The sequence below is a fragment of the Schistocerca cancellata genome, chromosome 8 (assembly GCF_023864275.1).
Source record: "Schistocerca cancellata isolate TAMUIC-IGC-003103 chromosome 8, iqSchCanc2.1, whole genome shotgun sequence".
In the NCBI taxonomy this organism is placed as follows: Eukaryota; Metazoa; Arthropoda; class Insecta; order Orthoptera; family Acrididae; genus Schistocerca; species Schistocerca cancellata.
Genome location: NC_064633.1, coordinates 339,565,128 through 339,637,216, shown reverse-complemented (window position 1 = coordinate 339,637,216; position 72,089 = coordinate 339,565,128). Strand labels below are relative to the sequence as shown.

General features: G+C 41.1%; 1 pseudogene; it reads right to left on the bottom strand.

Annotated features, from left to right (window-relative positions):
* Positions 1-64,691: 64,691 nt before the first annotated feature.
* Positions 64,692-64,808, bottom strand: LOC126096094 (5S ribosomal RNA; annotated as a pseudogene).
* Between the last annotated feature and the right edge of the window lie 7,281 nt (positions 64,809-72,089).

The window sequence follows — 72,089 nt, the reverse complement described above, 5'->3', positions numbered from 1 at the left end:
TATCTCTGTTTCAGAAATGAAAATTTTAATGTTAGGATTAGAAATAAAGCAAGCAGAATTATTTCATTGCAAATATGATGCAAGATTAATTAACTAAGATAAAGTATGTAACACATTAACTAATGAACTATAGACAAATTACAACAAATGTAAATAGCAGAAAATAATTGAACAATACAATTTGGTGACATATTCCAAAGATGGCTGAACAAACTAATTTTTTTGTTTTGTTTTCGGTGTCTAAATTACAAACTGATAAGATATTTAGATCTAACCATAGACATCAGTAGACTGTATTCATACTTTTAAGATTTATAGAAAACCTATACCACAGATACAGTAATAACAGCCTAGTGAGCCATTACATGCTGACTTTTATTCTATGATACATCGCCTATATCCATCCTTATGACTGAGAACTACTTTCAAATGGAATTAAATGCAAAAAACAAATAGCATCAAATAATGATTATCCTCCTATCCTAATGGACTACATAATGCACAAAAAGCAGAAACAACAGGTGGCTGAAGAGATCAAGATGGATCTGGTAGGGATTGTGTGTTGATAAGTGCTATAAAATCAATTGCAGTGAAATCGTTCTTCATGCAGAAAGTGTAAAAAATGTGTAGTCAAAGGAATTCAGTGCATTAAGTGCAATTTTTGTTTACACAAGAAGTACACAAACTAGATGTGGCAAAAAATAACATAACTGATAGAAATAACCGGTTATTGAGAAGTAGCAGGTACTAGCAGTTATTTCAATAACTGTCAACAGTGTCTCATGCCATCTGTTTGCCGAAGTATTGTACTACACTTTCCCATCAACTCACCTGAGGTCGGGCTTCGATGGAGAGGGACCATCTGGAAGGTGTTCTATAGGTCGTGAATCATTAAAATGTATCTTGAGTACAAAAAAACTTGTGTAATTTAGTGAATCTTAGCTTTATGATTTTACTAAGAAAAAAATGAGTTTTCTCAGTATTTACACATACATTGCAAACGGACTTTTTTATTTAATTAACTTTTGGCTATTGACTGAAACATTTTCTACATAGTATTGAGAACATTAGCTGTACACAGGAAAACTGTACAATGGAATATTTACACTTCAGACACATGTATGGCAAACTAACCATTTGCTGGAGACATATTTGGAATGAATACAGGTATGCTTACAACGATAATCACATCAGATACTTTGCCAGTAGTATTTAAACAAAAGTGTAGATTTGTTTATATTAGATTCTACTACTATTTGTGAATACTATCTGAAAGTTTTTGAATAATATATGTTTTTTCTTTTCAAAAAGCTCAAGTCAGTGTCAAATTCTATTATGTTGAGCAACACTGAAAAATTTTCTCAAGTGCACTCACTGTTGTGTTGAGATTCTGTTATATACAGAACTTAGTAGCTTCATTTTGACTGCTCATCTGTCTCGTTCATGACTTGGTCTGTTACATATTCAGACAATTAACTGTCATGATATTAAATTGTATAAAGAAAAAGAAAGGCAAAACAGGCAGGAGGCATTGACAGAAGAAGTGTTTATTATTACCTCATATATGTGACACAAGGGGAAGAAAAGCAAAACATAGAACCCACAGGTAAATCACTCCTTAGGAAATGAAACTTCTTTGCTGAGAAATTTCTGAAAACTTCCTGCAAATTCGTATTCCCCACATCAATACTATTAATTCAGACTCTCACAATCAGTATACCCAAAGAAGAATTTGAGCAAAAGAGTAAACACATATCGTAATGACATCTGAGACCCTTTAATCTGTTACCCTTACAAGGTTAACACAACCAATCATCCACTGGGATTATGCATACAACAATGCCAAATGTAAGAGATACACAACAAACCAAAGGCTTGGAGATATGTAATTAGTCATTCTCCCACCAAAAAGTTAAAACCCTCATGGTAGCTAAAGAAATCGAGCAGTTTTCCAAATCTCTTGGATTAGCGTACTCATGCTTTCCTCAAATGGACTATCTTGTACAAGAATAAATGGATCTGCCACATTATGTATATTTTTCTGTTGTATCACAAAGCTGTATACTTATTCTATTAGGTGAACAGCACAAGAAATTAAGCTTCGAATTTTACCATACATTAAGGAAAGGCAAACATACCTGCATACCATTTGTAGACGTAGAGAAAGCTTTTGACAATGTTAACTGAAATACTCACTTTCAATTTCTGAAGGTGGCAGGGGTAAAATTGAGGGAGCGAAAGGATGCTTACAACTTGTACAGAATCCAGATGGCAGTTATAAGAGTCAAGTGACACAAAAGGGATGGACTGGTTGAGAAGGGAGTGAGGCAGGGTTGTAGCCTATTCCTGATGTTATTCAACCTGTATAATGAGCAAGCAGTAGAGGAAAAACAAAAGAAAAGTTTGTAGCAGGAATTAAAGTCCAAAGAGAAAAAATAAAAGCTATGAGGTTTGGTGATAACATTGAAATTCTTTGAGATACAACAAAGGACTTGGAGAAGCAGCTGAACAGAATGGACAGTGTCTTGAAAGGACAGTATAAGATGAACATGAACAAAAGCAAAATGATGATAATGGAGTGTAGTGTAATTAAATCAGATGATGCTGAGGGAATTAGACTAGGAAATGAGTCACTTAAAGTAGTAGATGAGTTTTGCTATTTGGGAAGCAAAAACTGATGATTAGATTAGATTAGTACTTGTTCCATAGATCATGAATACGACATTTCGTAATGATGTGGAACATGTCAGGTTAATAAAAGGTGTCAATACAAGATATTACATTACACAAAATATTACGTGACACTAAATATTTTGGTGGGGGTGAGGAAATTACCCACTTACTATATCCAAAAATTCATCTAATGAGTAGAAAGAGTTGCCATTCAGAAATTCTTTTAATTTCCTTTTAAATGCTATATGGCTATCTGTCAGACCTTTGAATGCTATTAGGTAAGTGACCAAAGACTTTTGTGGCAGCATAATTTACCCCCTTCTGAGCCAAAGTTAAATTTAACCTTGAGTAGTGAAGACCATCCTTTCTCCTAGTGTTGTAGCCATGTACACTGCTATTACTTTTGAATTTGCTCGGATTGTTAGTAACAAATTTCATAAGTGAATACATATATTATGAGCATACAGTGAAGAACCCTAGCTCTTTAAATAAGTGTCTGCAGGATGAGCTTGGATGAGCTCCAGCAATTATTCTGATTCACGCTTTTGTGCAAAGAACACTCTTTTACTCAATGTTGAGTTACCACAGAATAGGATACCATATGAAAGCAGAGAATGAAAATAGCTGTGGTAAGCTGATTTACTGAGATGTATATCGCCAAAATTTGCAATGACCCTAATAGCACAAGTAGCTGAACTGAAACGTTTCAGCAGACCTTCAGTGTGTTTTCTTCAGTTCAACCCCTCATCAATGCATACACCTAGAAATTTAGAATATTCTACCTTAGCTACCGATTTCTGATCAAAGTCTATATGTATCAATGGTGTCATTCTATTTACTGTGTGGAACTGTATATACTGTGTTTTGTCAAAGTTTAATGAGAGCCCATTTGCAGAGAACCACTTAATGATTTTCTGAAAAACATGTTTTACAATTTCATCAGTTAATTTTTGTCTGTCATGTGTGATAGCTATACTTGTATCATCAGCAAAAAGTACCAGCTTTGCATCTTCGTGAATATAGAATGGCAAGTCATTAATATATATTAAAAACAGTAGAGGACCCAAGATGGAACCTTGTGGCACCCCATTCTTGATTGTTCCCCAGTTTGAGAAATTATCAATTTTTGCATATTATCTGAACTGCTTATTTAAACTTTCTGCACTCATTCAGTTGGGTATGACTTAAACCATTTGAGAGCTGTCCCATTTATACCACAGTACTTGAGCTTATCTAGAAGTATTCCATGGTTTACACAATCAAAAGCCTTTGAGAGATCACAAAAAATCCCAATGAGTGATTTCCGTTACTCAGAGCCTTTAATATTTCATTAGTGAAAGTATATATAGCATTTTCTGTTGAAAAACCTTTCTGGAAACCAAACTGACATTTTGTTAAAACTTTATTTTTACAGATGTGTGAAGCTATTGTACAATACATTACTTTTTCAAGAATTTTGGATAAGACAGTCATAAGAGAGATTGGGCGGTAGTTGTTGACATCAGACATATCCCCTTTTTTTATGCATTGGTTTAACAATGGCATACTTCAGTCTATCTGGGAAAATACCCTGCTTCAGAGAGCTATTACGTATGTAGCTAAGAATCCCACTTATCTCTTAGGAACAAGCTTTTACTATCCTGCTGGAAATGCTATCAATTCCATGTGAGCTTTTATTCTTGAGAGACTTTATTATCTACCTAATTTCAGAAGGAGAGGTGGGTGGATTTTCAGTTGTGTCAAACTGTGTGGCTATGGCCTCTTCCATTAACTTGCTTCTTCTAATGAACATTTAGATCCTATTTTCTCCACAAACTTTAAAAAATGATTATTCAAAATGTTTTCGACTTCTGACGTGTTGTTTGTCAAGTTTCCATTCTCTTTGATGGTAATGCCGTCATCCTGTACTCTTGGTTGCCCTGTCTCCCTTGTAATAATATTCCAAATTGTTTTGATTTTGTTATCAGAGGTATTAATCTCAGACATGATGCACATGCTTCTGGACTTTTTAATAACCTTCCTTAATGTAGCACAGTAGTTTTTATAATATTTGGCTCTTTCTGGGTCATTACTCATTCTTGTTGTTAGATACAGTTCCCTTTTGTGGTTACAAGATATTTTTATTCCTTTAGTAAGCCTAGAGTTTTTGCATGGTTTCTTATAATTAGATTTAACTTCTTTCTTGGGGAAACAGTTTTCAAATGCTCTTACAAGTGTATCATGAAACAAGTTACATTTTAAATTAGCATTGGGTTCCTTGCCCACCTCATCCAGTCTAACTGGTGAAGATTTTCCCTGAAATTTCTAATTGTTGAGTCATTAATTGAATGCACAACTTTGGAGGGTAGTTTTGGATTACTGAATGGAGCTATGTCATATACTGTAACTATCTGAGCACCATGATCAGGAAGGCCACTCTCAACAGGACAAGAATTTATGTTTTTTAAACTTATCTTGGTCTATAAAAGTGTTAGCTATCAATGTGCTTCTGTTCTTTACTACCTGAATAGGAAAATTAATGACAGATGTCAAATTGAAAGAACCGAGCAGGACTTTCAGGTGAATCAACAATGAAGCCCGCACAAATAATAATTTTGCTTTCCCCTATCTGACACATAGCAGAACAAGGCATCCAAGTTTTCCAGGAATCAATGAAAGTTTCCTGACAGGGACCTATATACTCTTACAGTTATAAAAGAGCCCTCCTTCAGTTAAAGTTGGCAGGCACATGGTTCTATATGTTGCTCCAGACAAAACTTTTTTGTATCTAAGCTTTTTACACTTTTGACATACAGGTTTGTCCAGGCCAAATATCTCACGAAAAATGCATCAAACGAAAAAAACTACAAAGAATGAAACTCGTCTAGCTTGAAGGGGGAAACCAGATGGCGCTATGGTTGGCCCACTAGAGGGCGCTGCCATAGGTCAAACGGATATTAACTGCGTTTTTAAATAGAAATCCCCATTTTTTATTACATTTCGTGTAGTACGTAAAGAAATATGAATGTTTTAGTTGGACCACTTTTTTCGCCTTGTGATGGATAGCGCTGTAATAGTCACAAACGTATAAGTACGTGGTATCACGTAACATTCCGCCAGTGTGAATGGTATTTGCTTCGTGATACACTACCCGTGTTAAGCTGAACCATTTATCAATTGCGGAAAAGGTCGATATCGTGTTGACATATGGCTATTGTGATCAAAATGCCCAATGGGCGTGTGCTATGTATGTTGCTCGGTATCCTGGATGACATCATCCAAGTGTTCGGACTGTTCGCCGGATAGTTACGTTATTTAAGGAAACAGGAAGTGTTCAGCCACATGTGAAACGTCAACTACGACCTGCAACAAATGACGATACCCAAGTAGGTGTTCTAGCTGCTGTCGCGGCTTATCCGCACATCAGTAGCAGACAAATAGCGCGAGAATCGAGAATCTCATAAACTTTGGTGTTGAGAATGGTACACCAACATCGATTGCATCCGTACCATATTTCTATGCATCAGGAATTGCATAGCGACGACTTTGAACGTCGTGTACAGTTCTGTCACTAGGCACAAGAGAAATTACGGATCGATGACAGATGTTTTGCACGCGTTCTATTTAGCGACGAAGCGTCATTCACCAACAGCTGTAACGTAAACCAGCATAATATGCACCATTGGGCAACGGAAAATCCACAATGGCTGTGACAAGTGGAACATCAGTTACCTTGGCGGGTTAATGTATGGTGCAGCATTATGGGAGGAAGGATAATTGGCCCCCATTTTATCGATGGCAGTCTAAATGGTGCAATGTATGCTGATTTCCTGTGCAATGTTCTACCGATGTTACTACAAGATGTTTCACTGCATGATAGAATGGCGATGTACTTCCAACATGATGGATGTCCAGCACATAGCTCGTGTGCAGTTGAAGCGGTATTGAATAGTATATTTCATGAAAGGTGGATTGGTCGTCGAAGCACCATACCATGGCCCACACGTTCACCGGATCTGACGTCACGATCAATAGTGCACCCGGCAACTCTGCCTCTCACCTTATTCTCTCCACTCATATGTGCTGCTTGTTTATAACCACTGATATTTACCTTTTTCATATCAGACACAATGTGATGCTCAGACAGGCATAGTATATCTATTACATTATCAGATTCAATGTCATCTAAACAAACCAGGAGCTCATCTACTTTATTCTTCAATCCTGTAATATTTTGGTGAAAAATGGTAACATTATTATTTACTTTACTGTTGTGAGAATCTTGTGAGTGTTGGACCTCTTTAGCACCTGCCTGACTGAACTTCTCATTGGACAATGATATTAGTCTAAAAAAGAAGTACATACATGAGTAATAGTGTCCCCCCTTATGAATTTCGCTAACAACCCAGCCAGTTTACCCTTCCCTTTCCTATTGAGGTATAGGTTATACCTTGTGAAATCCCCCCCTATCAATAGCCTTGACAGGAACCAATCCAATGTCTGACAGAGTGGTCGCCCTATGCAACTGATCCAACTCCATATTTACCCTCCTGACAGAGCGGTTCTACTGGGGCTGATCATCCCGCACGAAAGCAGGCACCAGCCCAACATTGGTATGGGTCGTTGCAGAGACTATTTTCACCAGGTCACACTCAATACTATAGCCCTGATCCCTATCAATACTGTTTCCCACTCCACCCACTATCATCACATGATCCTGGTTTGAGAAAGCCTTGCACAAGGAACCTATATCCTCTACCACCTGGCTAAGACATGCACTTGGCTTTAAAAAGTTTGTGACCTGTTACCTGTCACCTAATTTTTCCTGGAAAATCTGACCCACACCTCTTCCATGGCTGCTACTTAGCAACAGAACTTTCCTCTTACTTTCTACTTTTTTTGTAACAGCTGGTTTTCTAGTGAGATCCTGTTGCATCTTTACTACATCTACTTCTACTAGAGCCTCTTCCTTACTTAACTGTGCTAGCAAGGCAAATCTATTGGTTGTGCCAATTGGGAAACTGTCAGACACTGTTCTCTTTCTGTGGCCCCTGTTCCCAGCTGCCACTTCCCACTGCGGTTTACCCTCCTCCCCCCTTAACCTCTTCAGTTCCTCCTTCGCTCTGTCCAAATCAGCCTGAAGGGCTCTAATTTTCTTCTCCTGTTCAGCTATAATCCTATCTCTTGAGCAAACCCTGTAGAAGAATGGAAGAGTCTCGTTTGCTTCCCCAATTCCCATGCAGCTACAATTTCCTCAATGAAACCACCTGTCACAACAGCTGCACAAAACCTCTGAACTAACTTTTATTCTGCAACTCAACACTTAGTATCCATGGTAGTTTGGAAATTAGTTAAGAGATTTACTAAGTGACAACGATAATATATTAAATACAGATGTAAAAGGACATTAAATATGTTTTGGAAACTAATATGTAAGTAAACTATTAACAAATGCACTTAAATTTGTGGTATAACGCTAAATATGCACGTTCAAAAATCAGGTGTAAACAGCCAAATGTAACCAAAACTAACTTTTTGCGATTACTGGAAGAATACGCAAATAACAGAAAAACCTTTAATAGCCAGCTTGAAGAGCACACTAATGACCGTATTTAATCAGTTAATCTATAGCAAATGCACTTAAGGTTGCGGTATAACACTAAGTGTGCACACTCGGAAAGGAAGGCAAACCTGTGAAATGTAAAGTGGGGAATATATAAAAGTTGAAGTAGGGAGGATATAAAATGCAGATTATCAATGGCAAGAAAAGCGTTTCTGAAGAAGAGAAATTTATTTACATCTAGTATAGATTTACATATCAGGAAGTCCTTTCCGAAAGTATTTGTGTGAAGTGTCGCCATGTTTGGAAGTGAAACATGGACGATAAACAGTTTCGGCAAGAAAGGAACAGAAGCATTTGAAATGTGGCGCTAAAAAAGAATGCTGAAGATTAAATTGGTAGATAACGTAACTAATGAGGAGGTACTGAATATAACTGGGGAGAAGAGAAAGTTCTGTTACAACCTGACTGGAAGGAGGGATCGCTTGGTAGGACACATTCTGAGGCATCAAGGGATCACCTATTTAGTGCTGGAGTGAAGTGTGGGGGGTTAAAACGAGGACAGAGTAGCACGGAGAGCTGCATCAAACCATACATTGAATTGAAGACAACTATAACTTTCAGCTTACGTATTAGTTCGTACTTAAAAAAAGCATGTTTTCAACATTTCACTTAAACAGTGTTGTGGCGAAGTTCCGTGTGCTTTCTGTTACAGCTGCAAGGATGAAATTTCTGACAGTGGCCGCTAACCTACATACATATAATATCAGACACCAAAAACTGTCCATACATGTACGGCACAGTTAATTAGCTAAGGTTTCGCCACGATCCATACGACATTCCTGCCACATTCCACTACTCGTGGTTATAATTATCCTGGTAGCAAAACTGATGGATTCCGCCTACTTCGTTATTTAATTGTAACCTGTCAGGAGTATTAGGTAGTGATAAATGACTAACAGTTATTTATAACCGTTAAAAATGACGGCTATAAAAAAATACAATAAACATGATAATGGTTATTCGAAAATAGCCGTTTGGCCAAACTCTAGCGCAAACGTGTGTTGGTTGGTTGGTTGATTTGGGGAAGGGGATCAAATAGCGAGGTCATCGGTTCAATTGGAATAGGGCGGTATGGGGAAGGAAATCGGCTGTGTCCTTCTCAAAGGAACCATCCCGGCATTTGCCTAAATCGATGTAGGGGAATCACGGAAAACCTAAATCAAGATGGCCGGACGTGGGTTTGAACCGTCGTCCTCCACAATGCGAGTCCACTGCACCACCTCGCTCGGTGCAAACCTGTGTCTGAAATTTAAACTGACGATACTCAGTGGACATGCTTCGACTGTATAAGTGACGCAAATGCGCAATGAACATACGAATGAAGTTCTAAAGACGAAATTTCGTGTTATTCAAAGTGACATTGACATTCTGGAAGCAGAACTGACGTTGCCGAGTAGGAAAATATTGCAATGGGTCGTGAGAAAACTGCACTATTATATGGACCTACATCGGCAAATACGAGGAGAGATACAACTGGCAAACCACGATAAAATTCAGCCGCCATTACGAAAGAAAAGTAACTGAAGATACGGAAGGACTAAACAAATGTAAGTGGACCTGGGTAACGTAGAAAAAAGATAAAAAGGAGCGTTATAGTAAGGCAGAAAGTGCATTCTTCATTATAGATGACTCACTGTTGAATAACATAATCGTTCCAAATTCCGAAATCGACGTTCGAGCAGTAATCGTGACGTATTAGTTGGATAAACGTCTTAAACTCAAGAGAGTGTTCAGCAGATAAGTGTAACAGAAATCCAAAAGGTGTTTTTATCCATGTGGAAACAACTTCCCTTCAAAACAACAGCTAAGAAGAAATTGTAAAACACACAAGGAACCTTATTCGGACGATCAGAAGCATCTACACGAGTTCCAAACTAATAATTAGTGGCACTGTGTACAGGAAATCGGTGAATGACAGCTATTTGCAGAGAACAAACGGAAATATTAAAGAGCAGTTCAATAAACCATTCTTCGTTCATCATAAGAACAAACCTTGGAAGTAAGTCCAAATTATGTTTAGATACCTTATTGCGATGTCACTGAAATGAAACTTTGAGACATTCTGGTGTATTAACTACCATCAACGTTTTACTTAATCATACTTTAACTATGTAATTTTTATGTCAAGAATCGTGTATAGTCACAGTCTCTGTAAACGCTACTTGGACTCTGATTGTCTCGCTGTTCATACGCACCGTCAAAATGGATGACAATGTTTCCTATTTCGTAGTGAAGTATGTACTCGGAACATCGTTAATGATGAAAAACAAGTTGTTGTTAATGTTTTTCGGAAGATTACACAGAAAAATCAGCTTTGACGTTTTTAGAGAAACATTATGTAACAGAAATAAGAGGGTACACTCAAAATGTATGTGCAGCGTAACGGTAGCGTCTTATAGTGACATTCACCTTAACTGATGAATTGCAAATCAAATCTTCTCATGATTTATAATTTTTTTGTTCTATTTGAATATCTGAATCATTTAAATATGGAATTCATTATATATATTTTAATCAACTCATAGTCAACCATTATTTTTCAAGAAAAGCGCACGGTTTCTAGTTTCCTATTACATACCGCACGCGAAATTCTGGTTTTCATTGGAAATACACATTCTTGATTATTAATATTTTATGAAAGATTGGTAAAATTAAGGAATCATTACACAATCAAATTTTTTTGAGAAAAATGAAAAATCAAATACTATGTATATGCCCACTGTTTTGTCGGACAGATGTAGTCTTATACGAGGCAGAGTGATAAGCGTCATACAAACACGGAAAACTGCATTTTTACATTTGTCACCGTAACACTGCAAACTCAACCCAACGGAACTGATCCGGAGGCAAGTTGGGGGTTTTTTTCGCGGGAAATAGCAAAACATTTAACCTGCCAAACGTACTGGAATCAATACACACGTCACTGCCGAATGATGACGAAATGCAGAACATCAGGTCATAAAAAAGGAGGTGGAAATGTGTATTTTTTGGTGGCTTGGGACTCTGTTGCTGATCAATGTAGCGGAACTGAGATATATCCTCAGAGCCCAGTGTGGAAGGAATTGAGATACACTATGTGATCAAAAGTATCAGGATGCCCCCAAAAACATACGTTTTTCATATTAGGTGCATTTTGCTGCCACCTACTGCCAGGTACTCGATATCAGCGACCGCAGTAGTCATTAGACATCGTGAGAGTGGAGAATGAAGCACTCTGCAGAACTCAAGGACTTCGAACGTGGTCAGGTGATTGGGTGTCACTTGTGCCATACGTCTGTACACAAGATTTCCACACTCCTAAACATCCCTAAGTTCACAGTTTCCGATGTGATAGTGAAGTGGAAACGTGAAGGGACACGTATAGCACAAAAGTATACAGGCCGACTTCGACTGTTGAGTGACAGAGACTTCAGACAGTTGAAGAGGGTCGTAATGTGTAATAGGCAGATATCTATCCAGATCAGCAAACTGGAATTCCGAACTGCATCAGGATCCACTGCAAGTACTATGACAGTTAGGCGGGAGGTGAGAAAACTTTGATTTCATGGTTGAGCTGCTGGTCATAAGCCACACATTACACTGGTAAATGCCAAACGACGCCTCGCATGGTGTAAACATTGGACGATTGAACAGTGGAAAAACGTTGTGTGGAGTGACAAATCACGGTACACAATGTGGCGATCCGATGGCAGGGTGTGGGTATGGCGAATGCCCAGTGAACGTCATCTGCCAGCGTGTGTAGTGCCAACAGTAAAATTTGGAGGCAGTGGTGTTATGGTGTGGTCGTGTTTTTCATGGAGGCAGCTTGCACCCCTTGCTGTTTTGCGTGGCACTATTGCAACACGTTTTAAGCACCTTCTTGCTTCCCACTGTTGAAGAGCAATTAGGGGATGGCGATTGCATCTTTCAACACCATCGAGCACCTGTTCATAATGCACAACCTGTGATGGGGTGGTTACACGACAATAACAAACCTGTAATGGACTGGCCTGCACAGATTTCTGACCTGAAGCCTATACAACACCTCTGAGATATTTTGGAACGCCAACTTCGTGCCCAGACTCACCGACCGACATCGATACCTCTCCTCAGGGCGGCATTCCATGAAGAATGGGATGCCATTCCCCAAGAAACCTTCAGCCACCTGATTGAAAGTACGCCTGCGAGAGTGGAAGCTGTCATCAAGGCAAAGGGTGGGCCAACCGATGGCAGGCACCATGAACTTGTAAGTCATTTTCAGCCAGGTGTCCGGATACTTTTGATCACATGATTGCATGATGTATTACAAGATGATTGACTGTAATATCTTCTGTGGCTTCAAAATTTAACTACATGGTGAAATACCAGCAGTGCGTTTTTATGTCACTTATAGCTCATGCAGAAAATTTACTCTTGTTGAAGTTAGGAATTTTCATTTTCTTGTTTTAAATTGCAGTACTATGTTAGCTAAGATCGAGAGCAAGTTATGATTTCCATCCAATCACTTAAGAAGCATATCGCCCGAGTTTTCCATATATTATTTCCTTTTGTTTAAAAATTAAATGACATTCAAAGTTGTTCTCTGCTAGTCTCTTTTTACGTCTTTATTGCTACTGTTCGCATCACTGCAGGCTGGTTTGATCACTTGACTGGCTGGTGCTGTCCAAGTTACATGCGCCCATAAAGCTGTTGCCCCGTATTATCACTGAGTCGATGTACGTGTACCGCACATCATAAATTGTATCCTCGTTATCGTACTTGACTAGTCGAGATAGCTTGCCTTCTGCTCCACATGAAACAAAATCCAAGGAGGCTCCATTAAACATGGAGGAGTGCATGGTTTAATGTTTACATTAAGTTTATTCTTATGTTGCACGGAGTATAGTAATGTTTTTCCTTGATCGTAACATATTTCGAAGTGCAAAGGGTCTTGCCAAAGGTGGTCTACACCTGAACAGGTTGGGCTCAAAAATAATAAGTAAGATGTTAATAGATACTTGCCAGCTTATAAAAAATAAGGGAAACTGATAATTAGCGATTGAGGAGGGGGGGGGGGGGTTGAAAACACTTGTTTAGAATTAAGAAAGACAAAACCAAACCATTATCTGGCAAGAAATGAGATAAAGCCTGTAAGTAATATTCAAAGTAGATATGTTATACACTGAAATATATATGGTTTAAACGCTTGTGCTTCAAACAACAAAAGCTCCAAAATAGACGAATTGGAAATAACTTCTTCAATACTAGAATTCTTTGTTTAAATGAGCACTGGTTTACAAAGGACACAATTAAAGGTTTAAACAAAATAGAGAACTTCAGGTTAGCAAGTAGCTTTTGCAGAAGAAACGAATTACGTGAAGGCTCATATATACTTCTACATAGTGATTTAAATTACGAGACCAGAAATTGTTTTGATTATTTAAATCAAGAATTTGAGTTAGAGAGCTGTTGTGTAGAAATAGTGGACTCACAGCAAGTGTTATAATAATCTCAATGTATTGAATCACAGGGAGGTCAACAAAAGAACTATTATTACCTGAGCTTCAAATTATGCTAGAAGACCTTTGTAGAGAAAAAAATTGTAATAGCTACTGATTTTAATATTGATATCACACGTGATAGTAGCTACACTTCTAGATTCACTGAGTTAGTAAGGAAATATGGTTTCAAATTGGATTTCTTTGAATCTACTAGAGAAAATGGTCAATCAGCAACCTGTATAGACAATGTTGTAGTGAATTATGTGTATGAAGATGTGTATAAATTTTGTCTAGATCTAGGTATTTCAGATCATTGTGCATTGCTCATTGAGTTGCCACAGAGACAGGAACATTTCATGTATGAGAACCCATGGGAGAAGGAACTTTAGCAAAGAAAAATTGCTAATATTTAGTAATACGCTAAAAGAGGAAAAAGTGGGCTTTCGTTATTGTAATTCAAGTGATAAAAATTTTGAGAAATTCCTAAACAGTTTATTGGTGTTTTTAATGAAACATTCCCACCTACACTCTGCAGCAATAAAATAACAAATAAATTAAAATGGGTTACCCAGGACATAAAAATTTACAGTGTAAGGGAAAGGCAAGTGCACAGAGAATTAAAATATAATAAAGATATTCATTTCATTGAATATGTTAGACTCTGTGAAACCATTTTTAAAAGAGTTGTCAAGGCAACAAAACAGCTGGCAAATAACAGGCTAATTTCAAACCATAAAAATAAGACAAAGACTGTGTGGTCAGTCATTAAATCTGAGGTAGGTGGTTATTTATTTAGTGCTCATATTATCACATTCATGATATAGGACTTGTCAAAGTACAGAACAGTATAAAATATTACATTTTTACATCATGTACAAAATCTTTCCATTGGTATCAATACGTCTTTATAACAAAAACAATATTCAGCTTAATTAGATTATAAAATTATATATGTACATACAGTTAGAATAAAAGCTGTCCGCCGCTTGTGGTCTCGCGGTAGCGTTCTCGCTTCCCGAGCACGGGGTCCCGGGTTCGATTCCCGGCGGGGTCAGGGATTCTCACCTGCCTCGAGATGACTGGGTGTTTGTGTTGTCCTCATCATTTCATCATCATCCAGGAAAGTGGCGAAATTGGACTGAGCAAAGGTTGGGAAATTGTACGGGCGCTGATAACCGCGCTGTTGAGCGCCCCACAAACCAAACGTCATCATCATCAGAATAAAAGCTGGGTAAACCCCTTGGTTGATTTTACTAAAACTATTAAATACCAGTACTTTAGTTAACCAGGCAGTATACTGCACAAAAGCTAGGTAAATAATTAGATACGTACATGGACAAAAGAATTTTGGTTTTATCCAGGAGTGGTTGATAATTATGATCTTTTGTTTACAGAGTTATGAAGCAGACCTACAGATTTGAGCAAAATTCCAGGTATTCATTAATGCTGCAGAAGCTATTGTTTATTAGTAGATTTTTAGATGTATTAATGTTTGGTATTTTTTTGGTGCTATCTTGCAATGCACTGTACAGAATTTTTGGTTTGTAAACAGCACTGTCGTGATATATTGATTTTTTGTGCACATCCCTGTTCCTTGTTCGATTATTGTGGATCTCACTGAAAGCTGAAATGTGATGGTTTTTAATGCAGCAGATGCTTTCAAATATAAATATAGATGGTAAGGTCATGGTTTTTAATTCCTTAAAGATACCTCTACATGGTGCTCTGTAAGCACATCACTTATTAATCTTACAGCTTTCTTTTCTAGCTTAAAAGATTGCTTTGCAAAAGAGGTATTCCCCCAGAACACTATACCATACTTCAGTAGACTATGCTTTTATGTACAATAAGCACTTAACCCTGTTTCGATATTGCAGCAATCTTTAAGCACTCTTTATATTTAACAGTACTTGCTTAATTTTTTGTTAAGTATTTCTACGTGTTTTTCCCATCTTAGGTGCTCACCCATCCATAAACCTACAAATTGTATGTGATTCTTTTGCTGAATTTGGCTATTCGATGATGTGAATTTTACATTGGTCCTGTTTTTGTTCCTTATATAGTTGAAATTCATCCATACAGATTTCTTGTCATTGACAACTAGACAGTTATCTTTAAACCATGTTTCTGCCACTTCTGATTTTTTGTCGATTTTTTGTGCATCACATTATCATTCTTCCCTTTTATAATGAAGCTGGTATCATCAGCAAATAATATGGTATCAGCTGTTGAAAACTGTTGTGGTAGGTCATTAATAAAAATCAAGAATGACAATGGTCCCAATACCAAGCCCTGGGTCAAACCATAATTAAGTCTCTTATATTCAGAATGGTACACATTTCCATCCTGAGAAATTTGGACTCTTTGTTTTCTATCAGTTAAATGTGACTTGAACCACTCATAGGAAATAGCATGGACACCATAGTTATACAGTTTTAACAGCAGTAGATTATGATTTATAAGATCAAATGCTTTGGAAACGTCAAAAAACAACCCACAGATCAATTAGAAAACAGAAGAGAGCCGTTTGTGTAGATTTGCCTTTTCTGAAACCATTCTGTGCATTTACAAGAATTTTATCTTTGTTTAGGAAGTCTAGTAATCTGTCATACATTATTCTTTCAATTTTTTCGAAAATACTGTCAATAATGATAGTGTTCTGAAATTTTTAATGTTAAACCTGTTACCACTTTTATAAACTGGTATTAGACTACTGTTGACTGCTTAAGTTTATTTCAAAACACACCTGTTTCAAAGGAGTCATTGATTATGTCCACAAATTGAGAGGCAACATTATCAGTACTATATTTAATAATTTTGTCAGAGAAACCATCAAATCCACAGATCATTTTACTCTTTAGTTTGCTCATAGCCATTTGTAATTCTTTGGGTGTTATGGGATATAGGTACACTGTCCTTTCATTTATTGGAGTCTAACCTTTGTCTCTGGATTATATTTAGTGGTGATCAGACTTTGGGCTACATTAATATGATCATTAAATACGTCAGCTATTAGAAGCGGATCATCAACAATTTAATTCCTGTGTTTTTTGGTGATTTTATTACTTGCATTTTCATGTTTGCCTGTATGATTATTAATAACTTTCCAAATGGATTTCATTTGTTTGTTACCCTTTCTGATATATGTAGCATTGTGCTTCTTTTTTGCAGCAACTATAGCTTCCCCATGCTTTTTACTATAACACTTTACGTATGGTTTCAAGATAGTATTTTGTTTTGCACACTTACATAGCAAGCTGAGACTTTCTGATGTTTGATTTCACTTGTTATCCATGAATTTGATTTTTTGTTTATTTTCATTCTCTTCAGAGGGAATGAAATATCATAGTGGTATTTATAATTTGACAAAAACTTGTTGAATTTGATATCTACAGAACTATTGCTTTCCATGTCCCAGTTTACATGTTTTAACATTAGACCCTAGTGCTGTCATCATTAATTAATCTTCTCTCAATATACCTCCTGTTGTCACTTTTCTCATGAGATTTCTGTAAAGTCAATTTAACTGCTTGATGATCAAAGAAATCTGTGTCCAATACCTCTGATTTAAAGCCACATTTTGATTTGTCAATGAATATTTGGTCTATAGTACTTTCACTTTTGCTACTGTATCTGGTGGTATCTTCTATATACATGTCCATATTATATGTTTTAAGTAGATTAATAAGTTTCTATCCTTTTTTACAGTTGTCCTTGAAATTAAAATTGAAATCCCCAAGCACAATTATGTATTTTGACTCACTGTTTAGATAGTTCAGAAGATTAACCAAATTTTCAGAGAACAATTCAAAATTGCCAGATGGGGACCTACATATACATGCAATTATAATTTTACTATCTGTTTGTTCACATAAACAGGATTCAAAAGCTTTTTCAATACAGCAGGCATTTCCTTTGAGTTAGTACCTGTTCTTACATCTATACATGTACCACCCCCTCTGTATGTTTCCCTGCAGAATCTGCTGACTAACTGGAAGTCTTATATCCCAAATGCACATTTTTGTATTTCTTGTAGCCAGTGTTCAGTTACACACAAGATAGAAATCTCTTCAATGAACCATTCAAAAGGACCTCTAGCTTATATAGCTTAATGGTTAAGCCCTGTACATTATGATATAGCAGAGTTACAGCATTATTCAGTTCTATGAGAGGTATATTTCTTGCCTGGTTAGTTCTTTGAAGAGTAGGCTCTAGTCTTCTTTTCGTTTCTTACTTGATTTTCAGCTCCTGGGAGTCCTGGACTTCTTCTTGGTTGTTTTCTTCTGCAGTGGTTTGTACGATAAAAGATAGTTCATATGTTGTTTAGATGCTAACTTCTGCCTGGTGCCTCATAGAGATTTGTTGTTTTTAACTTCTGTCCACCCTGATATGGCTCTCCCCTCAGTCTTTCTATATAGTGATATTGCCTTCTGTGCTGGTTCCCTGCCATTTGTTCATTCCACTAAAGGCATATTTACTGTTAACTTTTTGGTTTCTTCTTCTGTTATTTTTGTGTACTGTGGTGATATTGTCTTCTGTGTTGTTTCCTTGTCACTTGTTCGTTCCATACTATGCGTATTTACTGTTAATTTTTTGGTTTCATCTTCTGTTATTTTCCCTTATTGTAAGCATACAGTTTCGGTCTGTGACTGGTCTGCCTGTTGCAAGCAGTTAACAGAGATCAGTGATGGCGTGGTGTGCTGAATCATGGCTGAATAATGAAGGTTCGTGCATAGTTTTTCTTCCCCTTTCAGCACCAAATGTAGCCCATGCTTCGTATAATCAATCCTCCTTAAAAACAGATTAACCTACAGTACCTTAGCGTGGCTGTACTGGGCAACATATTCCATCAAGAACGTGTTAATTATGTGTATTTAGTTGTTTAGTCAGCCCTATCAAATCTGTAGGGTACTGTACGCAGAATCACTTTAGTGTTCGTAGTTTTTGTGAGTAGCACGCTCACAGTGCGTTGGTAATCCTTGATATCTGATTCTACATCATCAATCAGACTGAGCCAGCAGAGGGACGTCGGGGTCCACGAATGGTGGTTTAGTCGGTGTAACGAAACGGTTTGCTGACTGTCTTTGACAATGATGTCGAAAGTTGTATTGCCCCGCCAGAGGTCTTTAAAGGGGCTGAGATAATGTGGTTGCAGAGGTTGTTGGACTGAATCGTCTCTCAGCATTATATGGGAGCAAGTGTTGAGAGTGGTTGGCACGTAAGTGTCCGGCGGGGAGTGGCTAATAGGTGGGAAGAAGCGTGCATGTTTGAAGTGGGTGGGTATGTGACTTATGAAATCTGGGGAGGGGGGGGGGGGGAAGTCTTCAGGTACTTGAGGCTGAATGAGTTCCCCTGGTAGGACGGGGTTCTCCCCAGAAATGACTTTTGAGATAGTTCCCTGTAAATCGAGCTTGAAAGTTTAATGGAGGCCGAGCAGTACCCATGGAAGTGCTACGGACCGGAGGCAGTCGTGGCACCTGAGAGGCCTTTTGTAGAGTGTGGTGTGACTGTTCTACTAACCCGTTGCTTTGTGGGTGGTAGGCTGTGGTGTGAACTTTTTTTTCATAAAATGGTGAACAGGGAAGACTCAAACTGCTGACCCTGGTTGCTGGTGATGGTGGTCGGACAACCGAACCTAACAAACCATGAGGAGATATGAGGAGATAAAACCCTTGGCCATGGTCTCGGCAGTGATGTTAGGTAAGGGGACTGCCTCTACCCAGTGGGACGTGTGGTCAGTTGTGGATAGAACGTATCTGTGGCCCTCCGATGGTGGGAGAGGACCGATAAGATCGGTATGTATATGACGAAATCGTCCTGGAGGGGTGTCGAACTTGCCTAGTGGTGGGTGGTGGGGTGGTGTGGCGGCCGATTTTGTTGCGTTGGCAGAGGATGCAGCTGCATGCCCAGGTCTGACAGTCCCGTTTTATATTTTTCCAAACGAAACGTTTGGAAACAAGCCATGTATTGGCATAGATGCTTGGGTGAGCAAGGTCGAAGGCCTGCCGGTGCAGGGGGGGTGAGAGTAACAAGCATAAGGTACCAGTAGAAGAGTCGCACCACACCTCGTGCACAACGCCGGGGAATTTAGTTTTAGTAAACACAAGGGATGTTTGAGGGTCCATGAGGAAAGCTTGAGATTCCTCGTTGGGGGCTCGTAGGGTGGCTACATGGGATATGATGTGTGAAATAGTATTGATCCGCAAAAAAAAAAAAAAACTGCGGCGTTGTCGTCCATACCTTTGATGTAGTGAATGTCGGTTGCGAACGCTGAGGGGTTGGGTCCTCGGGGGGGGGGGGGGGGGGGGGTTGCAGAAAGCATCTGCGAGTGGTTTGTGATCCGTGTGGATGAAGAACGAGTGACCCTCCACGTTGGGGTGGAAGTGTTTGACCGCAAGGAGTTCTCTATCGACAGCAGAGTATTTCTTCTGAGCTGTTGAGAGCTTTTTAGAGAAGAAATGAAGAGTGGAAAACGTGTCTGCCTGCGTTGCTGTAGTACCCCTCCCACTGCGATGTCACTGGCATACATAGTGATGAACAACTCGGCTGAGGGGTTGGTGTGGACGAGTGTCACTGCAAGAGCTAAAGAAGTCTTTAATGCATTGAAAGCCTCCAGCATAGGTGCAGTCCAGCGAACAGGTTTGAGTCCTGAAGTCTGTTTACCCATCAGTGAGTCTGTCAGCTGGGCCTGCACAATGGTGGCACAAGGCCGGTGGCGACGGTAGTAACTTATTGTGCCCAGGAACCGTTGGAGTTCTTTGTAAGTAGCCAGGGCGGCAGTGAAGTGATGGCATGCATGTGAGATTTGGGAGGTTGGTTGGTTGGTTTGGGGAAGGAGACCAGACAGCTTGGTCATCGGTCTCATCGGATTAGGGAAGGATTGGGGAGGAAGTCGGCCATGCCCTGTCAGAGGAACCATCCCGGCATTTGCCTGGAGTGATTTAGGGAAATCACGAGATTTGGGAGGCTGATATCTGTCGGTGGAGACAGTTTAACCCAAGAAAGTGACAGAAGGCTGACACAACTGGAATTTTTCTTTGTTGACCTTGACGACGTAGGAGTCCAAGGTCTGGAGGACCATGGATAAATGATTTTCATGTTCCTCAGCTGACTTGCTGAAAATGAGTATGTAGTCCAGATATGCGAAGCAAAACTCGAACTGTCGTAAGATGGAGTCAATGAAACGCTGCCACGTTTGCGCCGCGTTTTTTAGGCCGAATAGCATGAAGTTGTATTGGAACAAACCAAGCGTCGTGGTAATAGCTGTTTTAGGGATGTCATCCGGCACTACGGGAATCTGGTGGTAGGCACATTTACAGTCAATAACACTGAAGAAAGTAGCGCCCGATAACATATGAGTGAAGTCCAGGGTAATTGTCCATGACCGTACGAGCGTTTAAACGTCTGTAGTCGCCGCACATTCGGAAAGAACCGTCATGTTTGAGGAAGAGGTGGATCGGTGAAGACCAGTTGCTGTCTGACGGTTGCAGGATACCTGCCTCCAAAAGTTCGTTAAATTGTTGCCAGGCTGCGTGCAACTTAATAAGGTTTAGGCGTCTAACTTTGTGCCTAATAAGAGGGCCAGCAGTGGTAACTATCTTGTGTGTCGTTCCGCCAGTGACGGAAGAAACTGAGAACTGCACACGAGACTGATCAATGTCCTGACGCGAATTTTTTGGAAGGGTAGGGCGTGATGACACGTAGCCGTTAGTGCGAGTGGGAAAAGGCAGCACAAAAGTCACATGTCTAGTGCGTGAGCGCGGTGTGCGCTTGTGTGGAGAGGGCGGCTTCGGGCAATGCGGAGGAGGTGGGAATGTGCGGTGACTGCTGTCAACCTTGCACTTGGTACCTGGTGCGGAGCGGCGTTGGCGTCACGCGTGGAACAGCGATGCCCGCCGAGTCACGTGGCTGATGCGCGAGAGAGTGGGAATGTTTGTCAACACGCGGGGCACGTTTCTGCGTGGTGGGCGTGGTCGTATCGCGCGCGCGACTGTTATTAGAAGCACTGTCTGACACATATGGCAAGCACTTCGGGGATGCGAAGTCTGCCAGACGCGAATCGTCACACGCAATTAATGTTTTTGGACTAACCCGATGAGTGTCCAAGCTGCTGTCTGCTGGAGGTGGTGGGACTGTGGACTGCAGTTTCAGCAGCGAGGTACAAGCCGCGACGAGCTCATTGTAAGTTTGTGCTATTCGTTGTTTCACGCGTCGTTTTCCCTGCAGAGTTGTGCCACCGAGTTGTATTCTGACAGTAGGTTGGTGGTGCAGGTCACAATGTCGCCCGCAAGGGCGGAGCACACGCATACCAACTCACGTGTCGTGAGAGAAACAGAACGAGGAATATAAGTGCAGGTGCACAGTATCTGAGTGTTAGTGGGATGGTGTAGCACTGAGCCCTGAACTACATTCGGAGAGAGTTTGTAATGGGACCAAAAATCCATACCGAGAATTGGTTCATCGATGTCGGGAATGTAGAAAGTCCATGGAAAACACAGAGAAGGAGATAGGTGCACCGTAACTTTGACAGAGCCTGAGGTTTGTAACGTTGATGCATTGACAGCTCGTAGAAGTAACTTCGTTGTTGAAGAGATGGGGGGAGCCATCGATGTAGGTATCATAGACACGTCAGCACCAGTGTCAACTAGGAAAACAAGCCGTGACGAAATGTCAGTCACGTACAAATGACCACTCGGTCGGGCAGACAAGTGGACAGGGTGCAATATATGAGGACGCCTGTGAGGTTCCCCACAGGACTTAGTGTCTTTTAGGTCCTGCAGTCGGCGTTTGGGTGCTGGCAAGGTAATCGGCACTTCTTGGCATTATCGCCGAAAATCTTGTGGTACCACCAGTACGGATGAGCCAGATGTGGTGGTGGTGGTGACTGCAGTAATGGAGGAGGCTTGTCCTTGTTGATTTGTTCCAGCATGTATACTGGCACATAAGGTGCGTGGGCAATCCTGGAGCGCTCAGACGGTGGAGAGAGCGAGCAGATACTACAAGGAGATGTAGAAGGTGTGGAGGTGGAGTGAGCCCTACCCCTGCCAGCAGATGGCTGGTAAGCCGGAGGAGCTGTACCAACTAGGGGTGAGTGGTGAGCTGGTTGGTGTTGTCGTAGCAATGAATACAGTTGGTCTGTGATGCAGAGGTGAGAGCCGATTGATTCGAAGGAGGGTGGTAGCAGGTGGATCTGTAGGTCGGTAGGCAATTTGGCAGACCACACTGCCCACAGAGTGACGTCTGGCATGGTATGCTCACTCACAAGTAACTGAAGGCGGCGCCAGAGTTGTGATGGAGTTCGGTCCCCCAGGTGTTCCTTGTACAAGATCTTGATGACTAATTCATGTGGTGAGCAGGCGAGTCGTTCCATGATTATTTTCTTCACGAACTCATACTTCAGTGGAGGTGGTGGCGAGAGGAGTAGATCGCAAATTAAGTCCGAGCGATCATGGAGGTGCATGACGAGACACAGGGACTTAGAGTTGTCGTTGGACACATGATTCAACACGAAAAGATGCTCAACAAGTGCAAACCATGATACAAGGCTGTATTTGTATAAAGGTGGCAACTTCGGCAGACAACCTGGGGAAGAGGACGAAGGCAGCTTCGGTGTCCCCTGGAAAACCGGCTGGTGTGTGGCAGGAGAGGCTGTACAGCAGGCCGGCACAGTAGGCGTGGGTGCATTACTGGCAAGAACATCTGTAGCAACGGCAGGTTGCATTCTCCTTGATGTGTCACTTAAACAGAATGCTGCTGGTACGGTCAGTACGATGGTTGCGTGATACGTGTAGGGGTCCCGTAAACTGTACTGTAGGTACAGGTACTGATTTGAATTTGCCCACATCAGAAATAATGTGGAAGGCAGACAGACGGAGCTGTGGAAGAGGCAAGCGGCTGAGCAAACAGAACCAGGGCCCCCTGCAAGTGGTGTGTGGGGGGTGGGGGTGGGGGGGGGGCAGGGGTTTGGGGATTGGTAACTCGTAACTCTGCGCATGTTGAAAACACACCCCGTGGGGTCGGACTATAAATTACCAGTGGAACTTGCGGAAGATCACTGCAGTGTGGTAAGACACCCCTGAAGGCGAAACGCCGAAAGATGTACTTGAACCCACATGATCAAAAAGTTGAGCAACAGGTTTATGGGGTGATAAAGGAGAATTTTGTGCACAAAAATTTCCATTGTTAGTCTGCAAATGAGGCAAAACCAGAACAGGTTGCGATTGATAGTGGCTGGGTGCGTTTTGCACAAATGGTGGCATTGCACATGGCACAACAGTAATTGTTGTTGTGGCCTGTTGAGAGTCAAAGTACATGTGCGAATGTAGATTGCTTTGAACATTATACAATCAATCGGTAGGCACACAGTTCTGAGTATTATCCACTTCAGACTTCACATGTTGGTGATCACAGTCTGGCGACACGAAACCTGAGTCCATTGTTTGAGTTAACGGTGTAACATTCGACCACTGTAGAACAACAAAGTTTGAGGTTAGCATGGTTGGAGATTGCGAATCACAAATGGAGTAATAGAAAGCTGGCTGTTGGCAAAGGATTGAAGGGGCCTGGTAGTCGCAGTTGAGCTTCCAAAGCTTCAAACAAAGTGTTGGGTGAGGTGGCCATGGCAGCGTGCACATAACCTGTTGATTTACAACACCCAGCACAGAAATCACGGAAGATGTAGAAACTTCAGGGTCACCAGTATGGGAACAAGATACAAATAGTGGTATATGGAATAAACTGTCCCCACTAATATCTGCACATACATATATTTTGACAATTATCATACACATGCACACAGTACAAGGTATAAGAACAGACTGAATTAACATGGCGGCTCAGATGAGCGATCTGGGTCCCAAAGATTAATGTTGTCTATGGTCGATATGACCTATCGACGCCACAAAGGCTTTGGCTGAAAGCTAGTGTGTAAATGTCTTTCCGTTATGCCAGTCTGCAACTTAATGTGTCAACTTTATGGTAAGTAAGAATCTATCTTTTCCTTATATTGTTAATTTTCCGACATGGCATTTCCATTGTTTAATATTATGGAAACGATAGACTGCTACTCACTATATAGAGGAGATGCCGAATCACAGACAGGCACATCAAACAGACTACTATACACTGGACTACCGACTGAAAGGTGTTCTTCTTAAGTAGAAAACACACATACACCTGTCCACACAAGCAGAATTCACACACACATGACCACTGTCTCCAGCCACTGATGCCCTACTAGGTGGCCAGAGACAGTGGTCATCAGTGTGTGTTGTGCTTACGTGAATGTTTGTAAGAGTTGTGCTTGCGTGAATGTATTTGTGTCTTCTGCTTCAGAAGAATGGCCTTTTGGCTGAAAGCTCAAATATGTTGGAGTCTTTTTTTTTTTTGCCAAGAACTGAATTGTTATAATATACTAAACTCAGTATTTAAGATAAACATTTACACTGCAAAAACAAAAATATGGAAAAATGTCTGTGATTACATTTCCCTTGGAAGCTCTCAAAAATACAATTAATTTAAATGATTTTTTTCCATTATAACATTGCCAAACACTTTCATTATTATAAATCACTTGAAGACCACAAATGAAGAATATATTCAAGTTATTTTCAACCATCTAAATATGTGTCACAGATGAATTTGAATGTCTGGGTAGATGAAGAGTATGTTTTGTGGTAACAAACTAAGCGTTAAATGAATCTCTTTCTTTCTGCTTATCTTTTTCAATAGGTAAAAGTAAAATAACCTTCATAAATATCAAAGAAAATGCAATTTTAATAACAGTTCCACATATTCTCCTTGGGACAAAAATACACTCCTGGAAATGGAAAAAAGAACACATTGACACCGGTGTGTCAGACCCACCATACTTGCTCCGGACACTGCGAGAGGGCTGTACAAGCAATGATCACACGCACGGCGCAGCGGACACACCAGGAACCGCGATGTTGGCCGTCGAATGGCGCTAGCTGCGCCGCATCTGTGCACCGCCGCCGTCAGTGTCAGCCAGTTTGCCGTGGCATACGGAGCTCCATCGCAGTCTTTAACACTGGTAGCGTGCCGCGACAGTGTGGACGTGAACCGTATGTGCAGTTGACGGACTTTGAGCGAGGGCGTATAGTGGGCATGCGGGAGGCCAGGTGGACGTACCGCCGAATTGCTCAACACATGGGGCATGAGGTCTCCACAGTACATCGATGTTGTCGCCAGTGGTCGGCGGCAGGTGCACGTGCCCGTCGACTTGGGACCGGACCGCAGCGACGCACGGATGCACGCCAAGACTGTAGGATCCTACGCAGTGCCGTAGGGGACCGCACCGCCACTTCCCAGCAAATTAGGGACACTGTTGCTCCTGGGGTATCGGCGAGGACCATTCGCAACCGTCTCCATGAAGCTGGGCTACGGTCCCGCACACCGTTAGGCCGTCTTCCGCTCACGCCCCAACATCGTGCAGCCCGCCTCCAGTGGTGTCGCGACAGGCGTGAATGGAGGGACGAATGGAGACGTGTCGTCTTCAGCGATGAGAGTCGCTTCTGCCTTGGTGCCAATGATGGTCATATGCGTGTTTGGCGCCGTGCAGGTGAGCGCCACAATCAGGACTGCATACGACCGAGGCACACAGGGCCAACACCCGGCATCATGGTGTGGGGAGCGATCTCCTACACTGGCCGTACACCACTGGTGATCGTCGAGGGGACACTGAATAGTGCTCGGTACATCCAAACCATCATCGAACCCATCGTTCTACCATTCCTAGACCAGCAAGGGAACTTGCTGTTCCAACAGGACAATGCACGTCCGCATGTATCCCGTGCCACCCAACGTGCTCTAGAAGGTGTAAGTCAACTACCCTGGCCAGCAAGATCTCCGGATCTGTCCCCCATTGAGCATGTTTGGGACTGGATGAAGCGTCGTCTCACGCGGTCTGCACGTCCAGCACGAATGCTGGTCCAACTGAGGCGCCAGGTGGAAATGGCATGGCAAGCCGTTCCACAGGACTACATCCAGCATCTCTACGATCGTCTCCATGGGAGAATAGCAGCCTGCATTGCTGCGAAAGGTGGATATACACTGTACTAGTGCCGACATTGTGCATGCTCTGTTGCCTGTGTCTATGTGCCTGTGGTTCTGTCAGTGTGATTATGTGATGTATCTGACCCCAGGAATGTGTCAATAAAGTTTCCCCTTCCTGGGACAATGAATTCACGGTGTTCTTACTTCAATTTCCAGGAGTGTAGGAACTACAAGGGATGGGCCCATCAGCTGCCACAGGCAGCATTTTCAGTTGGTGCCAAATTCATATTCTTGAAGAAAAAAACCTTATTTCACAAAGCGCCTAGCATCCAGCACACTTTGGTCCATCAATTTCTCATATGATGTTGAAACACATCCCTGTTGGTTTTGAACATTTTTTCACACATTCTAAGTTGATTCCTGAATGAATCATAGGTTGATTTTTGAATGCATGCAAAACACATGTGATGTCTGTGCTAGGGGAATCACTGTCACATCTATAAATAAAAAACTTTCCTACAGACAAAAGGGCATGGGGCTATAAGAGTTGAGCCAAATAAACCCGAACAGGGAAATGCCAATCGCTGTTCGTTTATGTGGTTGATTGGGGGTTCAAATGGTCAGCATTGTTATAATTATTAGTGAAATCCATAGCTTCAGACTACCAGAGTGGAAATAAATGGCCAATAGGAGTAATAGGTAAGAAAGGTTATATATTCCAGAATGAGATTTTCACTCTGCAGGGGGTGACCGCTGATATGAAACTTCCTGGCAGATTAAAACTGTGTGCTGAACTGAGACTTGAACTTGGGAGCTTTGTCTTCTGAGGGCAAGTGCCCTACCATCTGCACTACCCAAGCATTACTCAAACCTTCTCCTCACAGCTTTACATCTTCCAGTACCTCATCTCCTGCCTTCCAAACTTCATAGAATCTCTCCTGCAAAGGTAGGAGACAAGGTACTGGAAGAAGTAAAGCTATAAGGAGAGGCCGTGAGCCATGCTTGGGTAGTTCAGATGGTAGAGCAATTGCCCATGAAAGGCAAAGGTCCCAAGTTCAAGTCTAGGCCCAGCACACAGTTTTAATCTGCCAGGAAGGTTCAGAGTAGATACTATCTTCTTGGTGTATCTAAGAAAATGAAATTTTGACAGAAAATTTTTGCCACATCGCTACACTACTAAGGACCAGTTGTACAATCCCAGTTAGCAGCCGCTTAAGTTCTAGGCTCAGAACAGCACAGCAAACGCTTTGTATGAACAAATAATAACACCTAATGGGAGAATAAATACAAATACAAATGTTTAATTCCACCGCTGAGCATATTTACGTGCAATTGGTGTCGTCAGTGTTAACACAGTAATAATAACAATAACAATAATATAAACTTGGACAGATGTCATTAACTACAGTATAATAATCCAAGATGGATACAATACATATTTATGCAAATGTCAATAACATCAAAAAGTTTCCTAACAGATCAATTACAACATAGTTCAGTGAAAAGCAAGTAAATAATCAAACAGATAATTAACAATAAGTGCATAAATGCAGGATAACTGAACCGGTTATTCCACTAGCGTTAGCTAAGTTAACCGGAGAATAAATTTTGACAATGGCAGGAACTGTTACAGAATTAGTGATGACGAGATCGTTTGTTAGAACAAGGAAGGAAAAGAAATGGAAACATCACACATCACACATAGAAAAGCAACTGGAATCACTCAACAGAGGAAAGTTCACTGGACCTGACGGGATACCAATTCGATTCTACACAGAGTACGCGAAAGAACTTGCCCCCCTTATAACAGCCGTGTACCGCAAGTCTCTAGAGGAACGGAAGGTTCCAAATGATTGGAAAAGAGCACAGGTAGTCCCAGTCTTCAAGAAGGGTCATCGAGCAGATGCGCAAAACTATAGACCTATATCTCTGACGTCGATCTGTTGTAGAATTTTAGAACATGTTTTTTGCTTGAGTATCATGTCGTTTTTGGAAACCCAGAATCTACTCTGTAGGAATCAACATGGATTCCGGAAACAGCGATTGTGTGAGACCCAACTCGTTTTATTTGTTCATGAGACCCAGAAAATATTAGATACAGGCTCCCAGGTAGATGCTATTCTCCTTGACTTCCGGAAGATGTACGATACAGTTCCGCACTTTCGCCTGATAAACAAAGTAAGAGCCTACGGAATATCAGACCAGCTGTGTGGCTGGATTGAAGAGTTTTTAGCATACAGAACACAGCATGTTGTTATCAATGGAGAGACGTCTACAGACGTTAAAGTAACCTCTGGTGTGCCACAGGAGAGTGTTATGGGACCATTGCTTTTCACAATATATATAAATGACCTAGTAGATAGTGTCAGAAGTTCCATGCGGCTTTTCGCGGATGATGCTGTAGTATACAGAGAAGTTGCAACATTAGAAGCAGGAAGATCTGCAGCGGATAGGCACTTGGTGCAGGGAGTGGCCACTTACCCTTAACATAGACAAATGTAATGTATTGCGAATACATAGAAGGATCCTTTATTGTATGATTATATGATAGCGGAACAAACATTGGTAGCACTTATCTCTGTAAAATATCTGGGAGTATGCGTGCGGAGCGATTTGAAGTGGAATGATCATATAAAATTAATTGTTGGTAAGGCGGGTACCAGGTTGAGATTCATTGGGAGAGTCCTTAGAAAATGTAGTCCATCAACAAAGGAGGTGGCTTACAAAACACTCGTTCGACCTATACTTGAGTATTGCTCATCAGTGTGGGATCCGTTCCAGATCGGGTTGATGGAGGAGATAGAGAAGATCCAAAGAAGAGCGGCGCATTTCGTCACTGGTTATTTGGTAACCGTGATAGCGTTACGGAGATGTTTAGGAAACTCAAGTGGCAGACTCTGCAAGAGAGGCGCTCTGCATCGCGGTGTAGCTTGCTCGCCAGGTTTCGAGAGGGTGCGTTTCTGAATGAGGTATCGAATATATTGCTTCCCCCTACTTATACCTCCCGAGGAGATCATGAATGTAAAATTAGAGAGATTCGAGCGTGCACGGAGGCTTTCAGACAGTCGTTCTTCCCGCTAACCATACGCGACTGGAACAGAAAAGGGAGGTAATGACAGTGGCACGTAAAGTGCCCTCTGCCACACACCGTTGGGTGTGTGATGTAGATGTAGATGTAGATTCTATGGCAGAATATGAAGATTCCAAATTTATATAAAAATTTCATACTCCTTTTTTGATCTCATGCTTGAGAAACTAGAGCACATGAATGAAATGTCAAACTATTTCCTAACATAAAACTTTTTCTTGTAGTGGGCCTAATAGGCATTTGACATTGATACTTCATGAATTATATTCTGTCATGTTATTTATATAAATGAGGTACATAAAAATGACGATTTGTGCCAAGACAGTCTCGCTTACTTGGTGAGTGTTACAACTGGTGCAATAGTAGAAAGCCCTATTTCATTTTATCTAGCAGACAGTGACAAAATAAACGTAATCAAATCGAGAAAGAGGGTGGGGGAGGGCTTTAGCCCCCCCCCCCCCTCCCAATGGAGTATCATATTACACCAGATAAAATGACTTCAGAAATCATCAAATATATTACTCCAACATATTCAATCTTGTTTTTCTTTGATAATTATGTAGCAATATAGGTTGCAACATATTTCAAACAAATTTTAACAAAAGAATAAGAGCAGCAAATAGCTTACTATCCAAAGCAATAAATATCATTTAACTTAAAATGTGCATCTTTTTATTAATACACATTTTTTACCCTGAACTCCAAAACGGTCACCAAAAACTACTTTAAGCAAAACCAAATTTTACTAATTTGTCGGTGGAGGATCTCAACTCTCCTTTTGTGAAGCAATATTCTATCCTCCCCATCCCCCGCCCCCCCCCCCCCCCCCCATCCCCTTCGTTGACCCACTTCTACAATCGCCCCTGCCTATTAACAACTTTTGCAGTATTAGAAAATGACATTTTTATTTTTCAAATAGCAAAAACTTTGCCAAATTTTGATGAGATAAAAGATTCTTTCATACAAAGGAAAGCACACCATATAAAGCTGTAGCAAGATTTGAGGGGCGAAAGATGCTGGAACCTGAGGACTGAAGAAATGGGTACTGTCTTGCTTGTCTCTTGTCTTTATTGGACTTATGTTGCCTATATTTAATTTTATGCCTCTGAAAAGAGAAGTTATCAGTTAGTAGGCAATAAAGAGTGCAAATTTTCTGAAGAGTTCTTGTTCTCCTGGTAAAAAATAATCCCATCCAGTATTAATTGTGAGCTTTTTTTCAAGGGGAGTAGGATGTCAAACCGGCTGACTGGAAGCAGGAGAGGTATCACAGAACAGTTTAATCTCCATTGTACTAAATTCAGGTTTGATGGTTTCCATTACAAAATATACATATTTGAATTCCACAGAGCAAAATACAGGAAATGTGATAGAAGAATGCTGTGTGAAGAGATGTAACCACCAGCTTAAGACCAAATAACATATCTTACATTTCTTTGAACATATATATTTTATATATCAAACTCTTCAGAATGATGTGAACTACAAAATGAACATATTTTTGAAAAATCGATTTAAAAAAAAAATTTTCACATCCTTTCCCAAACTCTCGAGTAGAAGGGTGTAACTATCAATTTTTTCCCCAGTGCGGAAATATCGTAGATCCAGGACTGACAAGGGAGATGAAATTATGAATCTTACCAGATTTATTACAATGGCCGTTAGAGCAACATAAGCCAAGCTGTTGACAATAGCAACTACATTCCAGAAACTATGACATATGACTGAAACAAGGCCCTATATTGGAATGCAAAACAGTGCTCACACTAGGAATAGCAGGCTGTTAATTTGACTGATGCTGACTGATACTCACTCCAATGTAAAAAGATGAATTCTCTTGTATATGGAAGCTAAATATGCTGCACACAGCAGACATTCTCAACAAAACTATGCACTGAGGTCATGTGTGCACACACAGTTAAACATTTTTTATGTATTCCTAGGGGGACGAAACTGGGAGCGAGGACAATTTTTGCACCCAGAACCTAACTAGTTGGTTCAATGGACAAGAAAATACATCTAAATAGAAACACGGTGGGAATATGTAGAAAAACTGTTTGATAGTAGACTTCCAAAACTACGCTATTTTAGGGATAATAAGATGTACTTTTTTCTTCGAAAATTACCTCCAAAATTCAGGTGCATCTTATACTCAAAATCAGTATAAAAATGTTCTATGTTTGATTTAAAATTTCTGCGACCCTTAAAAATGGGTATATATTTGATGCCACAGCAAACCTATCTCTATCTGGCAACAATGGATTCAACTGGCAGCAGCACTGCACCAATGCAACAAACATGAGTTGAGGGGATTCACACTGTCTCCCTTCTGCTCTGCCCTCACAAACTCAGAACACTACCTAGCCTGCAATGCATCACTGCAGTCTATGGTGCCAGTGAACTTGAATTGAAAGTGACTTGTATTAGTGTTAACAGCACACTATTTTTGTTAGCTAGTTCTGTAGTGGAAGGAAAATGAAACATATTCATATTATACAGGCTATAAATTGAAAGTAATACTGTAGGCAGAAGAACATGGAAACAGAGAAGTTGAGTAGCATTTCATCCCTTCACCAGCAGAATAAAAGTATCTGCAATTGGTAGGCTAATGAAGAAGAACTGAAAAAAAAAAAAGCTTGAACAATGAAGGAGGGCAGTTCCAGCATCCCCTTACTTAATTTGTGTGAGTAATTTACTTCTCTTTGTAGGCATTTATGTTATGCATGTTATAAATAACTAATGTGACTAATCATACAATATTTGCCATGGACCTGCTGTGACCCATGCCACATGCACAGTAGCCAGCCTCACCAGAATGCTGCACGCCAGGAAGGCAGTTGCATTAATGACTGATCACAGTGTATATACAGATGTCACCACATTGTTACGCTTAGTATGATAATAGTTGTGCTTCTACTAAACTTCTGGATTCACCTTGACTCAAAGTTAACTTGGAAAATTTCAGTCATGAGTTAGGGCAATTCCTCTTGATCAAAAAACCAAACTCTTAATTAGCAGAAAATAGCCATCAGATGAATTTATGGAGTCAAAAGTAACAAATTGACCACTGTATGTATCGAGATGGTTGTTTCACCATCAGGCACATGGTGTCAACAGTTGTGTCCCTCTTTACTCTAAACTGTTTGATACACAGAAAGGAAAATCAACAGAACCATAAACTCTGACAATCTGTTCATCAACATGATACGAAGAACAGCAGATTGACAACACAGCTGCCAGACACTTCTATTTTTTCATAAAAAAAAACACATGGGCTTACAATTGTCAGTATATAACAAGTTGCCAGTACAGGCATCAGTTGTGACACTTAGTGTATTTAGAAACAGAAAACATGAAAGTGACTTAGCAAAAGGTATTTTAATCAACAGAAGAATTTAAAATATGTCTCCAAAATGATACTTGATACTATTGTAGTTTCATTTATGTTGTATATGTACAGGTACTTACTGTGTTTTATGGACTGTAAGATGCACTTTTTTCTTTGGAAAATTGCCTCCAAAAATCAGTTGCATCTTTTACTTGTAATTAATACAAAAATGTCCAGCGTTTGATTTAAAATTCTCACCACTCTAAAAAATTACCATTTATTCAAAGCTGCGGGAAACCTATCACTATCTGCAATATTGAATTCCACTGGCAGCAGCAGTGCACTAATGTGACAAACATGAATTTCTGGGATTCACAAGGTTGCTAATACTGTCTCCCTCTCACCCTGTCATCACAAACCCAGGACATTATCTAGCCTGTGATGTGTCACTCCAGTCTGTAGTGCCAGTGAACTTGAACTGTAAGTGACTTGTGTTGTTGGAAACAGTGCAATATCTTTGTTAGTAGCTAGTTTCATAATGGAAAAAAATAAAAGGAATTCATATGATGCTAGCTATAAATTAAAAGTAATAGTGTTGCAGAAGAACATGGAAACACAGCATTTTGGGCCTCCACCAACAGAAAAAAACCATTCATGACTAGTAGGCTAATAAAGAAGAACTGAAAAAAAATGAGGTAGACTAAATGTGCAAATAGAGAACTAAATGCAAAATGGCCAAAACTAGAAGATGACGTTATGAAATGGATTCAAGGACACTGTCAAAATGGCACTGGAATTAATACAAAAATGATTCAGATACATGCTCATGTTGGTGCTACAGTTTATGAAGTGTTGTGGTCTTAACATCTGAACCAAGCCCAAAATATCTCAGAAAATGCCACAAGAATATGAAGAGAAAATATTATCTTTCCATCACTTTATTATTCAACATCGGGGGGGGGGGGGGGGGGGGGGGGGGGGGGGGGGACAGTGCGGAGGTAAGCCAAATAGTGAACATGGATGAAACTCCTCTGATATTTGATGTGCCAAGTAACAGAACTATTGCCATGAAAGGTGCTAAAATGTTAACTACAAAAACAAGTGGACATGAAAAAATGCATTTCACTGCTGTCCTTTCATGTTGTGCTGACAGTACTAAACTTAATCCAGTGGTCATTTTCAAGCACGAAACAATGCCAAAGCCTTCTGAAATACTGCCAGATGTTGTTGTTCATACATGACAACGGTTAGATGGACAAGGCTCATATGAAATTATGGATTAACAGAGTGTGCGAGAGAAGGAAAGGTGCTTTATTGAAGAAGAGTTCTCATGTTGTGCTAGATATGTTTAGTAGTCATTTTAAAAATTCTGTGAAAGAGAAATTGAAAATACAGAGCTTGCTATTATTCTGGGAGCACTTACTTCACAACTGTAACCTCTTGATGTCTCAATAAATGAACAATTTAAAGTGTATATGAGAGAGAAATAGAATTCATGCCAAGGGGAGATTTAAAACACCCTACAATGAAAGAAGTGCATCAGTGAATAACACAGTCGTGCTCTAGAGTGAGATAAGACATTATCCTTCAATCTTTCAAAAGTGTGGCATAAGTAATGCTCTCGATGGCACTGAAGACCATCTTATATATGAAGAGGACAACAATGATGACAAAGAGGAAGAGCAAGAAGAAGAAGAAATTTCAGATGATGGTTTTCAGGGATTTTAAAGATCAGTCTGGTTTCATAAACTAAGAACTTTTTTTAGCCTGACTTTGGAGTCTAACAATAAAAATGGTGAAGATATTGTTTTTTAAAAAATTGCTTACAAATTAAGGTGTGTCTTGTAGTCCACAAAATATGGTAATGTATTTTTTGATGAACAAATTATAAGATGATAGTAATTTATTTATTCATCCATGGACCATCTTACAATAATACAGGATTTGTCATCATAATATGGAGAAAATATAACAGCTCCAATATACACAGAGTATTATTGAATGTTTTTTTTGTGAATAGTCTCACTCTTAGTTTCAGAAAGACACAACATATTCAGTGCTGCACATCTGAAATTACTACACTGAGATATGTGTAACACATGTTGAGGAAATAATAAGTGGTCTGGATGTAAATTTCAAAATTTTTATTTGCCCGTAATCATGATGCTTTAAACTGGCAAAAACACATTTTGGCTCCAACACAAACTAGTTCAGCCACATTTGCACTTCAAATCATTGTAGATCTTGGGGATAAACAAATTGGTAAATTGACATATTTTTCAAATTTTTATTCAATAATGTCATATGGAATTGTGTTCTTGAGAAACCCATCTTCAAGAACGTCCTCATTGCTCAAAAACATGCTGTCAGAATAATATGTGGTGCTCACCCACAATATCTGCATTGCATTGCTTCACAAAAATAGACCAACTAAGCATCTCGTGTACACCTGAAACAAAGTGCAATGGTTGTTTAGCTGCAACTGAAATGTGCATTGCCAGCCATGAACTTAAAGTGCTAGAAGAATAACAAGAAGACTTGAAACCATCAAAAGAACACATAATGCTTCTGGAAGACATGGCAAGATACAGGGTGTTTCAAAAATGACCGGTATATTTGAAACGGCAATAAAAACTAAACGAGCAGCAATAGAAATACACCGTTTGTTGCAATATGCTTGGGACAACAGTACATTTTCAGGCAGACAAACTTTCGAAATTACAGTAGTTACAATTTTCAACAACAGATGGCGCTGCGGTCTGGGAAACACTCTAGTACGATATTTTCCACATATCCACCATGCGTAGCAATAATATGGCGTAGTCTCTGAATGAAATTACCCGAAACCTTTGACAACGTGTCTGGCGGAATGGCTTCACATGCAGATGAGATGTACTGCTTCAGCTGTTCAATTGTTTCTGGATTCTGGCGGTACACCTGGTCTTTCAAGTGTCCCCACAGAAAGAAGTCACAGGGGTTCATGTCTGGCGAATAGGGAGGCCAATCCATGCCGCCTCCTGTATGTTTCGGATAGCCCAAAGCAATCACACGATCATTGAAATATTCATTCAGGAAATTAAAGACGTCGGCCGTGCGATGTGGCCGGGCACCATCTTGCATAAACCACGAGGTGTTCGCAGTGTCGTCTAAGGCAGTTTGTACCGCCACAAATTCACGAAGAATGTCCAGATAGCGTGATGCAGTAATCGTTTCGGATCTGAAAAATGGGCCAATGATTCCTTTGGAAGAAATGGCGGCCCAGACCAGTACTTTTTGAGGATGCAGGGACGATGGGACTGCAACATGGGGCTTTTCGGTTCCCCATATGCGCCAGTTCTGTTTATTGACGAAGCCGTACAGGTAAAAATAAGCTTTGTCAGTAAACCAAATGCTGCCCACATGCATATCGCCGTCATCAATCCTGTGCACTATATCGTTAGCGAATGTCTCTCGTGCAGCAATGGTAGCGGCGCTGAGGGGTTGCCGCGTTTGAATTTTGTTCGGATAGAGGTGTAAACTCTGGCGCATGAGACGATACGTGAACGTTGGCGTCATTTGGACCGCAGCTGCAACACGGCGAACGGAAACCCGAGGCCGCTGTTGGATCACCTGCTGCACTAGCTGCGCGTTGCCCTCTGTGGCTGCCGTACGCGGTCGCCCTACCTTTCCAGCACGTTCATCCGTCACGTTCCCAGTCCGTTGAAATTTTTCAAACAGATCCTTTATTGTATCGCTTTTCGGTCCTTTGGTTACATTAAACCTCCGTTGAAAACTTCGTCTTTTTGCAACAACACTGTGTTCGAGGCGGTGGAATTCCAACACCAGAAAAATCCTCTGTTCTAAGGAATAAACCATGTTGTCTACAGCACACTTGCACGTTGTGAACAGCACACGCTTACAGCAGAAAGACGACGTACAGAATGGCGCACCCACAGACTGCGTTGTCTTCTATATCTTTCACATCACTTGCAGCGCCATCTGTTGTTGAAAATTGTAACTACTGTAATTTCGAAAGTTTGTCCGCCTGAAAATGTACTGTTGTCCCAAGCATATTGCAACAAACGGTGTATTTCTATCGCTGCTCGTTTAGTTTTTATTGCCGTTTCAAATATACCGGTCATTTTTGAAACACCCTGTACTTAAGCAAATCAACACATCAAGCTCAAAGACATGTCCACATGTACAGTGAACTAAAACATACAAAATTTAAACAGTTTCAGAAGCACTCAAGCTTCCTTCAGAAATGGAGTCCAAAATTTAGGTTTAGTTGACGAATTTAAAACTGTTGAAACTTGCAAACCAGCTAAAGTACATCTACAATTTTTATCACTAATAACAAAATGCTCAGAGAACCAGCTAGATCATGGTACATTAGTAAAACCCAACTGTCATAAAAGAAAGGTCAACAAAACCATGTAACAATGACACAAAAATGACAACAAATATTAACATAGTTCTGCTTGTTGACAGTAATGGCAGAGGGATTGCAGGAATTCTTAGCTGTCAGCAAGATGTAAGTATTACCAGCTTTGTGAAACATGTAGCTGGGTTGCAGGACATCTTGAAGGACTACAAAAACAAAAATTTTGTGTTACAAAATTAATATCTCATGATAATAGTCAGCGCAAATGACATGTATAAAAGTGTGCTCAAAATTACAACCACAGTTCTAAATACATTAAGTAAAATAGATGATCAGAAGGCAATTGTGATAGGCATACCATATATGTATGACTGAGCAATGGTGGGGTTGTTGGCATCACCATTCGAATTCCTGGCACCACTAGTTTGATCTGTTGTGTGATGTCCCTCTGGTTTGAGGCCACTAAGATCTTTACTTGAGGTTGTTGATGGGGAAAGAGCATATTGTGGCATGACAAATGGGGGAATGGTAACAGAGCAAAGAGGACGGTGTGAGAAATCCGTCTGGTGACTAAGGCAAGCACTTGCTCAAGCGTCTTGGTCACAGAGTACGGTGAGTGGTTTAGGCATATTTGTGGGTCGATTTGAATCCGTGGCTGACTTCGAGTGCCACTTTCATGCGTAGCCTGGCCAGTCAGCTCTGGGATGTGGCACACCAATAAGAGAGTTGAAGCCAGTTTCGCTTGACTGAATTCTACACCTTCTTTGGAACCGGCAAGCTTTAGCTTCAGTTCATGGACTCCAGTTAACTTGTGGATTTTGAGGTCTTAGCTGTTATTATTGAAGGCTGCCTGTTTGCCATTTGGTTTTTACTTAACTGAAGCTGTTGTTAAAAAAGGCCTGCCTGTTTTCTATTCAGTAATTTTACTTAACTCAAGCTGTTATTATTGAAGGCCTGCCTGTTTTCTATTTGGTAATTTTTCTTAACTGAAGCTGTTAGCATTGAAGTCCTGTCTGTTTTCTATTTGGAAATTATACTTAACTGAAGCCATTATTAAAGAATGCTGATAGTTTTCTCTTTGGTATTTTTACTTAACTGAAGATATTATTAAGAAGAAAAATTAATCTTGCATCCTACAAACGTAATAGGACCTCCCAGTAGTTGTTGTTGTGCTGTTTGCTTTGGCTTCATATCAAAAGTATCAACATTCTTGTAGACAGGCATCTGTCTCTTCCTGATGTATCTTCTCCTTCGGTACGGCATGGCTGTGTGTACTGTGCGGCTGCCTCGAGTCAAATGAGCATGCTGTTGCCTCACGAGAGAGATAAGGCGTCACAGCGATAAGCTGATCTGGGCGTGGCAGCGGAAGTAAGCATGCTCGGCGGAGCAATGGCGGCGCCAGAAATGCCTCTTTCCAGCGGATCGTGCTCAGTTAAAACTAGAGCGCGATCCTGCCAGGCGCCTCGTGCAGCGGCTAAGTCCCGTTGAAGGTCACCCGCCTTGCGCAACAAGATGGCGGCTACACAGCCATGCTATTATTTTCTATTTGGTGATTTTATTTAACTGAAGCTGTTACTAAAGAAGGCCTGCCTGTTTTCTATTTGCTAATGTCACATAACTGAAGCTGTTATTGTTGGAGGCCTATCTGTTCCATTTTAATTAAATTAAGGGCTCTTATTAATCAAAGCCTTCCTGTTTTTATTGTCCTATTGTTGAGATCTGATATCATACTCGTATCTTTGTTGTAAGTTACTGAAATCATGACTGCCAAGGGCCTACCTGTTTCAGAGGTATTTATGTCGATTAGGTAGTAAGTGGAAATGACACAAAATGGTACATGGGTCCTAACCTTTTGCCTTACATCCCTTTATCCATAATTGTAGGTTTCAATTGGTAGCAGAGCATGGTTGCATTCTGTATTTGTCTACCCTTTCTCTGATCATTTGTCATGTCCAGTGATCATTACCTTAGTGCATAAGGGTTCCTTACTGTCTGTCAAGCATTGTATTAATTATTCCATTGTTGACAGCTAGCCAGCTTACTATGGATACAGGGGGCTGCCACAGAATAGGGCATCTAAAGAAGGAACACTTGCAGTAGTTATAAATGGTTTTTGGAGTTTGAGCATTTGTGTAAATTATCTTCCACATGCCCCTGCCCTCAGAGGTGCCGTATGGCCAATGGAAAGAGTTGCCTCTGGTCAGCAAGGTGTATGGTATTTTGTTCTCATACACCATGCTCTATCATCAAAATTATTGGTCTGGTTAACTTGCTTGTCAGGCAACTGGCCACTGGGAATGTCCTCTGGGTGCACTTTAATCAACTTAAGCTCATTAAGTAACCTTGGTCTTCTTCTTCTGTAGGCTGGGATGGGGTCCATTGGTTTAAGGGAGAGGGAGATTAAGCCATAGTGGGATTGTTGGCATTGCCTTTTGAATACCTGGTGCCACTAGCTCAATCCGTTGTGTGATATGCCTCTGGTTTGAAGCTACTAGGATCTTTGCTCGAGGTTGTTAATGTGGACGGAGCGTGTTGTGGCATAGTGATTTGGGGAGTGGTGACAGAGTGAGGAGGATCATGTGAGAGGTCCACCTGGTGACTAAGGCGAGCACTCTTGCAAGCATCTTGGGCACACACTCTGGTGAGTGGTTGCTGGACATATTTGTGGGCTGATTTGAATACGTGACTGACTTCAAGTGCTGTCTTCATGTGTAGCCTGGGCGGTCAGCTCTGGGATGTGGCACACCTATGAGAGAGTTGAAGCCAGTTTTGTTGGTCTGAATTTTTGTGTCCCCTTTGGAACTGGCAAGTTTCAGATTCAGTTCATGAACTCTAGTTAAATTTTGGATTTTGAGATTTTAGCTGTTATTATTGAAGACTTACGTGTTTTCTATTTAGTAATTTTAATTAACTCAAGCTGTTATTGTTGAAGGCCTGCCTGTTTTGCATGTGGGTAAATTTTACTTAAGTGAAGCTGTTATTAAAGAAGGTCTGCCTCTTTTCTATTTGGTAATTTTATTTAACTCAAACTGTTATTATTGAAGAGCTACCTGTTTTCATTTGGTAATTTGCTTAACTGAAGCTCTTATCATTGAAGGCCTGCATGTTTTCTATTTGGTAATCTCACTTAATTGAAGTTGTTGTTGTTGAATGTCTGTCTGTTCTCTTTTAATTAAATTAAGAGCTCTTATGAATCAAGGCCTTCCTGTTTTTATTGCCCTGTTTTTGAGATTTGATATTGTACTCAGTCTGTGTTGTAATTAACTGAAACTGTGATTGCCAAAGGCCTACATGTTTCAGAGGTATTTGTGTCAGTAAGGTAGTAACAGGAAATGACACTAGATGGTACATGGGTCCAAAGCTCTCACCTCACATCCCTTTATCCATAATTGTAAGTTTCAAATGATAGCAGAGCATTTACCATTTCCTGTGATCATTTCCTTAGTGTATAAAGATCCTTTACTGTCTACTGTCTGTCGAGCATTGTATTAATTTATTTTGTTGTTTGCAGCAAGCCATATTGTTATGGATCCAGGGGTTACCCCGGAATCAGGGACCTAAAGAAGGAGCACTATTTTTTGGAGTTTCAGCACTTGTGTAAATTGGCTTGAGACTATTACCTTCCATTGTAGTTTATGGATCAGTGTGTCACCACATTCAAGGTTTATCACACTCAGACCTTGTTTCTTGCCATTCCACGAGCAATCACGGCAGAGCCTCATGCCTAATGCTGTGTGCTTGGCCAGGAAACATCCTTAACTAAAACTGCAGCAGTCAACATTTCAGTTACACATAGCCGTAACATCATACAGCACCTTACTCAGTATTAATATGACTCCTAACTATTTACAAAACTTTCCCCAACAGGCACATCAAACTAAAGATACTGGCCTGTGTGCACTTTGATGGCATTAGCAGAGTAGTTCTATAGCTGAACAATGTCTGCTAGTGGTCCACAGGTGGAGATATGCAAAGTCTCATATATTTGTCATTCATACTGCAGTATATTAAGTAAAATGAAAGTAACTGTTTGTGGATTATTATTTACTCTTGAAGAAAAAGGTGCTGTTGTTGTTGTTGTTGTGATCTTCAGTCCTGAGACTGGTTTGATGTAGCTCTCCATGCTACTCTATCCTGTGCAAGCTTCTTCATCTCCCAGTACCTACTGCAGCCTACATCCTTCTGAATCTGCTTAGTGTATTCATCTCTTGGTCTCCCTCTACGATTTTTACCCTCCACACTGCCCTCCAATACTAAATTGGTGATCCCTCGATGTCTCAGAACATGTCCTACCAACTGATCCCTTCTTCTAGTCAAGTTGTGCCACAAGCTCCCCTTCTCCCCAATTCTGTTCAATACCTCCTCATTAGTTATGTGGTCTACCCATCTAATCTTCACCATTCTTCTGTAGCACCACATTTCAAAAGCTTCTATTCACTTCTTGTCTAAACTATTTATCTTCCATATTTCACTTCCATACATGGCTACACTCCACACAAATACTTTCAGAAACGACTTACTGACACTTAAAACTGTACTCGATGTTAACAAATTTCTCTTCTTCTGGAATGGTTTCCTTGCCATTGCCAGTCTACATTTTATATCCTCTCTACTTCGACCATCATCAGTTATTTTGCTCCCCAAATAGCAAAACTCTTTTACTACTTTAAGTGTCTCATTTCCTAATCTAATTCCCTCAGCATCACCAGACTTAATTCGACTACATTCCATTATACTAGTTTTGCTTTTGTTGATGTTCATCTTATATCCTCCTTCCAAGACACTGTCCATTCCGTTCAACTGCTCTTCCAAGTCCTTTACTGTCTCTGACAGAACTACAATGTCATCGGCGAACCTCAAAGTTTTTATTTCTTCTCCATGGGTTTTAATTCCTACTCCAAACTTTTCTTTTGTTTCCTTTATTGCTTGCTCAATATACAGATTGAATAACATCGGGGTGGGCTACAACCTTGTCTCACTCCCTTCCCAACCACTGCTTCCCTTTCATACCCCTTGACTCTTATAACTGCCATCTGGTTTCTGTACAAATTGTAAATAGCCTTTCGCTCCCTGTATTTTACCTCTGCCACCTTCAGAATTTGAAAGAGAGTATTCCAGTCAACATTGTCAAAAGTTTTCTCTAAGTCTACAAATGCTAGAAACGTAGGTTTGCCTTTCCTTAATCTTTCTTCTAAGATAAGTCATAGGGTCAGTATTGCCTCACGTGTTCCAACATTTCTACGGAATCCAAACTGATCTTCCCCGAGGTCGGCTCCTATCAGTTTTCCCATTTGTCTGTAAATATTTCGCGTTAGTATTTTGCAGCTGTGACTTATTAAACTGATAGTTCGGTAATTTTCACATCTGTCAACACCTGCTTTCTTTGGGATTCTTGAAGTCTGAGGGTATTTCGCCTGTCTCAAACATCTTGCTCACCAGATGGTAGAGTTTTGTCAGGACTGGCTCTCCCAAGGCTGCCAGTAGTTTTAATGGAATGTTGTCTACTCTGGGGGCCTTGTTTCGACTCAGGTCTTTCAGTGCTCTGTCAAACTCTTCATGCAGTGTCATATCTCCCATTTCATCATCATCTACATCCTCTTCCATTTCCATAATATTGTCGTCAAGTACATTGCCCTTGTATAGATCCTCTACATACTCCTTCCACCTTTCTGCTTTCCCTCCTTTGCTTAGAACTGGGTTTCCATTAAAGCTCTTGATATTCATGCAAGTGGTTCTTCTTTCTCCAAAGGTCTCTTTAATTTTCCTATAGGCAGTATCTATCTTACTCCTAGTGAGATAAACCTCTATATCCTTACATTTGTCCTCTAGCCATCCCTGCTTAGCCATTTTGCACTTCCTGTCGATCTCATTTTTGAGACGTTTGTATTCCTTTTTGCCTGCTTCATTTACTGCATTTTTATATTTCCTCCTTTCATCAGTTAAATTCAATATTTCTTCTGTTACCCAAGGGTTTCTACTAGTCCTCGTCTTTTTACCTATTTGATCCTCTGCTGCCTTCACTATTTCATCCCTCAAAGTCACCCATTCTTCTTCTACTGTATTTCTTTTCCCCATTCCTGTCAGTTGTTCCCTTTTGCTGTCCATGAAGCTCTGTACAACCTCTGGTTTAGTCAGTTTATCCATGTCCCATCTCCTTAAATTCCCACCTTTTTGCAGATTCTTCAGTTTTAATCTACAGTTCATAACCAATAGATTGTGGTCAAAGTCCACATCTGCCCCTGGAAATGTCTTACAATTTCAAACCTGGTTCCTAAATCTCTGTCTTACCATTATATAATCTATCTGATACCTTCTAGTATCTCCAGGATTCTTCCATGTATACAACCTTCTTTTATGATTCTTGAATCAAGTGTTAGCTATGATTAAGTTATGCTCTGTGCAAAATTCTACCAGGCGGCTTCCTCTTTCATTTCTTAGCCCCAATCCATATTCACCTACTATGTTTCCTTCTCTCCCTTTTCCTATGCTTGAATTCCAGTCACCCATGACTGTTAAATTTTCGTCTCCCTTCACTATTTGAATAATTTCTTTTATCTCCTCATACATTTCATCAATTTCTTCGTCATCTGCAGAGCTAGTTGGCATAGTAGGCGTGGGCTTTGTGTCTATCTTGGCCACAATAATGCGTTCACTATGCTGTTTGTAGTAGCTTACCCATACACCTATTTTTTTAATTCATTATTAAACCTACTCCTGCATTACCCCTTTTTGATTTTGTATTTATAACCCTGTATTCACCTGACCAGAAGTCTTGTTCCTCCTGCCACTGAACTTCACTAATTCCCACTATATCTAACTTTAACCTACCCATTTCCCTTTTTAAATTTTCTAACCTACCTGCCCGATTATGGGATCTGACATTCCACGCTCCGATCTGTAGAACACCAGTTTTCTTTCTCCTGATAACAACGTCCTCCTGAGTAGTCCCCGCCCGGAGATCCGAATGGGGGACTATTTTACCTCCGGAATATTTTACCCAAGAGGACGCCATCATCATTTAATCATACAGTAAAGCTGCATGCCCTCGGGAAAAATTACGGCTGTAGTTTCCCCTTGCTTTCAGCTGTTCGCAGTACCAGAACAGCAAGGATATTTTGGTTAGTGTTACAAGGCCAGATCAGTCAATCATCCAGACTGTTGCCCCTGCAACTACTGAAAAGGATGCTGCCCCTCTTCAGGAACCACACGTTTGTCTGGCCTCTCAACAGATACCCCTCCGTTGTGGTGTACGGTACGGCCTGTATCGTTGAGGCACGCAAGCCTCCCCACCAACGCCAAGGTCCGTGGTTCATGGGGGAGGGGGGGGGGGACGAAAAAGGTACATTGATTTTGTTAACTGGTTCAGTTACAAAGTAACTGAAAAACACACACTTTCAGCAGTACTCATTTTTATATTTCACAATGAAATTTTTAAGTCAAATATTGCGCTCTTCTCATTCTCTATCACTGTGTTTCATCAGTCTCTCTCTCTCTCTCTCTCTCTCTCTCTCTCTCTCTCTCTCTCACTCACTCACTCGCACAGACACAGACACAGACACACACACACACACACACACACACACACACACACACACACACACACACAACCTATAAACCTATACAAGGGTACATGTCCCACTCATTCATACAAAATTAGAACTAGAATATTCTCTTTTCTTTTGTTTACAACATTCTTCAAGTTTCATAATCAAACATTTTTGATAAAGGAGAAGGCTGAGTAAATGATGGAAAGAAATATGTCATTTACATATTTGTTCATTGAAAATTACATTAAAATGTTTACTGTACTCGACGGTTGTCAATTTTTAGTAGGAAACTGGATTTGTTCAACTATTAATTGCAGCTGTGCACATCTGTCACCTCAAAACCCTCTTTAACATATTCACTATGTTTTAAACCACAAAACTCTTGTTTCAGGTGTCTGAAGAAGACACTATTGACTAAACATATTTAATTAAACTAACAAACATTTTTGGACTTTACTGACACATATTCATTGGGCACTGTATTCTGTGAAATTTTATAGTTTCCCAAGGCAAAGAGGACACTCAGAGAAATCTTAATAGTTACTGATCTAATAGGTATTATATCAATAATATCGATTAAACACAGCACTATCTTTTGTTTACTTGGGCATGAGTGATTCTTGTTATATGGGCAGCACATGAAAAGTATTTTTAACTTATATTTCCCAAATAGTTAACTGCAGTCTGATCTTCACACTACCTTCCTAGTTTCATATCACTGCTTTTTCAAAATTATTGTTTTCTGTATCACATAACCTTCTGCATGGGAGACTGGCTGGTATAAAGTGCAGTCACAAACTAGGGCAAATTGACAGCACTACATCTGTTTTTAACTTTGGATAACTTCTTACAAATGTTTCTACTTCTCCATCAACTACAAACTGTCCTGTTTTGACTAGGCATTCTTCACAGAATTGCTTTACGCATAATACAGGCTTCTTTAACTTTAAGAGAAGTCACAGGGAACTTTTATCAGCTACTTTCCCTTCAGTTTTTCACTAATGAAAATGTGCTGACTGTTCCATTTTGTGATTTGTAATTACTTTTATGCCCAGCCACACTACAGGAGCTCAAAATTTTAATTATCTGAAAAAGGAGGTTAAATAGTGCAGTTGCAATGTAAATACACATAGTTTACAAAAGTATTTGTATCATCATCATCAACATCAGTTTTCTGCTATATTGGCGGGTCCTTTGCATCTTCATTTCATGCAATTCATTGCTTCCTTCTTCAAGCCAATACATGTGCTGTCATCCATCAAATCATCCAGGACCTGATGTCCTTCCACATACCATTCTAAGTCTGTTTTTATAATCCCTCCTTCATTCTTAACATATGTCCAAACCAGTTTTGTTTTGTTCTTTTCATTACATCCAGTAATTGTCTTTGCTCTCCCTCTCTTCTTATACCTCTTCACTTTTCACTCTATCCTTCCATCTTCTGCCGTGTTTCAAAAGCCTCCAGCTTTGCTCTATCTGTCTTCCTCCATCTCCACATTCCAGCACCATACAGGAGGATACTCCATGCAAAATATTTTATTAGTCTTTTCCTGAAATCAGTGTCCATATTGTTGCAGAAAATTCTCCTTTTCTTTTGCCATCGCTATTCTGGCTTTAATATCTGTGCTGCTCTTCCAGTCAGTTTCTACTCTGCCTCTGAGGTATTTAAAGCTTTGCACATGTTCTACTATTTTTCCATTCAGTAATATGTTTATCTTTTTATTACCCCCTAGTGCCATTACTTTTGTTTCCTTTGCATTTATTTTCATTAAAGAGATCATTTCTTTAGCTTCAGTGGTAGCCACTATATCCTGTAATTCTTTCTGATGTGTTGCTAGTAGAACCAAGTCACATGCAAACCTCAAACATCATATTCCTCATTGTCCAATTTTTACCCCCTTATCATCTAGAGAGCATTAGTCAATCAAATTTTCTAAGCATACAAGCTGAACATTAATAAAACTGACAAACTACAAGTATGGATGGAAAATGGAGAAAAAAGGTCCTATGAACATGTGTTCAGGAATGGACAGTGTGCGTACAATGACAACAAATTGCGGGGAACACAGTACAGAGATGCATTGCATCCATGACACAACAGGTGTTCAACGTTACAAAGTGGCCTCCATGGGACTGCAGGTGATAGGAATAGTAGTGGTTGTCATGCAGGGTACACATAATCATATATTGTCTTAGAGTAACTTGGTGGGACACTTGCCTGGAGCTTGTACTTGGGTTTGTCTCAATATCATGTAGAACCTGCTCCTCCAAATCTGGTGTACCCATAGCCTGCCACCTCCTTGCACATTTGTCTGTCTGGAAAGGCCCGTGATAACACAAGTGTCAAAAAGGGGCTGGAAATATTGTGTGATGTGGCTGGTGTCTGTGAGGATATCTGTTTTGGTATAGTTGTGTTGCCTCTTGACAGTTTCCATCTGTTTGGCCATACACAAACACCATCTCTTCTTGTTTCCAGCACAAACACTGAACCATTCTGCTGCCTGCAGTGTGCTGTGTCAATCAAACAGCCCAATGCACAAGGAATCCATGGCATATGATCAGAGGAACTGTCATTCATCAGTGCCATCCACTGTGGCAATGATGCATTCCTGGACACATGTCCATAGGACTTTTTTTCCTCCATTTTCAGTCAGCAATTTGTGCCTGCAGTGTTTTGGTTTTGTTAATGCCCACCCTATAGACAGACAGCAGCCTTGTCTTACTTCTTTTCCTAGTTCTTCTCAGTTGGTACTTTCTTCTCTCACTTTCACTAATGCTCTTTGATTTAAATACTCACATGAGGAGTTTACAAGTCATCTGGTTTTCCAGTCTACTCTCTCTTACATCATTATAGCTGCAAGATTAACCCAAGCCACATTTTCAAAGGCCTTTTCCAGGTCTTCCTTTTTCAATAAATCTCTCTCCCAAAATTCACAAGAGTCCTATTGCATCACTTGTGCCTGTATTCCATCTAAAAGCAAATTTTTTTAGCCAGATTTTCCTCCATTACCTTTTCCAGTCTTTTATTAATCATTTATAACATAATGAAATTATGCTGCATGTGAAATTACACTAATTATCCTGTGTTCACTGCATTTTTTGGTTCCTTGCTTCTTTGGTACTGGAATGATTATGATTGTCAAAAAGTCCTCTGGCCATTCACCACAGTTGTATATTTTGTTGCATAACCTTAACATTTCTCTTACACCATCTTGGTTCAAACCTTTTAGTATTCTTCCTGGTATTTTGTCTGTACCTACTGCTTTCCCATTTTTCATTGTAGCTATTGCACTCTTCACTTCTTCCTTTTGTGATTATTGGTCCTTTCTCTTCATCATTCACACTGTTCACAGATTCAAGTTCCAGAGTTGTTGGTTTTTGATGTGTCATACAGCACTTTTGAATAGCCTTCCCGTCTGTAGTATGACCTTGCAACATTTGTATACTACAGTTTCATCTGTTGTACTGTAAATCATATCTTCCTTTCTGCTCCAACTGAGTCACATTCCTCTTTTATCCATTTTTTCCTAGCCTGCCCTGTTTCTTTACACAGTTCATTATTCAGCCTTCAGAATATTTTTCTTGCATCTTCACTGTTTTTATTTTTGAATTTTCTTCTCTCTTCTATCTCTGAAATCATTTGCTGTGCAAGCCATGTCTTTCTTGCCCATTTCATATTTACAATACAACACTTTCTGTCCTACTTTTATGATTCCTTCTTTCAATATATTCTAATGCTCATTGGTACTGTAAGGGGGTTCATTGCCTTTTAATGTTATAGTAAGTTCTAGTGGTAGTATTTCCATAACTCTTTCTCTCCCATGTCATGTCTTCTCTAGGTCCCACTTCTTTGCCATGCCAGCCTTCTTCAGTTTTTTCCATTTTTATTTCTATATCTGTCATGAGTAAATTATGGTTGCTGTTTGTGTCTGCATCTGGTAATGTTTGCACCTCCTTGAGTCCATTTCTGTATCTTTCTTCCACTGGTATAAAATCAGTTTTACTTCTATATTTATCCACTGGTAATTTCCAAGTTTAGAGCATCCTCCTGTGAATTTTTGAATCACATTATTTATCACTAAAAGCTTATTTCCCTGTGGAAGTCAAAAGCCATTTGATTGTGACATTCCTCCTTCCTAGACCATAACTGCCTACTGTGGTTCCCTCCTTGCCTTCTCCCACAATCACATTCGAAATGCCTATTACTATTTTGCAGCATCCTTGGTTATCATCCATCATTTTCTATATGATGTTGTTGTTTTCTCTATGAATTGTTCATCACATTCTGAAGTTGGCATATACACCTAGATAATCAAAATGTCTCTTTAACTCCTTTCAGCCTTATATCTATCCTTTGTAATGATCACCCCAACTCCATTCCTTCCATTCTTTGCCCTCTTGAGTTGTGTATTATGTGTTCATGTAATTCTCCATGCCCATTTACCTGAGCAACTCCTACTAGGTTCATATTATTCTTTTGCATCTGTCTTTTAATGGTTTCTAGTTTTCCTGCTTATAATAGTGTTCTAACATTCCAGGTACCAATTCTTGAGGGGAAGCCAAATTTTTGAATATAAAATGGAAACTGCATTGTGCAAGGAAAATAATCTGCAGTGGTATTTCATTGCTTTCTGCATTTCTGGAGGCTGCTCTTAACATGGGGGATACTGGTGCCTTTTGTATCAACTCACTCCGAGTCAGTAGCTGCATTGCTTGCAGGTCTGTGGGAGGTATTTCATTTTCCTCCTACCAGCCATATCTGAGAAGCATTCCTCCATCTGCCATCTGAGGAAGTGCCCACTTGAGGTTACAGGCTTCTTTTTTTTTTGGGGGGGGGGGGGGGGAGATAACTTATGGAATAACCTTGAAGCATAATCTGAGAGATCCTTGAAAATACTTGTTGATTGCTAAGAAATTACTAACTAACAGTTAAGTAATGCTCACCAGTAATATATTGCAACTACATAGCCTATGTTAACAGAATCTTCTGTCGGTTCTTGGTAAAACAACATTATAATAATTGTAAAGCACCAATTTGCTTTTGTGCTACAATATCACTTTTATTGTGTTAACCAGTTTTTGGCTTACAAATGCAAACTGGTTCTTCATATTAGTAGATGAAAATATCAATAACAAATAACACACCAGTTAGTGTGAATATTTTTCTTAACTACATACACAAATGAATTAGTTGGCTCACATGTAACAAGATGGCTTCCAGGCCAAATATGGATCCAACTGTGATATAGAGTGCTCAATTCTGTTGTGGGGGAAGATATGTCTGCAATGATAAGATTGCTGCAATTGCTTGATCTGCTTGCTGAATGTGTGAGGTGCTGCCAGTGTAGTGAGCTTATGAAGTTGTTGAGAGTATTTCCTTTTCAGACCAGGGACCTCCATATGTGGAGATGTTGGAGACGTAATGTGGTGAGATCTATTAGGAGAGGTTCCCGGTTCATGTAGTCTAGGTTGGTCTTACCCTATATTGTGTTTGTGACTTACTGTTGATGTTAGTTAGTGCTCTTAAGTGAAAGATGTGTGTTAGATCAGTGTTCATTTTGTGTGAAGTGTGTGGCCAATTTATTGAGTATAGTGGTATTAATCTACATAAATATTATTGGAGGAGAAATGTGCCTGACAATTACCGCCTATTTGAAGCTTTCAAGAAGTTAGTAGGTAAAATTTAGAGGCCATAAGTGGTTAATTAATTTTGACAGTGAGGGGTTGAGGGGTCAATGCACATAGAATGTTTCGCCTGATTGGCATAGCGATTCTGCACTCTACGGCCTTCAGATGGAAAGTTTTTGATCGTCCCTCATATTCTGATTTTCAGTTATACAACAGAAATGAGATATGCACTATTGACGGTCAACAAGACTGTCGATAGTCTGTAACTATCAATATATTGATAGTGCTATCAGCTATTGCCTATCCTTACTTTAGCCAAGACCAGCTATTGTACCTTTTTGGCTTTATTTGAGTTCAGTTGCTGTTTCTTTAATCAGTTCAGTTCTTATTTGTAGCTGAATTCAGTGTAACTAATAACGCTTATTCTTTCTGAGGTGTGCTATTCATTTCTAATTATGAAGAAGAGGAAAATTATTTTTGATTCATCCACTTGTGTTAGTAGTGGCACAACTATAATAGCCTAAATACCTGTCTACAACCATTTAATGTTAGCACTGGAGTTATTATTTAGAGATTGGTAGAGCATTGGGGTTGCAGTATTTCCGTATTTCACAAGGCAGCAAAGCCTTAAACACAATTCCAAATAAATAAATCACTGCACAGAAATACACTTTAATTTGTCTGTGTCGCCCAAAAATCAAAACTATCGCCCAAATGGCGATAGTTTCCTTTGTAAAAAAAAATTGCTCAAAATCATGTAATTATTATCCCAAGTGGCACAATATCACCAAATCTGATCACTCAGGCGGCACTCTGTTATGAAAACCGGTTCCGATAAGGGATGATGGAGAGGGGTTTGTGGAGGGCGGTTTGAGTATGTGATGAGAGAACATTCTGTAGTTCGTTTGTTTCTAAAAGATTTTTTGAGCGGGCTGCTTCAATTCGTACTAGCCGACTACATCCTGCATCCTCTATTTACGCTCTTGTAATCAGTGGCGGCTGCTGTGTAAGAACACAAGAGCACGTGAATACCCTTACTTGTGACACCTTGCGGATTTATGGTTTTTTTTTCTTTGAATTCTGTTAAATGTAACATGGATGCTGCAATCTGAAAGATACAGCAGTTAAATCTACCGCACTGCTGCTCCTCTAGACTCGCTGAAACTTTGCGCCAGTGTCGCGAGCACACCTTCAGTTGTGCACGTTTTAAGGAGCTTTTGCACATGTGCAACTGGCGTCACGTAATTGCCTTATGGGCGGAGTACATACGGAAGCGATAAACAATGTGCGTGGTTCACGATGTGCACAGCTAGCCCCTACAAGTTTATGGCAGTGCCACTAGGTGGTAGAGTTGCTTATCTATATTAATGTTCCACCGAAGCACCACAGGGCTTTGCCCGTCTGACTTCTAATACGGCTTTATGATAATTAGAGGAATAGCTTTTGCAGTTTATCTACATCACGTTTGCATGTCTGCCTGTTTTGTCTGTAGCTGTTATGCCCTGAAATCTCTGGTTAATGTTGATATTGGACGCTTGTCTGTAGCATCAGGATAATGGGATCCTAGCTGATTTATTAGTTGGTGGGTCGAGGTAGGTGCCTTTTCATAGAGTTTTTCTGATTTTTTTAAAATATAGGTATAGATGGATGGTTCATCTAAGAGGTCTTTAATGTGTGTGTTTGGTGTGTAGCGGTCAGCGTCGGCGATGACGCGGAGGATTCTGTTTTGGAGTCTCTGAATTTTTTGCAGATGTCCATCTGCTGCCATGGATCAAACTTCCGGTTCATATAACATACTTGGCAAGATAAATACCTGGTGTAATCTAAGTTTCGTTTCTATGCTGAGTCCTCCATCTTTTAAGAGTGGGTACAGTTGGATGAAAGCAGTATAGCCTCTACCTCTGGATCTGTTTATCTGCTTTGCGAAGGTTAAGCGTTTGTCTAGTTCAAGGCCTAGGTATGTAGCTGAGCCACTCCATTCTATTGCCTTTTCAGCTACAAAAATACGTCTCTTTGGGGGAGTCAGTTTCCTCGTAAACATGACTGCTACGGACTTTTAAGGATTTATCTTTATTTTCCAAATATTGCACCATTTTACGATTTCGTCCAAGTACTCGTGCAGCTTTTTTGTTATGAAATTGAGGTTGCTGCTACTCCTGTAAACCGCCGTGTCATCGTCATACAGCGCTATCTCACCTCCTGCCGACTTTAGCACGTCGTTTGTGTATAGCGAGTATAACATGGGGCCAAGAACTGAGCCCTGAGGAACTCCTGGCACAGCGTACCTGATCGCACTTACAAGTTTGCCGCACCTGACTCGGTACTGCCTCCCCGCCAGAAACGAGTAGGTGGTAGCACACTCCGACAGACTTTTATCGCCATTCGCTTGACATAAATCCCGCTAGATGATAGCACACTCCTCAGGTACGCCAGTTCACTCACTATATAGTAAAATTAGATCGGGCGTCAGTACATGTTATACTGACAGAAAAACTTATTTTGTTGGTTTCTGAATGAGTTAAGGTATATTAAGCTTCAATTTTGTGGTATAGTAATCCATTCGAGGTGCTGAGAATCATAAGGACCTAGAGCACATCAATGTCGAGTTTGAGATTCTAGTGTTTATTCATGTTTCTGAGATCTGTTGATTTTATGGTGTGTCAGGTTTGTCTGTGCTGTAGGCCCACATTGTGTACGCGAAAATTCACGAAAAGCTGCATCATCGGTTTCTATGATATTCAATTACATGTGGGATTGACGACAGTGTTCTTTAGGCCCTTATGGATCTCAGTGTCTCATTTGTATTTTAATCAAGTGACCATGTTTTAGACAGTACTACTTGAGTTTAATCATTTCCGTAAACAGCAGTCTGTATTTAGGGTTGGTTGTGTACTGTTTGGTAATCAGCTTTTGCGTGTAGTGTAAGCATGAACTATTTTGAATCTATTTTAAATGTTAACAGAAAAGTGAAGTTGTGAGTAGCGTTAAAAAAGCTTACATATTATTCGTCTTGCCCTAAACCATAATTAATTATGTACAAAACAACATCTACATCTACATTTATACTCCGCAAGCCACCCAACGGTGTGTGGCGGACGGCACTTTACGTGCCACTGTCATTACCTCCCTTTTCTGTTCCAGTCGAGTATGGTTCGCGGGAAGAACGACTGTCTGAAAGCCTCCGTGCGCGCTCGAATCTCTCTAATTTTACATTCGTGATCTCCTCGGGAGGTATAAGTAGGGGGAAGCAATATATTCGATACCTCATCCAGAAACACACTCTCTCGAAACCTGGCGAGCAAGCTACACCGAGATGCAGAGCGCCTCTCTTGCAGAGTCTGCCACTTGAGTTTGCTAAACATCTCCGGAACGCTATCACGGTTACCAAATAACCCTGTGACGAAACGCGCCGCTCTTCTTTGGATCTTCTCTATCTCCTCCGTCAACCCGATCTGGAACGGATCCCACACTGATGAGCAATACTCAAGTATAGGTCGAACGAGTGTTTTGTAAGCCACCTTCTTTGTTGATGGACTACATTTTCTAAGGACTCTCCCAATGAATCTCAACCTTGTGCCCGCCTTACCAACAACTAATTTTATATGATCATTGCACTTCAAATCGTTCCGCACGCATACTCCCAGATATTTTACAGAGATAAGTGCTACCAGTATTTGTTCCGCTATGATATGATCATACAATAAAGAATCCTTCTTTCTATGTATTCGCAATACATTACATTTGTCTATGTTAAGGGTCAGTTGCCACTCCCTGCACCAAGTGCCTATCCGCTGCAGATCTTCCTGAATTTCGCTAGAATTTTCTAATGCTGCAACTTCTATGTATACTACAGCATCATCCGCGAAAAGCCGCATGGAACTTTCGACACTATCTACTAGGTCATTTATATATATTGTGAAAAGCAATGGTCCCATAACACTCCCCTGTGGCACGGCAGAGGTTACTTTAACGTCTGTAGACGTCTCTCCATTGATAACAACATGCTGTGTTCTGTTTGCTAAAAACTCTTCAATCCAGCCACACATCTGGTCTGATGTTCCGTAGGCTTTTACTTTGTTTATCAGGCGAAATTGCGGAACTGTATCGAACGCCTTCCGGAAGTCAAGGAAAATACACTCCTGGAAATTGAAATAAGAACACCGTGAATTCATTGTCCCAGGAAGGGGAAACTTTATTGACACATTCCTGGGGTCAGATACATCACATGATCACACTGACAGAACCACAGGCACATAGACACAGGCAACAGAGCATGCACAATGTCGGCACTAGTACAGTGTATATCCACCTTTCGCAGCAATGCAGGCTGCTATTCTCCCATGGAGACGATCGTAGAGATGCTGGATGTAGTCCTGTGGAACGGCTTGCCATGCCATTTCCACCTGGCGCCTCAGTTGGACCAGCGTTCGTGCTGGACGTGCAGACCGCGTGAGACGACGCTTCATCCAGTCCTAAACATGCTCAATGGGGGACAGATCCGGAGATCTTGCTGGCCAGGGTAGTTGACTTACACCTTCTAGAGCACGTTGGGTGGCACGGGATACATGCGGACGTGCATTGTCCTGTTGGAACAGCAAGTTCCCTTGCCGGTCTAGGAATGGTAGAACGATGGGTTCGATGACGGTTTGGATGTACCGTGCACTATTCAGTGTCCCCTCGACGATCACCAATGGTGTACGGCCAGTGTAGGAGATCGCTCCCCACACCATGATGCCGGGTGTTGGCCCTGTGTGCCTCGGTCGTATGCAATCCTGATTGTGGCGCTCACCTGCACGGCGCCAAACACGCATACGACCATCATTGGCACCAAGGCAGAAGCGACTCTCATCACTGAAAACGACACGTCTCCATTCGTCCCTCCATTCACGCCTGTCGCGTCACCACTGGAGGCGGGCTGCACGATGTTGGGGCGTGAGCGGAAGACGGCCTAACGGTGTGCGGGACCGTAGCCCAGCTTCATGGAGACGGTTGCGAATGGTCCTCGCCGATACCCCAGGAGCAACAGTGTCCCTAATTTGCTGGGAAGTGGCGGTGCGGTCCCCTACGGCACTGCGTAGGATCCTACGGTCTTGGCGTGCATCCGTGCGTCGCTGCGGTCCGGTCCCAGGTCGACGGGCACGTGCACCTTCCGCCGACCACTGGCGACAACATCGATGTACTGTGGAGACCTCACGCCCCACGTGTTGAGCAATGCGGCGGTACGTCCACCCGGCCTCCCGCATGCCCACTATACGCCCTCGCTCAAAGTCCGTCAACTGCACATACGGTTCACGTCCACGCTGTCGCGGCATGCTACCAGTGTTAAAGACTGCGATGGAGCTCCGTATGCCACGGCAAACTGGCTGACACTGACGGCGGCGGTGCACAAATGCTGCGCAGCTAGCGCCATTCGACGGCCAACACCGCGGTTCCTGGTGTGTCCGCTGTGCCGTGCGTGTGATCATTGCTTGTACAGCCCTCTCGCAGTGTCCGGAGCAAGTATTGTGGGTCTGACACACCGGTGTCAATGTGTTCTTTTTTCCATTTCCAGGAGTGTATCATCTACCTGAGAGCGTGTATCTAATATTTTCTGCGTCTCATGAACAAATAAAGCGAGTTGGGTCTCACACGATCGCTGTTTCCGGAATCCATGTTGATTCCTACAGAGCAATTCTTTCTTTTGTCAGATAAGTTCTGCACATTATTATTATTATTTTTAACACTGTTGTTAGTACTATTATTGGCAGTGGTTCTAGTGTTATAAATTTGTCGATAAGCATAAATGTCATACAGCAGATGCCATTAATATCACACTTTTAAATTTATCTGAATCTAAAATTTTGTGAACATCCAGAATGTATACTCATGAGCCGCCGTTGTTTATAATACTATAATAACTGAAGCAACGAATCGCTGCATCTAAAAAGATTCATGCACTATCAGATGATGAAACACGCTCAATTAAAGGAAAAACACTCAGTATCAGAGTTCAATCATTTGTTGTGATGCTTTTTACGTTATTTGAAAACAATGCACAATAGCGAGTGGGGTGGTTCTGCACCTTGAGTGATGAGCTAGCAATCCTTGGGTTCGATAGACGAGGTGGTTCACACCCATCTGCGTCTACCTTGAAAGTGGTTTTCTGTGGTCCCCCATTTTCAATTTAGACAAATGATGAGGCTAGTCCCTTACTATAGGCCACAACCAATTCCTTCCGAATTCCTTTCTTTCCTGACAGATTCTAATTCCCTTAAGAATGCGACCTCTCTGCTTAAAACAGAAGAGGTGCATCAAAGCAAACCAAACATCTCTTCGGAGAGTCCCGGCACTAGCGATCACCTTTTTTTACTATTAATCTGTGCATAAAGATGGCTCACTTGTGGAACAGTGATATATTCTGCCTTCGCGTTTTACTCCAAGAATGATGTTGTACTGTAAAATGTATTCGTAATGTCCCTGGAAGAGTGTGTCCAACTGTCACGGCTCTAACATATTTGTAAATAAACGTAATATAAACAACAATGTATGTTGTACATCTTAGAGAAGTTTACAAGGACCATAGACTGTAATCACATGATCATACATTAATACCAAATCATTTATGAGGTCATATACATTAGAAGTCTAATTGAAATTAATGGGTGATTCAGTGTTAAGGTACCAAAACTGTAGTACATAATATCTGTTCATTCCGTTTCGTTTTATAAATAAATTTGGTTGCTTTAGCTTCAAGCTGACTGTTGCAATAATAGTTTAACAAAGTTCTCGATCACTTAAGGAAGCTGAAGAATTTAGATGACGTGAAAAATACTTCAATAAAATTTGAGACTGAACTGAGGAACTTGGGATGTTTTGATATGCTGAGGAAATTCCGACTTGATTTCAGATAACTCATAAATTTCAATATAAGATTGTATAGGAGAAATATGGCCACTGTCAAAGGAGATTTGAACTGGTTTACATTATAAGTTATTCAACTCAACGTTAAGATTCTTCTGCTCTGCGATAGTGAACCTTATATTAGAAGACTGAGCTGCGTTTGGTTAGCAAAGTGGCAATACATTATGTTCGAATTTCAATTCGTTTGGCGACAGACTGAAATTTCCATATTGCCAAGTAAAGGTATATTTAATTGAGTGTTATATGTAGGGTGATTCTTATTAACGTTTAAAATCTCCGAAATGATGCACATGATGCAGAGACAACTAATTAAACGTAAGTCACATGGGGTCGCAAATGGCGGGAAATACGCAAAAAGTGGATGACAAATGTTGAATATGTGACGTCACCAGATGGCAAACGTCGCCGCACGTGAAGCAGTTGAGGCTATATGTCTTTCGTATCTGATCATCTCAGACCAGTATTCACGTCGGTGCGGCGCTACGTTTGTGTTGGATACTTCAGCGCATGGTATCAGATTTTGAGTGTGGCAGGCAGTATTTTTTTCATTGTGTTAGACAATAATGAGGTGAGATTTATCATTTTATTTACCGGTCTTGCAGTTTCCGTTAGTTCATTGCAAAGTACAATCCGACAAAAACGTACAATATTACGCCACAAATAAATGAGTATAAGCTTCCGAATCGCATCGTTACCAGTAAATGACCTGGGATTTCTTTACTAAATAACATCTTTAAACAAAGAAGATGGGACAAAGGAAATAAACACAAAATAAGAACATCTTTTACTTGGTTACAGCGAGAACAATGACTTTGTAACTTTTACATTTACAACAGATCACACTTCTGAAAGGTTTTAGAAATTTGCACCGTTTCTCGAATGCAGGTATTGCATCACTCAAACATCCCTTCACGCCCAAGCCCAACGTTGGACGTGCAGTGAGATATATCATCGGATGGCGTTACGCGTTCAACATATCTCAACCATTTTCGGGGTATTTCCCGACATTTGCGACCCCATGTGTCTTGTACTAAATTACTTGTCTCAGTGTCATCTGCATCACTTCGGGATCCTTTAAACATTAGTAAAAATCACCCTGTGCATGTATTACACTACTGGCCATTAAAATTGCTACACCAAGAAGAAATGCGGATGATAAACGGGTATTCATTGCACAAATATATTATACTAGAACTGACATGTGATAACATTTTCATGCAATTTGGGTGCATAGATCCTGAGAAATCAGTACCCAGAACAACCACCTAAGGCCGTAATAACGGCCTTGATACGCCTGGGCATTGAGTCAAACAGAGCTTGGATGACGTGTACAGGTACAGCTGCCCATGCAGCTTCAACACGATACCACAGTTCATCAAGAGTAGTGACTGGCGTATTGTGACGAGCCAGTTGCTCGGCCACCATTGACCAGACGTTTTCAATTAGTGAGAGATCTGGAGAATGTGCTGGCCAGGGCAGTAGTCGAACATTTTCTCTATCCAGAAAGGCCCGTACAGGACCTGCAACATGCGGTCGTGCATTATCCTGCTGAAATGTAGGGTTTCGCAGGGATCGAATGAAGGGTAGAGCCACGGGTGGTAACACATCTGAAATGTAACGTCCACTGTTCAAAGTGCCGTCAATGCGAACAAGAGGTGACCGAGACGTGTAACTAATGGCACCCCATACCATCACGCCAGATGATACGCCAGTATGGCGATAGTTGGATAGAGCATCTGCCATGTAAGCAGGAGATCCCGGGTTCGAGTCCCGGTCGGGGCACACATTTTCAGCTGTCCACATCGAGGTATATCAACAACACCTGTCGGCAGCTGAGGGTTTCAGTTAGGCATCATTTATTCCAGGGAAAAGCTGCACGGTCATCAACAGTATCTGTTCTTTCGAGAACAGTTGCTGTCTTCATAGAAAAAGAATCATCAGCTAATGGTTACACATGAACACACAGGCACACGCCACGCACTCACTCAGACACACACACACACACACACACACACACACACACACACACACACACACACACGCAGACACAAACACATACACACAACACACACACAAAAAAAGTTTCAGATATATACTGCAGTTTTGGTAACATCCAAATGATGGTGCTTGCTGTCATCACTGCTGTCACCAGATAGATCAAATGACTGCTTCATGACTATGGCTTTTGAAGCTACTGATGGACAGAGTAACATAAAAGTAACTCACGATGGGAAATGTGCTGTATTTATAGCCACGGGCATTGGGTGGTGGAGTATACAGTATTTGTAAACAGCCAGCCAGTCGGATGATTTCCCACCACTTCCTTTCGACCAATAGGAAAATGATGACGCAACTGTACTGAACTGACCAAGATGCACATGCAATCAGCCAATGGGATTACTTCCAGCCATTTTTTTCAATCAGTAGGAGACGCTGATGCAGCAGATCTTTGGCTGTGCAAGTAGTGAAAGGAGAGAACGTTATTTGTTCACATGCAGCAAACTTGTGCTTGAGAGGGAAGCTTATCATACTGAATGCAGTCACTGTTTGGAAAGCTTCATAGTGAACAGGAAGTTTATAAAATTTACAGTGATGTCTTAACCTAGTGAAAACAGTGTCAGTCTGAGGGACCATTATTTATTCAGTTGTGATGTTGTATTGGAATGTGCTGTTGCAGTAAGACTTTGGCTTCAGTGTGAGAGTTCTTTTATATAATGAATGAACCCACTTTCTGTTATAAACTTTAATATGACAGACACTTCGAGCACATAGGGAATGCATGCATTATATGGTGAATAATACCCTGGTGGATGTTATAAACTGTATTTAAAATCTATTTGAGAATCGTTTTATGAAATTAACAAACCCAATGTTTGTTATTAAATTTACTGTGAGAGACACTGATCTACCAGAACATTATGACCACCTACTTAATAGCCAGTATGTTCACCTTTGACACAGATAACAGTGTCTCTGCATTGTGGCATGGATGCAATGAGACCTTGGATGTCACTGGAGGGAGCTGGCATAACATATGCACAAACAAGTCACCTAATTTCCGAGAATTCCTGGGAGGGGGGAGATGAGCTCTGGCGCCACGTTCAATCACGTCCAAGCCATTCTCGATTGGGTTCAGATCTGTCGAGTTGGGGAGGGTGGGGGGGGGGAGCACATCAACTGGAATTCTTCACAGTCTTCCTCGAATCACTCCATTACACTTCTCACATTGTGACATGGCGTATCATCTTGTTGAATAATGCCACTGCCATCAGAGAACATGATTGTCGTGGAGGGTTGTACGTGGTCTGCAACCAGTGTATAATGCTCCTTGGCTGTCATGGTGCCATGCATGAGCTCCACTGGGCCTGTGGACGCCCATGTGAATGTTCCCCAAAGCATAATGGAGCTGTCATCAGCTTGTCTCCTTTCCACAGTACAGATGTGAAGAAGCTGGAAGACGACAGATATGTGCCCTCCCACCAGCTTGATGAAGAAGGTATTAGAATTCATCATACCATGCTACATTCTGCCACTGTGGTAACGTCCAGAGCCAAAGGTCACATGTCCATTTCAGCTGTGGTTGCTGATGTTGTGGTGTTAACATTGGCACCTGCAGGAGTGTTCAGTTCACTGTGTGTTCAGTCACACTTGTACTCAGCCCATCATTAAAGTCTTATGTCAGTTCCACCACAGTTCGCCACCTGTCCTGTTTTACCAGTCTGCCCAGCCGACGGCGTCTGACACCTGTAATGAGTGCTGGCTGCCCAACCCCACAAAGTATGGACATGACCCGTGGTAAAAATTGTTGCTTTGAAGAGCGCGCCGCAGCGCGTAGTGTGAAGCAGTCGCACTCCGTTTCTGGCGGTGGCGCCGCTGTGGCAATCGCAACTTTGGTGTCTCCCTCTGGTGGGAAAGAGGAAAGTTTGCCTGTTCATGTGCATTTAAGAGGCGCTATGAGCTCGCCAGCCAGTCAGTTGGTCAGTCGGAGTGAGTCTTGGTCAGTCACTCTTCACCAGTTGCTCGTTTGTCTCTCGTCCGCATGTGTGCGGCAGTTAGTGTCTGTCTGTCGTCTGGAGTGCCAGTATGTCTGTCGTTCGGATCAACCTTTAAGGCCGGTTGGATCGATTGATTGGTCGGCCGCGCACTGAGACACAAGATGCCTTGTCCGTCTTGAGCGTCGGCGCATGTGAGGTCGCCACGTGAGTCCAGTGGGCCGCGCAGTATAGCGAGGGTTAGTGGCTTCGCGGTCGACACGAGAGCAACATGAGTCAACCCACGACATCAGTCTGGCCGGTACGGGCTGCGACGCCGTGGTGTAACTGGTTCTCGGGGCGTTTCTGGGCCCCTTCAGTTACCATCTTGTGGAGCTTGTCTCGGTCCTTTCCTGGTGCAGGGATGTTATTCTGCCAGTGGGCGTGTTTCCTGTGCATGGTTGGGTCCGAGCCAGTGTTACCACCGTCGTGTGTCTGGAAGTGATTGGGAGACGCACCAGCAGTGCAGTCGCGACGGAGCAGCAGTCGCGGACGGAGCAGCGGGCAGTCGGTCGGTTGGTGCGCACCAAGAAAGGCGGGAGATCGGCGCGCCTTCCTGCGTCCGTTGAAGCGGCTGGAAGCGGACGGTTCGGGAGAGCGATTTTGGGGTGCTGCGCCAGGTCTTCGCCAGAAATCGCAGTTTATTAGAAGTTACGTGATTGGTAATATGTTGTTTCATTTACTTGTTAAATTTTACTTGTTTTCTTGGTGAGGTCACAAACCGCTTTGTTCTGGGGTCGTCCCACCATTCTTCTCCGTTTGCCCACCCGCGGGAGGTGGTTATTTATGAATTGGGTGGTCCGTTTTTCCCTTGTGGAGTAGGGGCGGGTTAGAGCAACCCGCGGTTCGGGTTGTTCGGTAATCTCCCTATCAATGTGCTGTACGTTAATAGCTGCCTCTGTCATGTTTGCCGGATTCGGTGTTAACGAATTTATTGCTTGAAGTGTAACGGCCTAATTCCTGAAATATGTTTTTATCTTGCCTATCATCTTGAGAGGCGGTATATGTATACTGTAGAGCATGTTTGGCCAACCTTGTATAATTTTATATAAGATTGCTTTTCATGGGTTTTTATTTAAATGTTCATTTTAGTATATAAAGTTGCCACCCTTCCACCGTAAGACCTTTCTTAGAAGTTAAAATCAAGTTGCACCTTCGGTTGCAAGTTAATCTTTTAATTTTAGTGTTTTGTACCATTTCCATCCCTCCTACGGGGTGCATAGTTTGTGTGCTTGTGTTAATTGTTAAAACTTTTACTTTAAGGTAATCTGGTGTGTTGCAGATTTGCACCTGTGTAGTCTTTCATAGGTTATTGTGAGCGGTCGTGAATACGGCCGTGTCAAGCGGCAAGGTTCTCAGCCCGAAAGCTCATACACTCAAAACTTTGTTTCCTTCTGCCTCTGAATAAATTGTAACTTGATGTTTAGAGGGTGCTTTCTGCTTATAATTTTAAATTTGTTTCTTAAAAAAATTTTTTAGAAATAAAATTTCCATTTGTTAAAAGCAATTTCATTTTGATTTCATCAGTTACTCCCTGGCAACTACTTCCACGCTCACATAGTGTGATTAAATGTGTTAATGTTCTTGATGAATCGCTAGTAAATAAAGTAAATTCTTAAGAAAAAGTTTTGAAAGTAAATTCACGGTTCAATTGACATCTGCAGGAGTGTTCAGTTCACTGTGTGTTCAGTCACACTTGTACTCTGTCCAACATTAAAGTCTTATGTTAGTTCCACCGCAGTTCGCCGCCTGTTCTGTTTTACCACTCTGCCCAGCCAACGACGTCTAACACCCGTAATGAGGGGTGGCTGCCCAACCCCGCAACGTCTGGACATGGTTTCACTTTGGTTCTGCCATGTGTTGAAGACGTTCACCGCAGCAGTCCTTGAACACCCGACAATTTGTGCAGTTTCAGAAATGGTCGTTCCGAGCCATCACAATCAGCCGTCGGTCAAATTCAGATGGATCACGTGCCTTCACCACTCCACACGTGGACAGCATGCTCACTGATACAACATGCACCGTGTGTGTGTGTCTATCTAGCAGTCAATCCTCGTCACTCGTCAGGTGAACCTGCTATCGCCTGGACAAGTTTACATCGATAATCGGGCGATGGTCATAATGTTCTGGCTGATCAGTGCATATAAAACACCAGCATCACACTGATAAACCAAAACATTATGACCACTGCCCACCGGGACGTTTGATGCGCTTGTGGCGTTGCGGGTATCTGACGTGCTACCAAAAGTATGTAAGCAGAGCAGACGTGGATGGGGGTCATTCTGGTGAACATATGGGCTGCAAATGGGGAAGTCCATTGAGACAAATGACTTTGACAAAGTGCAGATTATTATTACTCAGAGCCTGTGAACGAGTATCTCGAGAACGTTCATATGCTACTGTCGTGAGTGTCTACAGAAAGAGATACAAGGGCAGTGAAACTACTACTAGGCGCTAAATAGTTGGACGTCCACGACTGTTCACAGAACAGGCTTGTCTCTTCTTTAAAGAAGGATACATGGTGATCTGTGGCAGCTCTGTCGAAAGAATACAATACTGGTGCACGCACAAGTGTTTTGGATCACACCGTTCATCGTACGTTGTTGTACGTGGAGCTCTGCAATGGACCACTCCTTTGTGTTCACATGTTGATCCAACGATATTGTCAGTTACGATTGCAGCGGGCATGGGACAATTGGGATTCGGCTTTAGATCAATGGAAAGATGTCGGCTCTTCAGGTGAACCACATTGTTGTTACACTAGGTCGATGACCATCACCACAAACGCCGTCATCGAGTTGAACGTCGGCACGAAACATGCAGCGCAGTACGGACGCAAACTGGTGGGAGCAATGTTATGCACTCCGTCTCCAGGCCACAAGTGGCCTATCGGGACCATCCGACCGCCGTCTCATACTCGGCTGAGGATGTGGACAGGAGGGGCGTGCGGTCAGCACACCACTCTCCCGGTCGTTATGATGGTTTTCTTTGACCGGAGCCATTACTATTAGGTAGAGTAGCTCCTCAATTGGCATCACGAGGCTGAGTGCACCCAGAAAAATGGCAACAGCGCATGGCGGCCCGGATGGTCACCCATCCAAGTCCCAGCCACGCCCGACAGCGCTTAACTTCGGTGATCTGACGGGACCATTGTATCCACCGCGGCAAGGCCGTTGCCCTAGCAATATTATGCGTTGGGAGACATTCTCCTGTACTTGCGTGGGACCTGTGGTAGTAATTGAAGACACGCTGACAGCTGCGAACCACCGGCAGTCCTTCATCCTTGATTTCTTCCCTAGTGCTAATGTCATCCTCCAGCAGCATAATTGTTCGTACCTCAGAGTCAGGACTGTGCTACAGTGGTTTGAGGAGCATTATAGTGACCTCATGTTCATGACCAAATTCGCTTGGTGTAAATCCTGTGGAACCCATCTGGGTCGCTATCGGGCGTCATCACTGAGTACCCACATCATCGGCCAGTTTTTTTATGTGAATTACATTGCCTGTGCGCAGACATCTAATGCTACATACCTCCATAAACCTACCAACGAACTGTCTGATCCCTGATACATAGAATCAGTGACATATTTCGTTCCAAAGGCGGACAAACAACCTATTAAGTAGGTACTCATAATGTTATGGCTCATCAGTGCGTATTGCCTATATTTATGCAAGTGTGATGTGGTTCAGCTCTCTCTAGACAAATGGTTCGAACATGTGATAGAGACGCAGATATATGTAAGATCAACAGCGTGTGTTGGACACTTAGCACACTCACATCTGTGAATACAGTAGTGACATTTAAAGAGGCAAATTGTAGCTTTTATTGAAAGCTGTGTTACTCTGAGGTGGTCGGCCTCAGCGGTGCCTCACATGGTGACTCGGTTGGTGTGACGCTTATCAGCTGCATGGTGAATGCTTTGAGAAGACGGTAGCAATGAATAAGACTAGTAGGCCTTTTGGTATGACACTTACCGACTGTGCAGTCAATATATTTTGTAACGTGTCAGTAAGTGCACCACAAAGTATTTTAACACACAAATAATGCGAGAACAAGTTGTTACATTATTAAACATATAATCAATGTCTAGTATTAATTACCCAGACCACAGCACGTTGTCAATTGTTTTAAATACACCATATCACTCTAATTTCTGTAAATAATGCTCTATGGTAGATGTTAATAAATTTAAAGTCTCACGTTTACGTGTTTCTTTGGATGACGATCTTGAAAAGTGGTTGTTTGGAATAGTGGGAGAAAACTGTTGCAAATAGCCTAAAAATTGTAATATATTGTCCCAAAACTGTAAATATAAATGGAAAGTGGTAATGCATTTTAGAAAGTGCCGTAGGGCAGCAATGATTTCGTTAAATATAGTAATTCAGCCAAAAGGATAAGCCCTACCATTTTTCACACATACACTCTACTGTCAAAGTGTCTACATAATTTTTTGGCTCATAAATCACAGTAATTAAGACAATTCAGCCTAACCCGACATTTGTGCATCACCCAATTGACCTAGAAGAGTGGAGTGAGAGGGGGGTGGGGGGAGGCGGCAGCTAGAAAGGGATCAGATAGATAAACATGTGAGACTTAAACAAATGATAAGAGCATTGGTACACAGCTGGTTTACCTTAGAATCATAAGTTACAGTTTCATGAACATAGCAGTGGTGTTATTAAATGCATTGGAAAGCACCCATGTGCATGATTTGTTTCCATAAGGGCCAGGGACAAGTGACATCATTGTTTCCATAAGGAGAAAAATGGGCTATTTGTGCTCATATGCATTTTACTCTCCTACTGCTGAACTGATATTCGACCATGACTACTGTGTGCTTCATAGTTTTCGTCAGAAAGTGTACTTGACCTTCTGATATTTCGGCTAATAACTGTGCAGCTACTTCATGCATATGTACTGTGGAGCAAATACACATGCGTCAAGTAATCGAGGAACAGATGCGGTCACAACAGGATGGAGCTCTACCACACTTTGACACTCAGTTATGTGAGTTCCTTGATGAACAATGTGGATGCCACTGAGCTGAAAATAGTTCAGCAACATCATCAGCCCCACTACAATGGCCACTAGGGAGCCTGATCCTTACCGTAACCGACAACTTTTTCTTTTCCTTTTTTTTTTTTGAGTGATATATCTTCTGACTGATTTGATGCAGCCCGCGACGGATGCCTCTCCTATGCCACCCTCTTCCCCTCAGGGTAGCACTTACAACCTATATCCTCAATCATTTGCTGGATGTATTCCAGTCTCTGTCTTCCTCTACTGTTTATACCGTCTAGGGCTCTCTGTAATACCATGGAAGTTATTCTGTGATGTCTTAACAGCTATCCTATAATCATGTCCCTTCTTCTTGCCAGTGTTTTCCATGTACTCCTTTCCTCGCCGATTTTACCGAGAACCTTCTCATTCCTTAGCTTATTAGTCCACCTAATTTTCAACTTTCTTCTGTAGCACCACATCCCAAACTCTTCGATTCTCTTCTTTTCTGGTTTTCCCACAGTCCACATCTCGTTACCGTACCATGCTGTACTCCAAACGTACATTCTCAGAAATTTCTTCCTCAAATTAAGGGCTATGTTTGGTACTAACAGACTTCTCTTAGCCAAGAATGGCCTTTTTGCCCGTGGTAGTCTACTTTTTGTGTCCTCCCTGCTCCATTCGTCATGGATTATTTTTCTATCTAGGTAGCAGAATTTCTTAACTTCATCTACTTCCTGATGAACAATCCTGAAGTTCAGGTTTTCGCTGTTTTCATTTCTGCTACTTCTCATTACTTTGGTCTTCCTTCAATTTACTTTCAGTCGATATTCTGAACTCATCAGACTGTTCACTCCATTCAGAAAATCCTGTAATTCTTCTTTACTTTCTCTGAGGATAACAATATATCAGCAAATCTTATCATTGATATCCTTTCCTCTTGAATTTTAATTCTACTCTTGTGCCTTTCTTTTATTTCCGTCACTGCTTCTTCGATGTATAGTAGGTGTGAGAGAATACATCCCTGTCTTACGTCCTTTTTAATACGAGCATTTGTTTCATGGTCTTTCACATTTATTGTTCCCTCTTCGCTTTTGTACATTTTGTATATTACCTGACTTTCCCTATAGCTTACTCCAATTGTTCTCAGGATTTCGAACATATTGCAGTATTTTACATTGTTGAACGCTTTTTCCAGGTCAGCAAATCCTCTGAAGGTGTCTTGATTTTTCTTTAGTCTTGCTTCCGTTATTAACTGCAATGTCTCTGGTGGCTTTCTTTTTCCGAAGGGCAAACTGATCGTTTTTCTTTTCCATTCTTCTGAATACTATTCTCATCAGCAACTTGAATGTATGAGCTGTTATGCTGATTACACCATAGTTCTCGCACTTGTCGGGCTTGCAGTCTTCGGAATTGTGTGGGTGATGATTTTCCGAAAGTCAGTTGTTACATCGCCAGATGCGTGCATGCTATACACCAACGTGAATAGCCGTTTTGTTGCGACTGGCCCCCAAGATTTCAGAAATTCTGATGGAGTAAGGAATAATGAAGTTTCATGTGATTTAACGACAATTCAAAGAAGAACTGCACAAAAGTAATGAAGAAGGATTTCGAAATGCAACTCCTGGGGCTGTGGCACTGCGGAAGACGAGACACATATATCTCTGTTTAAGGAACAATGGTGCACATGCAGAACCCTTCGACTCAAAGTTTTTATATGTAACTGCTTGTGAGGATACAAGAGGGACCTACCTGTACGTTGCCTCTCAGTAGCTGCGCGTCAGGTCCTTCAGATGAAAATGTTCATGATAGGATTGTATCTCTTAATAAATAAAAAGAGAAGCCTAATGGTACTTTTCAAATGTTCACTCAAAATCATTTCGCATATTTATTTACTGAGCCTGATTCCCATTGCTAAAGACCAGGACCCATTAAGGTCAAAATGTTTATGCAGGTCTCCTTGTATTCATATTTGACAGATAACTTTCAACTATATTCCGCCAAAAGGATGAGAATGTGAATTAATTGGCACACAAAGCAATTTTCCCTATAGAAGTTCAACAAATTGTTTACAAGGCACAAGGAATGATGATAATACATACATCAAAAAACGTGTTGCATCTCCTCGGTTCCGAGATTTCCGGAACATGTACAGAAAACTGGATTAAAGATCAACATAAACATCATTTCCGCCCGCCACCGTACAGCGAGAGCTTAAGAGGTGGTGGTTGCTGTACACACCGGTACCTCTAATACCCAGTAGCATATCCTCTTGCATTGATGCATGCCTGTATTCGTCGTGGAATACTATCCACAAGTTCATCAAAGCACTGTTGGTCCAGTTTGTCCCACTCCTCAACGGCAATTCGGCGTAGATCTCTCAGGGTGGTTGGTGTGTCACGTCGTCCATAAACAGCCCTTTTCAGTCTATTCCAGGCATGTTCGATAGCGTTCATGTCTGGAAAACATGCTGGTCACTCTAGTCGAGCGATGTCGTTATCCTGAAGGAAGTCATTCACAAGATGTGCGCAATGGGGGTGCGAAATGTCGTCCATGGAGACGAATGCCTCGTCAATATGCTGCCAATATGGTTGCACTATTGGTCGGAGGATGGCATCCACGTATCGTACAGTCGTTACGGCGCCTTCCATGACCACCAGCGGCGTACGTCGGCCCCACATAATGCCATCCCAAAACTTCTCCGACGATTCCATCGTGAGATTTTCACTCTGCAGCGGAGTGTGCGCTAATATGAAAGTTCCTGACAGATTAAAACTGTGTGCCGGACCGAGACTCGAACACGGGAGAAGTAAAGCTATGAGGACGGGGCATGAGTCGTTCTTGGATAGCTCAGATGGTAGAGCACTTGCCCGCGAAATGGAAAACTCCCGAGTTCGAGTCTCGGTCCGGCACACATTTTTAATCTGCCAGGAAGTTTCTTCCCCGACGATTTTCTGGTTGAAGGCATATGCGACACTCATCGGTGAAGAGAACGTGATGCCAATCCTGAGTGGTCCATTCGGCATGTTATTTGGCCCATCTGTACCGCGCTGCATGGTGTCGGGTTGCTAAGATGGACCTCGCCATGGACGTCGGGAGTGAAGTTACAAATCATGCAGTCTATTGCGCACGGTTTGAGTCGTAACACGACGTCCTGTGGCTGCACGAAAAGTATTATTCAATATGGTGGCGTTGCTGTCAGGGTCCCTCCGAGCCACAATCCTTAGGTAGCGGTCATCCCTTGCAGTAGTAGCCCTTGGGCATGTCATCGACAGTTCTTGTATCTCTGTATCTCCTCCATGTCCGAACAACATCGCTTTGGTTCACTCCGAGACGCCTGGCCACTTCCCTTCTTGAGAGCCCTTCCTGACACAAAGTAACAATGCGGACGCGGTCTAACCGTGGCATTGACCGTCTAGGCACGGCTGAACTACAGACAACACGAGCCGTATACTTTCTTCCTGGTGGAATGACTGGAACTGATCGGCTGTCGGATCCCCTCCATGTAATAGGTGCTGCTCATGCATGGTTGTTTATATCATTGGGAGGGTTTAGCGACATCTCCGAACAGTCAAAGGGACTGTGTCTGTGATACAATATCAACAGTCAACGTCTGTCTTCAGGAGTTCTGGGAACCAGGGTGACGCAAAACATTTTTTAATGCGCGTAGTTCGTTAAGGCATAGTGACATGTTTATGAATGTTTCTTGTTAAGTCTACCACTGATTTTAATAGCCAATGCTCATATGCTCGAATAATCCTGAGAGTAGTTCAAACACCAACGCTAGAACACACAATGTGGAGAATACTGAAATTTCAGGACAAGTAACGTACTAACCAAGGCTTAACTCCAAGAAAAACAAGAAGCGTAGTAATGGGATTGCTGCATTTTGTTCTTATATAGATGCATTATATAACTTTATGTGATTTTAGGTACTTCATTATTAGAAATTTAACTAGATCAAATTATTCCTTTTTAGATAGATGTAGTAATGACTGTCAGATTTTGTTTATCAACTTACGGATAGGAGCACTGGCTATTAAATTATAAAGTACCAATTTATGCTTACACTATGGGAATTCCTGACATTTCGGTTTGGCATCCACATTGATTATTAAAATTTGGATAGTAAAAATTACCCAATTCCTAATTACAGCAATTACATATTCGTTATTGGTGTCGTTGGGTTCAGAAATTTAGCCCAACAGTAGTATGTTAACATATTACAGAAATTTACTGTGGTTGGTCACAATATAAGCTGAAAGTTCGGGTTGGTTGAAGTCCTTAATTAATTATATCTCCTGAATTAATTAGGATTGAGCTAAAATAAACATGTCTTGGAAATGAGTAAAAATTGGTCTACAGTTTAGAGATAATCTACTTTTCTGAATCTATTTATTAGCTCATTAGATTTTCATGGATGACTTCTAGATCGAAAACTTTCAAATAAAATAACTTTTGAAATACATCATTTCCAGCAAAACTAATTAACACAAAACATTCAGAACAGTAAATTGCATAATCTGAAGAAGTTTTTAAGTTCATGTAATGTGTGCTCCGGTAAAGAATTCTATCATCAACATTTTTGGGAAAAATAACAGCAAGAAAAGAAAAAAAAACTGGTATAGATCCCAACTATTGTAATTAGACAAAGTAGGATGAGGGAGGTCAAACTGGCTTTGTCTCATCACCCCCTCCTCCAGCATGGAATTATGAAGGTGAACATTATGAAATGTGAACCTGGATAATTTCATGGTAGAAAAAATTTACATATATTATCAGGTGAAGTCAATATTTTTAATAATATATTACAATTTTCAATAATTTCAAGTAAGTCCCTGGAGGCACTGGACACGTAGTTACATTTTTATACAAAACAGAAAAATCACGAAATTCAATCTTTCTTATTTGTTGCATATTATCAAAATTTAGTTTAAAATGAAATCTGAAAGAATTAGAAAATTCAAATTACTGTACATCTTAATTTTACATCAACCAGTAGCTGTTAATAAACTTGGTATTATTAAAAAAAGGGATTCACTTTATCAATAAAAGAAAAAATATTAACGTCACCATGATAGCCTCTTTTTGGCTGTCCATTTTCCACCACTTCGTCTGCTCTGCATTTATTACATTTCACAGACTGAGTCCTTGGCATCAGAAGTATTAACTTGTGATCACATGAAATAAATACAGAATAAACCCAGATCAGTCCCTTACAACAAAAACCATTAAATTCACAAAATTCAACTTACCCATACTAGTGCAAGTTATTAGCTTTTTTAAGAAAAGTAATTGTATAAACAGTTGGATGGTTTGGAAGCTGTCCCCATTTTACCCTCGGACTCAAATGTTCATTTAGGACCTTCATCTTTGCCTTTTTTAAACATTTCCTGTGTATATTGGTATAGAAATTTTCAGTTACTATTATCCTTTGCAAAGAATAAAAAAATCCATTCA